A 72,089-nucleotide genomic window follows, 5' to 3' on the forward strand; every position below is an offset into this window, starting at 1 on the left:
ACCAACGTGTAAACTTAAACTCCCTAACCTTGACCCTATATATTAATCATAATCAAAACCTTAACCCTGGCCATAATTATAACTATGATATAAATCTTGAACTGAACCATGCTCGTTATTACTAGCCTTGTCCCTAATTCTAAACAAGATCATATCCCAAAGTCTTAACACAACCCTATCCCTAACCATAACATAAAGATAAACAAATTTACTAACCCTAACCATAGGAACCCTAAATTTAACCATAATAATAACCATATTTCTAAATATATTCTTGAACCTAACCTTAACCTTAATCAAAGTTCTAACCCTAAACATAATACTAATCATGATATAACCCTTACCCCAACCATTCCCTATGCAAAACTCTAATCTAACCATAACTCTAACCCTAACACTCAAATGACTATTGGACATCTAATGACAAGGAAGAATTCAATCATCTTGCATCTCTCACAAATTAAAAGGAAGAGAAAGCAGTTGAAATGTTGTGATTTTTGTGATGTATAGCTTTGGTTAGTCTTCTCAAATGAATAGACTAAAAGAACAATAGAGTCTAGGGTGGTTTGATATATTCTAATGGGAGTTACAGGTTTAGTAGTGCCATGATCAGTCTCCAAGTGGGAGGTTATTGTTGTGGAGTCTAATTAGTCTCCAAGTGGGAGATTGTTGTGATGTAGAGCCTAATTAGACTCACAAGTTTATTCGGCATGGTTTTCTCCCCATATTATTTCTACAGGTGTTTGGGGGAAAAATCTTGTATAAAAATCTTAGGGTTAGGGATTTCATAATGTAATGGTGATATTGTAGCTTCCTGCAACGATATTGAGCTATAAGGGATTGCAGATTGTAATCACTGGATAAAAATAATATTGGACTTGTTGTTGGTGGACCTAGCCCATGGATTGGGTGAACCACGTTAAATCTTGGTGTCTTGTGTTCTCTTTTATGCAATCTACTATTTTCTGGTATTGGTTATATTTGCATGTAATTATTTTTTCTATCTGAGGTTAATCCTAATACGTGGTATTAGAGCCAGGTTGGTCATCATTTTTTTTAGCTAGACCATCGTCATTTTTTTTTTGGTGATCCTCTGTAGGAAGGTCTCACAGTTGAGTGGGAGTCTCATGGTTGAGTGGGAGTGATGGCAGATGAGGGAAAGCTAAGGGTTGACAATTTTAATGGGCAAAAATTTTAGTTATGGAAAATGTAAATGGAGGACTATCTTTATTAGACGGATTTATGGAAGTTGTTGGAAGGAAAAACCAAGAATCAGGGATCTATGACAAATGACAACTAGGATCTTTTAGACAAAATAGCATTTGGAAGCATTTGATTATTCCTGGCACCATCAATGGCACTTAATATTACAAAAGAAAAGATGATATAAGAGTTGATGCAAACCCTTGTGAAACTATATGAAAATCCCTCTGCTTCAAATAAGGTATTGTTGATGAAGTGTTTATTTAATATTAAAATGACAGAAGGTGAATCTAGTGCAGATCATTTAAATGAGTTTAATACTATTACTAGTTAGTTATCTTCCATGGGTATCAATTTTGATGAAGAAATTAGGGCTCTCTTGATTTTGTGTTCTTTTCCTGAAAGTTGGAATGGCTTGGTAATGGTCGTGAGTAATTCTATTTCTAGATCTAATACCCTAAAATATGATGATGTGATCGGTGTTATTTTGAGTGAGGAAACTTGTGGGAAAAACTCAGGTGGATCTACATCAGGAAGTTCTTTGAATGCAAAAAGTAGAGGTAGAATGACTGCGAGAGGAAATAATTATGAAAATCGTGAGAAATCAAGAGGAAAGTCAAAGGGGAAGAGGTCTCAATCCAGAGGACAGAGAGATTGCTAGCATTGTGAGAAATCAGGGCATAAGAAGAAAGATTACTATACTCAAAAGAGCAATGAAGGAGATAAACCAGAAGGGAACAAAGAGGCAAATGTGGTAAGTAACAAATCCAAAGAGGATGCTTTGCTTTTGTCTTTAGAAAGCGTTGATGATTCATGGGTTTTAGATTTTGGTGCTTCATTTCATGCTACACCTCATAAAGGTTATTTTATTGATTATGTCTAAGGGGATTTTGGGCTTGTTTATTGGGGGATAATGAACCCTGTTAGATTGTTGGCAAAGGAAAAGTTAAGATTAAGTTGTAGAATGAGAATCATTGGCTACTACATGAGGTAAGACATGTTCCAAGGCTAAGTAGGAATTTAATTTTAGCAAGGCAACTAAGTGATAAGGGTTGTGTAGTTACTTTTAATGATAAAAATTGGAAGGTTTCAAAAGGTTCCCTTGTAATAGAAAAAGGTGTGAAAGTAGGCATCTTATATCTTTGTACAGGTCATATTGTTCCTTCTACTTTGATTGTTTCAGAGAAAAATGAATATTCAAGAACAGTTGCTGCAATTAAGCAGGGAGAACAAATAGTTGTTGTAGATTCTGATACAATGTTGTGGAACAACAAACATTGGGCACATGAGTGAGAAAGGTATGAAAGTACTTCATTCAAAGCAAGTTTTACCAAATCTGAAATATGTTAATATGGATTTCTTTGAAAGTTGTGTGTATGGAAAACAAAAGAGAGCGATTTTTGTGAAGACTGGGAAGGAAAATAAAAGTGAGGAATCAGAGATTGCAGATATAGATGTATGGGGACCAACTTAGGTATCTTCCCTTGGTGGCTCTCATTATTATGTTACATTTATTGATGATGCAACTAGAAAAGTATGGGTTTATTTCTTTAGACAAAAATTTGATGTATTTCAAACTTTTAAGAAATGGAAATGTTTGGTTGGAAATGAGACTGGTAAGAAATTAAAATGTCTTAGATTTGATAATGGTGGTGAGTATTGCAGTCATGAATTTGAACATTATTGCTCCACTAATGGTATTCATAGACATAAAATTGTTCCAAGGACTCCACAGGTGGAGTGGCTGAATGCATAAACAGGGCTATAATGGAGCACGCAAGAAGCATGAGGTTGCATGCTAGGTTGCCCTTAAACATATGGGTGGAGGCTTTCAATATTGTTTTATATTTTATTAATAGAGGTCCCTCCACTCTAGAGGATACTTCAGAAGAAGCATGGAGTGGTAAAAAGGTGAGTTATTCTTTTCTTAGAACCTTTGGTTGTGAAGCATTTGCTCATATAGATTATAAAAATAGAACCAAGCTAGAAGCTAAGTCAAAGAAATGTGTATTTGTTGGATATGGCATTGATGAATTTGGTTATAGGCTTTAAGATTTTGAAAATTGTAAAATTATAAGAACCAGGGATGTCATATTCAATGAGAAAGTGTTGTACCAAGATTTGTTGCAGCAACATGAGAAGAAAGAAGATGATTATTTAGTGTTGGATGATACTCCAAAAACTGATGTTCCAACAATTCCTCCTGATCTGCAACAAACACAACAACAAATACCACACACCCTAGTGAATGTTAGATGGTCAACAAGGATAGGTAGACCTACAGAAAGATTTACTCCTTTCTTGTATTCTATTTTACTTACTGATGATGGTGAACCTAGATGTTATGATGAAGCTATACATGTGGATACAAAGATTCAATGGAAGTTTGCAATGAAAGAAGAAATGGACTCTTTGCTGAAAAATAAGACATGGGATTTATGCAAGATGCCTGTTGGTAAAAAGGCTTTATAGAATAAGTGGGTTTTTAGGTTGAAAGAAGAGGATAGAGGTAAGAAAAGATTTAAAGCTAGGTTAGTTGTAAAAAGATTTGCACAAAAAAAAGACATTGATTTTGAAGAGATATTCTCTCTTATTGTAAGATGACTTCTATTCGCACTATTTTAAGTATTATGGCTACTGAAGATTTGCATTTGGAGCAACTTGATGTTAAAACAATGTTCCTTCATGGTGATTTGGATGAAGAGATATCTATAGCACAACCACAGGAATTTGAGGTCAAAGGTAAGGAGAACTTAGTGTGCAAATTGAAGAAAACTTTATATGGCTTGAAGCAAACACCTCAACAATTGGTATCAGAAATTTGACAATTTTATGCATAAGCATGGATATAGTAGGTGTCATTCAGATCATTGTGTTTATTTTAAGGGGTTGGATGATAGTAGCTACATTATTTTATGTTTATATGTTGATGATATGCTTGTAGCTGGGTCTAACATAGATAACATTAAGGGGTTGAAACGCCAGTTAGCACGTGCATTTGCTATGAAGGATTTCAGGGCAACAAAAAAATTCCTTGGTATGAATATTTGCATAGATAGTAAGAATAGGAAATTGATATTATCTCAAGTTGATTATATTGAGAAGGTGTTGCAACATTTCTCTATGGAGAATGCTAAAGTTATCAGTGCACCTTTACCTGGTCATTTGAAGTTGACTAGGGAGATGTGTCCCAAGACACAAGAAGAGGAGGATAAGATGTCTTAGGTACCTTATGCTTCAACTGTAGGAAGCTTGATGTATGCTATGGTATGTACATGGCTAGATATTGCACATGCAGTGAGAGTTGTTAGCAAGTATATGAGTCATTCAGGAATTGAGCATTGGAATGTAGTTAAATGGATTCTTAGATATTTGAGAAGAACATCTAGTAAATGTTTACACTTTGGGGGCTCTACTATTGATTTACAAGGCTATGTTGACTCAGATTTGGTAGGGGATATTGATACTAGGCAGAGTACTACAGGTTATGTATTTACTATTGGTGGGGCAACCATGAGCTAGATTTCTAGGTTACAAAAGGTTAATGCTTTATCCACTACAGAGGCAGAGTATGTTGCTACTACAGAGGCAACCAAGGAGATGATATGGCTTTAGTTCTTCTTGGAAGAATTGGAACACCCTCAAAAAGATAATTATTTGTTTATAAATAATCAAAGTGCCATTCGTCTTATAAAGAATTTAGCTTCGCATTCAAAGACAAAACACATTTAGTTGCGGTACCATTTCATTTGGTCAATTTTGGATGATGGATAGTTAAAGTTGGACAAGATACATACAAATGGCAATCCAATAGATATGTTTACAAAGGTAGTGACAAGGGAGAAGTTGAATTCCTCTTCAGCTTTGGTTGGACTTCTTGACTGAATAGAATAAAAAAACAACAAAGTACAGGGTGGTTTGATATATTCCAATGGGAGCTACTAGTTTAGCAGTGCTATGATCAATCTCCAAGTGGGAGGTTATTTTGGTGGAGTTTGATCAGTCTCCAAGTGGGAGATTGTTGTGATGTGGAGCCTAATCAGATTCAAAGGTTTATTTGATGTGGTTTTCTCCCCATATTATTTCTATGGGGGTTTGGGGGAGCACTCTTGCAGGGTCCTGGGGTAGCGGCCCAGATGCGCTCCCTGTTGTAGTATAGGGTGGGGTCAAGGAGCAACGCCTTCACAAGGGTTTTTGGGGGCACGCCAAAAATGCCCTTATATTGTAAAAGGTGTCAACTACTATTTTTCCTATCGGATGACTTATTTTGACCCTAATTTTGTAAGCGACAAAATCTTGTATAAAAAGGCTTAGAGTTAGGGATTTCATAATGTAATGGTGATATTGTAGCTTCTTGTAGCAGTATTGAGCTATAAGGGATTGCATATTGTAGTCACTGGATAATAATATTAGACTTGTTGTTGGTGGACGTAACCTAGGGATTGGGTGAACCACGTTAAATCTTGGTGTTTTGTATTCTCTTTTATGCAATCTACTAGTTTTTGGTATTGGTTATATTTGCATTTAACATTTATTTCTGTCTGAGGTTAATCCTAACATGAAATGCATTTTATTATATAAATTTATCTATAACATTACTATCACAAATCTACATTTCTAATTACCCTAACCATTACATATGCACAACTCTAATCTAACCATAACTCTTAACCCTAACACACAAATGACTATTGGACATCTGATGATGAAGAAGAATTCAATCATCTTGCATCTCTCGCAAATTAAAAAGGAAGAGAAAGTAGTTGAAATTCATTTTACTATATAAATTTATCTTTAACATTATTAACACAAATCTACACTTCTAATTCTTCAAAACCATCTTCAACATAAATAACCAATTATGTATGATTTATATATCTTAATTTTTCATACTTAAAGATCCATAATTTTTTAATTTTTTTTTAAAATTGTATTTATGCACAAGAGGTTGATTGTTCATATTCTAGGGCTCGTTTGGTTGCAGGCATAAGAATGGATAATAGGAATGCATATTGGGAACAAGAATGACTAATCCAATAACAACTATTTTTTGGAATGGGTATAAGCTCATTTTAGAGCCAAAATGAGAATATGTATTCCTATTCCCTATTCCAATTGACAAACCAAATAGAAAATAGAAAATGTATTCCAAATTTTCTATTCCTATTCTAGCAACCAAACGAGTTAATGAAAATGAAATTCTCAACCTTAAAACACAAAATAACCCACCAATTGGCCCACTTTAAGACAAGAAATTTGAAACAGGAATCCACTACCTTGCAACCAAATGTTCTTTACACACGAGCTTGCAATATACATGGATTCAACCTATGAGTTTGTAATATACATAGATTCAACCTATGCACTAGATACTCTAAAGGATGTCCATACCCTATACCAACCTATATATAATTTTATGCAAAAATGTCTTAATGATTGAAATTTTTACAGATTACAATAAATACATTTTACATTTTACATTTTTAATTATGAGTTTGCAATATACATAGATTCAACCTATACACTATACTTTAAGGATGTCTATCCACTGCACCAACCTTAATTTTAAAAAAAGTTAAAACCTTCTAATATTTTTACTAAATATAAGAATTATATATTAAATTAAATAAGAAAAATATACCTTAGAACATTTAACAAATTGAACTAATAATTTTCATTTTTTATTAAAAATTATTAATTTATCTTAATTTTAAAAATATTTACACCTTTTAATATTGTTACTAAATATAACTAGTATTCTTACTAAATATAAGAATTATATTACTAAATAAATTAGGAATTTCTCTAAATAGTAAATTATACCTTACAAAAATATACTTACAACATTTTAAAATACTTTTTTTTTTTTGCTCGGTAAACGACCTAAGCCTTGATACATTTTATTAATAATTGAATAAATATAACCATGTTTCCCCGTTCTGACGGGCACAGGTAGGAAAAAACGGGGAAAGAAAACCTCCTGTCTTGCCCGGGACCTTAGTCCTATGTTATACAATAGTTAAAGGGGCATACCCCAGTGCTTACATCAAAATTTCCAGATTTTTACAAATGTCTTCCAAGGAGGAATTAGATTGGAGGGAGGATTATCACCATTTGTCTACATTCATCAATATCAACAAATGTTAAGGGTTAAATGTATCTTAAAGAAAAACGAACAATAATAAGTAGCCACTTGGTCCTCTTATTTAGGATAAATTACATGTTGAGATTGGAAAGTAAGCTCAATTTGTAATCCTATTAATTAGATTTTTATCATAATTGAAAGGTCTATCTTAAATAAATTTTATAATTGTTTAGTTAATGTTATAGTGTTAGAGATTTTGAAATAAAGATAACATTACATATGTAAACAAGTTCTTTATTCTTTTAAAGATTAATTTCCTTACATAGTTAGATGAAGGTTGTTTCACCAATTGAATTAAACTAGAATCTAGGGAAGGGCAAACCGAAAATCCATCTATAATATCTAAGAATTTTAAAGATTTCAAAAATTCTATTGCGTGGAGTACAATCTAAATTAACACATCAGAAGCTTAGTACTTAAATCTATTAAAATTTGTCTTGTTATTGACACAGAGACACGCAAAGAAAATTTCGTCTCCACATACAAAAGACTGTGTAGTATCTAAATATATATTCTATTAATATATGCTTGTCTGTACAGTAACCCCTATATCCCGTTTTAATAGAAAGATACATATGATAACAGAGTATAAGACATATTCGCTTGAAGATCTATCAGTAACAACTTATCTACAGAGGCACCGTATTTTAAAATCGGGTGATACAAGCCAAAATTTGATATATGATAGTATTCATATTGACCCACGAGATTACTTACTTTTTGAGTACCATTATAATTTCTGACACTTCATGCAGAGAGTAGCTGTTGAACCAGGGGGAAATTCAAATGTTGATCTGCTCCTACTGGTTTTGTCATAGTTTGGAAGACAGAATTCCACTTCCTCCATGTTGTTGAAATCCACATTTGGTTGGATATAGGCATCCTATGCCCTCAGATAGCCAGTTAACCAGTTCCTTCCTTGGTCTTCGATGATTCCCCTCCATCTCATCATAAAAATTTATGCTTGTCTCCATACGCGGCCATTCATTGTAAAACTTGATATTATCCCTAATAACCATGCAAGGGCATCTTGGGCTCCTTTCCAATTCCTGACTGTTGACCTCAAATTCCATGTATGCTTTTGGGAGAGGAATGCGGAGCGGAGCATCAATGTTTGCAACAACAATTTTCAAGCCCACTAGCCAGCAAGGATTGAAAATATTGTGGGTGATCTTGATGATATCCCATTTTTCAATTCCTGCCCGAACCAAACAACCTACCCATAGCCCAACTATGTCACTGTTAATCCTCCAAGAGTAGTCATAACTGAATACTCCTTCCCCTAAAGCCTGATTGACTGTTATACGGCTCATGTCATCTATGGGCCTCAAAATCCTGTTCCATTGCTCTTGCGTTATTGGCCCACAGAAAGCCACTGTGCGATTTTCATAAGCGTGAAACAGACTGATGTTTGAATCCATTTTTAGCCTGTTTCGTTGCCAAGTTTGCAGCTAAAATCAAATGCTGAGAGAATGAATTGAAAACCCCTAAAATAGCTAATGCGGATGAGTCAAATTTTCTAGATACCTAATAATGGAAAGGCATGCAAATGATCAATATGACTCCTCTCAAGATCATTATATTGAAAAGATTGCTAGCAGTAGTGAGGGATTTCCTGTAAAAAGGTACTCTGTTAAATGCATGTGAAATCTAACTAAATATTGATGTTGGTAAGGGTATGATTAGTCCCTTCCTGTTGTGCAGATTTTAATGATTGAAAGTTAGGGAATTAATACCATCAGCTCCTTGATTTGCTAATTTATCAGCCTCTCTATTGCCTTCTCTGAATATGTGAGTGAATCTTATATCTTCAAATGCCGAGAGAGACTTTATAATTGCTTCTAGTTTAGAGTTTAGTACCTAGTTTGGTGTGCTTCCTTTTCGAAGCGCATTAATAATGATTTCAGAGTCCCCTTCTATTATGAGTTTTTTAATGTTTGATTTAATGAATAGATTAATTCCTTCTTCTACTGCTGCTAGTTCAGCCATATTATTGGAAACTATTTCTAAAGATTCTCATCTTTTAGTAATCCAATTCCCTGATTCGTCTCTAATGATACATCCTATTCCTGCTTTCCCAGGATTTCCTCTTGATGCCCCATCAAAATTTAGTTTCATCCACCCAGATGGGGGAGACTCCCATTTGCAGTAAAATCTAGCAAGGTCATTTTTCTTTTTATAAGTTAATGGGGGATTTATTAATAGTGGCCATAGCTTTTTAATTTTTGCATCCCAGTTAGAGAAGGATCCCTCTTCTCTAGCTCTCTTTCTAAGATCACTATTCACGACTTCCGAAATTGCTACTTCTATTTTTGAAAATAGAGCAGTTTCTGAGAGATATTGTTCTAAGAAAATTTGACAATTATGTTCTTTCCAAATTTCCCACATGACTATTGCCGGTGATATATTCCAGAGTTTGCCATATATTTTCTTAGGATCCTCTTTTGGCCATCCCATCAAATGACCTTCCCAGTTTCCTGCTATTGGGGAAGACCAATTGAGTTTCCTTTGTATCCATCTCCAACATTCCTGAGAGAATTTGCATGAGAATAAGAGGTGATCTACATTTTCTTCTTCTTCTTTACAGAGAGGACGTCTAGATGGTCCTTCAAAACCCATTTTCCTAATCCTATCTTCTGTAAGTATTTTCTTTTGCATAGCTGCCCAGAGAAACATTCCTACTTTAGGAAGATTTGCTAGGTCCCAACATAGGTTCAAAGGTAGGGTGTTGACATCCCATTGTTGTGAGTTGGTTTTAATCCTATATCCATCTCTAACTTTATAGCTTCCATCCTTTGAAACTGCCCAGATGAGTTATCCTCCTTGTCTTTACAATCTATGGTCTGGTTTTTTAGTAATAGTTCCAATTTTTCCTTGTCTTCTGGATTGATGTCAGTTTCCGAAACTGATTTCCATTTCCATACCTTCCCCCAATTTGATTCAAATTCCTCTATATAGTCTTTGAATTTGGTGCCCCATAGGGTTTTTAGTTGAAATAAAGTTTCAGGGGAGAAGTTTGAGTTAATCAAAGGAGGATTTCCATTCCAGGAATCTTCCCAAAACAAAGCTTCCTTTCCATTCCCTATATCCCATGTTAGATATTTAGAAATCAAACTACGATTATTCAGAAGAAAGTTCCAACCAGTCGATCCTTTGGGAGGAGAATTAATTCTAAAGAGTGAAGTTTTATCTAAAGGGTTGAGATATTTATTGTATAAAATTTTTGCCCGTTTCTTGTCGCTTTCTTGGTAGAGTCTCTAGACTTGTTTTGCTCCTACTGCTTCATTCTGCCATTTGAGGTTTTTGACACCTAATCCTCCATATGCTTTTGGTCTACAGATCTTTTCCCAACTGATTAATGCTGCTTTTTTCTTGTCTTCCAGTCCTTTCCAGAAGAAGTTTCGAAGTTTACTTTCTAGTTTAGCATTGGTTTGTTTTGGAAGATAAGAACATGATAATTGATAAGAAGGGATGGCTGTCAATACTGCCTTAATTTTAGTTGCTTTCCCTGCCTTGGTTAACCATCTACCTTTCTAGGATTCAGTTTGGAGGTCAATTTTGCTAATTATTTGCTCCCATCCCAGATTACTTTTCTTATTTTTATCTAGGTAGATCCCCAAGTATCTGAATGGGAATTTGCCTTTTCTAAATCCTAGTTTTTGACAAATTAGATTTTCCATTTCCAATTTAGTATTTAAAAAGAAAATTTTTGATTTTATGGCATTTATCATTTGCCTAAATGCCTTTGAGTAAGTATTTAGGATGTGTTGTATCTGATCCGTCTCTTCCAATGTGCTCATTCCGACAAGGATTATGTCATCCACAAATTGTTGATGGGTAGTATTTTCAACTCCTTTAGTGACTTTAACCCCGATAATTTTTCTTTCTCCTTGCGTTGTTTTAATAGCCCTTCCAAATGCTTCTGTCATTATGATAAATAGGAAAGGAGAGATGGGATCTCCTTGTCTAATGCCTCTTGAGATATTAAAGAAGCCTTCTGGGGTGCCATTGATAAGAAGAGATATTTTGGGGGTTGATAAGCATTGATAAATAGTGTTAATCCATTGTTTGGAGAAACCAAAGGCTTCTAAAGTTTTGCATAGAAATCTCTAATCTACCTTATCGTATGCTTTCTGAATGTCAAGTTTGAGTAGCATACAAGCTTCTTTATTTTTTAATGCAGAATGAATAGTTTCCTGGATGATTGATATACCATCTAGTATTGATCTACTTGGGACAAATCCAGTTTGTTCTTCCGAGATAAGTTTGGGCAAGAATTTTTTGAGACGATTTGCTAGAATTTTTGAAAACACTTTGTAGATAGTATTACATAGTGCAATAGGCCTAAAATCTCCTGGTGTAATACTTACTTGCTTTTTAGGTATAAGGGTTAAGAATGTATGATTGATTTCAATTAAGATGGAACCTCCTTTATGAGTTGCTTCTAATGCTTTTCATAAGTCCTCTCCTAAAATATCCCAAGATTTTTGAAAGAAGAAGGCTTGGAAGCCATCGGGACCGGGGGATTTTTCTGGGTTCATACTAAAGAGTGTTGTCTTGACCTCTGAGAGGGAGATAGGTTCATTAAGGAATTTATTATTGTCTCTGAGATCAGCTTAGGAATATGTTTCAACATTTCCCCTTGATCACATTTGTTAGAGGATTCAAAGTCATTGAGAGTATTATGGAAGTATTAAGTGAATATTCTTGCTACTTCTATTGGATTTTCAGTTTGCCTTCCCTCTAGATTCCTAATTTTGTTTATATTGATATAGTTTCTATTGTTAACGGTGCTATTATGGAAAATTTTTGTATTATGATCTCCTTCGAGGAGCCATTTTTCTCTAGATTTCTGCCTCCAGAATGTTTCTTCTTTTGCTAGAATTTCTTTGTGTCTTAGAAGATACTCTTTTTCTAATTGATATGATTCATTATTCATTCCTTTTGTAATAATTTCTTTATTTAATTTACTCATTTTATCTTCAATGTCTAATTTTTCTTTAAATATATTTTTGAAATGTTGATGGTTCCAATTTAGGATCTTATGTTTTAGGCTTTTAAGCTTAGAGACCAGGCAAAACATTTTAGATCCTTCATACTGATCCTCCTTCCACCAATTTTTGATATGTTCCATGAAGCTTTTGTCTAAAAACCACATTTTCTCACATTTGAAAGGATTTCTACTTGGTTTACTTTGTTCCTTGATTTCCATTTTCACTGGAAAATGATCTAACCCTGCCATAGGTAAAATTTTTGATGTTATCAAATTGTTCATATTAATACACCTTTTAGAAGAAATCTGTCTAGTCTTACGGCAATATAAGAGAATCCTTTCCTACGATTATTCCATGTAAAGATTCCATTCTTGGTTTTGATGTCTAAGAGAGAGTTCCTCTTAATCCAACTTTTAAATCCTTCCATGGCTTTGTTTATTTGGCTCATCCCTCCTTGTTTTTCTTCCTTACTTGAAATTGCATTGAAATCTCCACCTATAATGGCTATTTCCCTTGGCATTGAACTGAGGAAAGAGCTGATCTCATTCCAGACTATTTGTTTATCATCTGTTGAGGTTGGTCCATATACATTAATAATTACTGTTTGCAGGTCTGATTTTGTGGTACTAGCTCTCATTCCCATCCAGTTTGTTTGAAGAGAGAGTAGTTCCATATTAGCTTGTCGAGGGTTCCAAATTATTCGTATTCCTCCTGATGCTCCTTGAGACTGCTGGAATACTGATGTCCATTTTCCCAATTTCCTACTCATTCTTAATCCTTCTTCTTTGCTGAGTTTCGTTTCTTGTATTAGTATGATGTCTGAGTCAAAAAGGTTGAGGTTACGCTTTAATAAGTGCTTTTTGCTAGGGGCATTTAGGCCCCTAGCATTCCAAGTTGTTATTTTCATTGCTCCTTGGGAAGGAACTTCCCCTTCCCATTGTTCAGTATGTCAAAGATCTTAGTTTGATCCTTAACCTATCCTGCTGCCTCTCTGAGTTCTTTAAGTGATTTCCTTTCACGTTTCTGCTTAGATTTCTCACAAATTGGCGTTTTCAATCCTTCTTGATTCATAGCAATACCTAATTTCTTGATATTTTGTTCTTCCCATACCTTCTCTGTTATTAAAGAGACCTCCCCTTCCTGTACATCCTCTGTGATTATTTCTGTGATTAATTGCTTATTAATTTGTTGATTCTCTCCTGTTTCTGTTTGGGTGCCTTTTAGTTCCTCATTCTCATTGTGGCCATCTCTATTGATGGGACTCTGCCCTTCTTCGTTTTCCTACCAGGATTCTAAATCTTCTGAACTTGGATTTACTTTAATGACTGAACCATTAACTTCTTTATCTAATTCAAACATATCTTTCCCATTACTAGGGGTTTTCCAAAATTTATACGTTTTTCCTTTTTCTTTCTTTCTGATGGTTATATTGCTCCACTGTGTTGAGTTTGCTAGTGAAATGTTCACTTCTTGCATACTTTCATTATTTATATTAGCCATTTCTTGCCTTGTTTCTAAAACTTGTTCTATTATGCTTTCTGTCCTTTGCTCTTTTGTTTTGAGTTCAGTTGATCCAATGTGAATCGTCTCTGCCTTCTTCTTTGTTCCTGACATCTGATTTGCCCTTATTTTTGATGTGCCTTCTGATCTGAATGCTTGAATCTCTTTTCCTTTATGTATCTTATGTGACTCTTCTGCTAATAGACTTTGATCGATCAGGTCATTCTGTATCAGTAGGATTTCATGATAAAGCTTATTTAATTTAACTATATTTGATTCCATTTCTTCTATATTCTTTTTTTCTTTCTGACAATCCTTGCAATTCTTGATTTTGTTGAGTGACTGTTGATAACTGATCTGCTCCTCTATTTCTGTCTCCCTTGATTTATCCCCATTTTCTTCAATTGTTAATACTGCCATCTTACTATCCAGGGGCCTTAGATCTGAAGATTTTCCTCTTTCTTGTGAGGCTGAAGTCGTTGCAGAATCCGTTTCCTTACTTTTTGCCTTCGTTCCTGTATTTCTTTTAGTTTTTAACTATTCTTTAATGTTTTTGACAGTTTGAGATTTGGTCAAGTTAACATCTAAAATTTTATGGATTACTCCTGTGTATATTTTAAAAGTTAGTTTATATATGGAATGATTTGTGATAATTTTTCTGTTTATAGGTTGATTTTGATCAGATTTAATCAAAACCCTAATCCTATTTTTTTTATTAGGGTTATCTTCAAATCTAGTTAAATTTCCTAATGAATTGCCAATTTTTTTAATAGTGGTTCTTCCATTAATTCTAATGGGATTTTGTTGCATTCCATCCATTTAATCACTTCTAGGCTTTCAATGTGATTTTTATTGAAGTTAGGTTGCCATTTTAGAAATTTAATATGATGACCTTTGTAAAATACTTTATCAAATTTTAGAATTTCTTCCTTGTCTTGTTTAGTTCTACATAATATAAACTAGATTTTATTTGCAAAAGTGTTAAGGGTACTCACCTTGTTGCCCCATTTCTTGGTAATGATGCTCATCAAACTGGATCCCTTCCTTGACGGACCATTCCAAAATATATAGATGCCTTTCTCTTTGCAATCCTTCCATCTTTTTTCATTATAAGGATTGCTTATAATAATTTCTTCATCAGATGTTTGTGGCTCGGTGTATACTAGTTTAGGGCTAGCTTGAATCCTTTCTTTATGCGTTGCTTGATCTCTTTTTCGGTGTGGAGGTATATATACCGATTTCCTTCTGTCCGTGTTGGTGATTTGCTTATCTTTCTCATTGGATTGCTTTAATGGAGCCTTCCAATTTATGTGAAAAGTTCCCGTTCGTTTTCCAATAGGGATTGCATTAGCTTTTGAAATCCTATATGGCTGTTTTGGGAGATCCGTTTGGAGTGGATTTTTCTTAGATTTAGAGCTAGGGTTGGAGTCGAAATTTGCCACAAATTAAATTTGACGATGATACGATTTTTCCTTTGGATTTTTTTTTTTTTTTCTGATATCTATCTTTTGCTGAAAACGGTTTCGATTTTTCCAACTCCGCACTGTTTGCCAACCATCTTTTGCTTGGTGAGATTGATTTTCACAAATTTTTGAGTTTCAACTGTTGTGGAGTTGCACAAATGTTTTAAAGTTGTTATTGATTGCCTTGCTGGTTGCACTTTTCCCTGTTTTTGATTGCGAGAGGACATCGAATTGATTCTTGGTTGCCAAAGAGGGTTGCCGCAAAATTTTCTGCTGGTGCGCGAATGATTTCGTGAAGGGGCGACTGGGTTTGGGATATGAATTCGCGATTTTTGTCATAATGTCAGAGCAGAGCGTGATCAAAAGAATTCCTCTTTTTAAAATGAATTTACTTTAACATTTAAAAATACTTACTAATAATTTATTGAGTTTAATTAAATATGAAAATAATATATTTTTTGGGCAAAATTATAAGTATATTCATTCAATAAATCTTAGAATAATGTTTATTTAAGAATGTTAATTACGTATTTAAAAAAAAAAAAAAGTTTTTAACAAATCCAAAGGGAACAAGTTATAATGTTTATTTAAGCACGTTAATCCCACTCTCACCTTTACATAGTTGTGCCTTGCCAGGCCTCGCTGGGGCTTATTAGTATACCTGTTGATTATTTTCAGGATGTTGGAATCAAAGAAGAATTTGGATTTGAAGTCGAATCAATGAAGAATTTGGATTGTGCTTTCACGCTGTATGTTTTTACAACCTTTCCTGGCACGTTAAAAGAATTACGGACAGGGAGTTCTTTGATTTCATCACGTATTAACAAATGGACGACGATTGGGGTGAGTTTCTTCCATTAAATCTTATTTGTCTGCGGATTTGTATTTCTTCTCCTCTTAGTTTTCTTATTACCATCTGGAGGTCTAATCGGGGGTTTTATGATTTTCATCATTCGAATAATTACATCATCGAACAATTTGGAAAAATCATGAACGTTTTGATTTGTCCAGTAGTTGCTATGTTGTGAAATCCCATTAGTCATTGTTTGGACATGCATGAAACATAATATTTTGAGAAATTAGGGTTGTAGTCCCTTGCCTCCCGGGACTTGGGTTTGAACATTGCGCTGCACGGTTTGGCGTGGCCATTGACGTTTATGGTTGGTTGGGGAGTTAAATTTTTAGACAGATAAGTTGGGTAGATTTTTGTCCTTTTATAGAAGTTTAATTTCTTTATATGGGCGCTAAAGCTATAATCAGTGCTACGGGATTTAACAAGGGGTCTCTGTGGTTTCCTAGGAACGCCGTGTTTAGGTCTTTTCGAACGTGGTTTATGATTGCATCTTGTCAGAATACAACGGTGTATGCTTGTAAGGAATAGAGTAATCTGTAGCAGAGATATACGCTCCTACCATGAAATGTGCTGTCAATAAGCAGTCTCTGCATTCCACTGTCCTATGAAGATATCGAAGAGAGTTATGTGTGATTTATAGGATGGGCGAAGTAGTCATGGGACTCAAACGTAATATAAGTCAACGAAGATTAGGGATCCAAAGCCCGAACAAGAACAAGAAGGTAAATTTCACTAGTAACAAGTGGAATTACGGGTTTTATTGTGACCAATAGGGTAAGTATGATCATGAAAAATCGTTTTGTTCTAAGTTGCACTTGGAAAAGAACCCTCGCAAACAAGGTAAGAAGGGGACGAAGAACCCTAATATTTGTGGAAAAGTCCAAAGAATCCCATGTGAGCAATTTAATTCTGGAAATAGATTTCAAGTTTCCTTGCACGACTAGGAAGGTTGGTCTCTTGGCAAAAGAAGCATTGTTCAACATCAAACTTTATGCAAATGATGTCAAGGTTGATTCATTATTTGATTCATGTTCTCAATCTAACTTAATTGCCCAATATTTGGTTGATAAAAATTGGCCTTACAACAGACTCTTCAACCATTGTGGGTTGGGTTAGATCAAAGAATGTGCTGGTATATTAGATGGTAAGCAATGGAAAATGAAGGTTTTAGTTGGTTCCAAATCTGTTTATGAAACAGTGGTAGATGTTGCTCTTGAGTCCTATAGATTTGCATGTTATTGTTTTGGGAAGTACGTACATGTACGAGTGAAAGACAATGTTCTATAGGAGAACAAACAAACACCATCACATCAAGGTGGAAAGTCTTTTATGTTGTGTGAGAACTGCAGTAAGGAGCATATTGAGGTCATTTCACATCTTCATGGGAAAATGGGTAGCATAAGAATTTTTCCTTCCTGGATAATCAATATTGAAGAAATTCCGATATGTTCAAGCAACAGTTTTTATATCACATGGACTGTTGGAAATGGAGGTGTACAAAATTTGTCTTAGGTTAGTATTCTAGTGCAAGACGAGCTTGAATTCATGTTATCAATTGATGGGTTCTTTTGTCCTCATCATTGATTCAATGAGCATTTTTACATGAAATGTCTCTGTTAGAGTGGGTTGCTGTTGCACCAAAAGATTGACTTGTCAATGCCCGATACAACCACTCAACTTATAGTACACAGGGGGCGGTTAAGCCCTTGTCATGAATCCTGAGGGGAGCGCTGACCAAATTTTCAACAATCTCCCCCACAGTGTTACCTAAGGGTTTGAGGATTCGAAACTGTGACCAAGCTTTGATACCACTTGTTAGAGTGAAGTTGCCATTGCACCAAAAGATCGACCTGTCAATGCCCGATACAACCACTCAACTTATAGTACATAGGAGGTGGTTAAGCCCTTGTCACGAATCCCAAAGGGAGCACTGGCCAAATTTTCAATAGTCTCCACATTGAGTAGTTGTTAGCCATAAAAGTACCCAGTTATTTTTGGGCATCAGAATGCAGGTCTTTTGATGGAGGAAGTTTTCCAAATCAATCATCTTTGGGTTGTGATGAAAGTGCCAATTACCACAGGCACCGGTTTTGAAATTGTCATGATGGCTGCAAAAGGACGAACCTGCAGGAAGTTGTGGTGTTGATCTGACAGCCTATGGTGTCCAGTGACATCTCTATTCTCTTAGCTTTTCCTTCTTTTCATGTTATTATGGTCTCATTGGTTCCTCAGTGCATTGTAAATCTATTGAAAGTCCATGTGGGCTGTTTGCAAATCATTCTTATTTGTTGCATGCAATTGGGAGGGCCTTAGTTGGGGATATAAAACTGTTATTTCTTTAAGATTGGGACTATGATAAAGAGCAGAGCTGGGGGAAGTTGCTAAGAGTGTTTGAGAGATTGTATCAGTTGAATTCAGTTGGTTAGGAATCATGTTTGTGTATTCATGAGGATAAGATCACACTCGTAAAAGTCATTTAAGTATATAAGTGAGTGCTTGCTTACCTTTTTAAGCTTGATTTTCAGCTGAAATTGGTTTCTTTACAGTAAATATGTTGTCTTTCCTGGTGTTTTTGTGCTCTCTTTATTTTTCATTCTTGCATGGTAGATGCCTAATAATTTCAATAAAGCTAAGATAAATCTGCCAGTTGATGACTTTGCATGTGGAATATGCACCCTTGCTTATCTTATTAGCTTGATTTTCAATCGGTTTCACCACAGTAAATATGTTGTCTTTCCTGGTGTTTTTGTGCTCTCTTTATTTTCCATTCTTGCATGGTAGATGCCTAATAATTTCAATTAAGCTAAGATAAATCTGCCAGTTGATGACTTTGCATGTGGAATATGCACCCAGGTTTATAGATCATGGAAACTGATTAATATGCACCATATGATTTTAAAGCCAGTCAAATCAATTGTCTCAATATGAAGTATGACTTAATTTGTAGATAGTATGTATCAAACTGCTAAGTTAGGTATAGAAACGAACTAAGCTTTTCAACTTTTGAGGCTCTATATCTATTTGAGGTTTTAGTTTTCTGTTTTCTCCATTTGAATTTTATGTAGCTTCTGAACAAGGGAATGACAATTACACAGCAGCATTTGTCTTTGTCATGTAAAGTGCACTAAAGGTATTTACTATTATTGTTAAAAAATGGTTATAGTATTTGAACTTTGGAAGGTTCAAGAACTTTGGTAATTTGATGTATATTCTTTATGAAATAATAAAAGGTAATCAAATATGTTTTCTCAACATGAACTATGGATATGTTAACTTGTTATATTATTCTTGTAGGCAAAAATCTCCACAATCCTATGAGCTGAATGCTGCAAATTTTTGAATCATGAAAAGTTCAAATATTTGTCACAAAAAAATAAAGAGCAAATGGCCTAGTAGATTTTTGTTTTGTGCATCTAGTCTTCCATTGCAGTCAACAAACATATGCATAATAGCATTTTTATAGTATATAGAAGACTTTTGTGTTGTGTTACTAACATTTCAATTATTTGTGATTGTCCAAAGTAAAGTTTTTGAAATGGTATGTATTATCTTCTTGTCAGGCATTTCTTTTGTAGTTACATATATTTGACTTATAATTGGATCTTTTTGTATACCAAGAGAGCTATGATTCCTCCGTCAAGGTTTGGGCAATTGTTTGGAAGTCAAATTGTAATCTTTAGAAGGGTGTGTTTTTAGTTTCTGGTAGGTTCAAATGAAATAAGACGGGCAAGTAGTTTGATTGTTAGGTTTGCAACATTGTTACATCGGCCTGGGGAACGTGGGGATGGGGGTACAAGTTTTTGGGAAGGGGGGACAAAGGGGCCTAGATTTGGGGACGACGGGGAGACAACGACGAGGGATGAGAGGGGGGATGGGTGGTATATGGTATATACTATACATATGGTATTTAAGTACTAATAATGAAAAGATGTATAACAATATAAGACATAAATATGAAGCATAAGTTCATCAAGATTGCTACTGCTAGTTTAGTTTTACATTGCATTGAACAATGAACAATAAAAAAGATCTATGGTCTAACTTCTATAAAATAAAATAAATAATCAAAGATTGAAGATTCATATTTGAAAGTCATAGATATTTATTATCAATTTAGCAAAAGTATGAGTATCATTATCTCATCAATCATTCAATGGAATCATAAACTTAATTACATCAAGTAGCATCAACCTGGAACCATGATATGATCATAATGTTCAATGTTTCGAACTTCAAATATCCAAGTCTCAAGTACAAACTATAAAATCAAAAGACAAAATCTTTTGTGAGTGGTGGCTTACAAGAACCCATCTCTAATAAGAACGAATGGAACACTTGCACTGATTGCATGTAGGTGATCCAGCCTATCCATGATTGCGGTTTCTTCATGATTTGATTGTTTTGGTCAGCCTATCCATTTAGTTTACGTAAATGAGAAAAAAATCATTCATGTTTGATTCCAGTTTGCCTGCTGAAGTTAGTTAAAGCATCATCAATCAATTTTGTTCTTTAATTAGTTTGGAGAGTTTCAGGTAAAGCGTTAATTTGCAAGCACTCCATTCTAAACTTCAAGAGTGTTGTTACTGAAGTTAGTAAAAGAACTGTGAACAAACTTTGCTTTTCACAAAAGCTTTAAATTTCCAAACTTTGGAAGCACTTGCTATTGGGCTTGAAGAAATCAACCCAAATGCATCCAGAAAAATACTAGTGTAAGTGAGTGTATAGCTGAAAGGGAAAATGAATGTTTCTTCTGCTGGCTCCATAAGGCCACTAAACATGAGATTCAAAAGTCTATGGGCATTCCAAGATTCTCTCCATTAAACTTCTCCTCTGGTGCCCTCCAAGTGCAAAACCTTCACAAGCACAATGCTTAGAATGTTTCTTGGGCAAACAATTGCCCGTGCCCAACTCTTGGCCATGATTTGTTGACCTTTTTACTGAGGATGTCAATTTCTTTTCATCCCATACTGTGTATCCTTGTTGACATGTTGAAGAGGAAGGACTTTTAAAAGTTTGTTCATTTTGCAAATTTCTACCTGAAAATCTCTGTCTCCTGTTACTTCTTGTGTATTATTATTTCCCATATAATTGTTATTTGTCATGGTTGTGATGTATCAGACTCTAGAACAGGTTCATTTTCTTTGACATCTTGGGTGGCCAAAGTAATAAAGGTAGTAGAGAAACTATTAGAGTAATTGGAATTCCCATTTTTCTTGTTTTCTGGTTGAGGTTGTGCCTCTTCTTGAAACAATGCTTCACTTCTTTTCATTGTAACTGGGATTGCCAAAGTAATAGCAAATCCTTTTACTTGGCTGCTTTGAACTGTTATGCTGGATATTCACTTTTGGTGATTCCTATTGTTTTTGTTGATAGTTTTTACCTCTGGCTACATGTGCACGAGAACTATAACCAAGCTTATTATGATAGTTTCGATAACTTTATTACGTTGAATTTTCTATGGTGGCCAAAATGGGTAGGGTTGACTTTATATTTTTGATAGATTACCCATGCATGGTCAAGCATGTCTTTTTGAGCTGAGGATAGAAATGCATGCTAGTCAATTGCAGATGATGGCATTATTTTTGCTTCAGTTTAGTTAATTGAAGATTTTCACGTCTGCTTGTTCTTTTTGCTTTTTTTTTTTCAAAACAATGGTGAAAATCACAGAGTGGAGTAATGATTGAAATTGAGCAATGTCGTCATTATGAACAGTGACTGTGTTTATGGTATACATATTGTTGATACTTATCACATATCTATGGTCTAGATTCTAGAGTACTGGTTTTATACGGATGGTGCTAAGATGTGTATATCATTGATATTGTATGTTGAAACTTAGGTTTCCCATTTTCAGTTATTATATTGTATTCCCATACATGCATTAATTCAATGTTAGAATTTTTGGTAATGTACTAGATTGTCAATTTTTTTTAATAGGTTACCAAATTTGAATTAATAATTGGTTACAAACGATGGGCAGAGTCTGATGATTTTGTGCCAGTTGCTCCGGTAATTGCTAAGGAGAAGCCAAAAAGCCTGTGGGAGGATGAAGAAGAAGAAGAAGAAGTAAAAGAGTCTTGGGAGGACGAAGACAATCCTGCTCCAGTAAGAGTATTTTTCTCTATAATTAAAGCTTTTCATCTTTTTGCTGCATTATTAAATTCATCACTTAAATCATAATTTATTATAGGAAATAAGCTAGTAGAGCGTGCTTTGATCTGAGTGAGAAGTGGAAAATTTGACAAAAGGTATTTTGATCATCTTAATTCTGCTAGATTTCAAAGAAGAAAGAAAAATTCGAAGAAACTCTATGGATTTTTCACAAATGTGAACCAAAACAATTGCTAGTCAGGACTGTTAAACTGGGAGGCAGTGAGATAACATAACAGTGTGGGAGAAGCTCGTATTTGGTTTAGTTTAGTTTTCGTTTTCTTTTTCTCTTTAGTTGATATGTCATGCTCATCTAATGTTAAAAGTAGGTGCCTTTAAGCTTTGGTGAATTGTGAGTATTTCTTAAATAGACATTGTTCCCTCTCTTTCTTGTCAAACAATATTTTCTTTTTTGATGGGGAAACACAATGGAGGTGCACATCATCAATAAAAAGAATGCAAATGCATCTGCAATAATCATCTCTGTGCCCTAGGTTGAAGTTGTGGCAGCTGGTGCCCTAAATACTATGCTTGTGTTTTTACCAGTACTATCGTAAATCTCATGCCTATTATTTCTAAAAAATTACACGTGGTTGTTTTTCACAAACTATTGACATCGGTGCCAGAAACTTCTAAAAGAAAATCTGGGGCAAGTCATTGTTGCACTATTGAAGAAATATAATTGTTGATTTTATCTCTGGTGGTGGACAACCTTCTGAACCTGCAGTTGGAAGGCCTTAAACTTCACATAATCCCATTTTTCTTGACTTTGTTGCCAAGCATTGTTTTTGTGGTTGAAAACATGAAATTAAAAATTGTGGCTGATTAATTGTGTCTGTCCGATTGGTGGGAAACTAGGCTGTTTGAATATGAAATGTCCTGTAACTGGAGTCATAATTTTTTTATCAGAAGAGGTTTTAGTTGACAGAACGTTAACTTAGGTGATCTGGACAGTGATCTGGCAATTCCAATACATTTATGTCACAGATAGAGGCATGCATTTCAGTGAATTTTTTTTCATTTATTGACTACATAAAATCCTAAACAAGAACATTTCATGGGTTTTGACATTTTGTGAGTATTATGCCCTGCAAGAATGAAAGATGCAAAATTTGAAAGGAAATTGTGATAAAAAGATTCAAGCACCTCATTGGCTGCTTTAATGTCTCACTATAATTCATGCTCTGTGCTGCTTGGTGCTTTGCTATAGCAAGTTCAATCCAGTCTGGCTGCTTGAACAAGTTTCCACAAACATTTTTTTTGGGTCTTTCATTTTAATAAATTATGCTGTTTTGAGTGCTCGACTTGATTGTAAGTCAATCACTTTCCAAAACTATAGAACAATTTTATTAACCATTACCTGGCGTTGTTCTATCTTATTGGCATGATCAATAACTAGTTGAGTTTTTTGAATAAGAAGAAAATGTGGAACTGGTCTAAATGAAACTAAATTTGTGTGCCTCGAGAAAGTGGTTGTCCAGATGGTAATTGGATAAACATAGATTGCAGATTAAAATAAAAACCGTGACTCACAACTCATAATAATTTCATAAAGAATGTTAAATTATAATATTAAACTATTTGTTTTGCATATCAACAAACATCTATCATGACATTTAAATATGACAAGTAAGACTGGAGTATTTATTGTTTATGGAAGTTTTATTTAGCATGTGTACTATATGGTGATTTTGAATTGGAGTATTTACTCTTTATGGTAGTTTTATTTAGCTTGTGTACTGTAAGGTAATTTTGAATTGGAGTATTTACTATTTATGGTAGTTTTATTTAGCATGTGTACTATATGGTTATTTTGAACCTAGTGTCTGTTTTAGGCTGCAAATTTGTATGTATTTATGGTTTTTGTATGGATGAACCCAGGACATAACAAGCTACCCTGCTATTTTTTTTCTTCTGCCTTATGTACACATGTTCCAGAGCCCGCTTCTTATTTGCATGTTAGGTTGGCCATATAGGCTGTCTAGTGTTTACTTTATGATGAGAACTTTGTTAATGTACCAGTCTTCTCATCAGGTTTAAAAAGCATTCTTCTCCTCAGTGCTTCTGACATGGTGGAGATGGAAAATGGGCTGGAATTTGCAGGTTTCAGTTAGGGGATGGAGTAGGCTTAGGCTTAGGCATAAAGCCTGAACCTTATGATATGTTTTAGTTCCATGATAAACTTTTCCTTTACAGAGTAACCTAATTCATCTTGTCATGAACTTTAGTAGTGTTTAGCTTGCCAATATTATTGTGTCTTTTTACTTTTTATGAACCTCCTTTTCTGTTTTGATATGGTTTTATTCAAACAGATTATTGATCTGAATGCTAGTGCAACCTTTGTTGTATCTTGTAGATAGTATTGCATGATGCAATTGGGTAAGAACTAACAAGCATCCAAGTATTCCACATTTTGATTCTTGGGGAGTAAGGGAGGTGTTGGTCTGATTTTTACAAAATAAGTTTTTCCAAATCCTAGGTTAAAAATCAGAATTGAATTCATTATTTGCTTGATTAGGGTTTTTGATTCTTTGGCCTTGCATTTTAATAACCTTTGAAAAATTTGTCAAACCCTAAGTCTTGCATTCCTTTTAAATTTATTTAGGCGCAAAGCGTTTCAAAACTTGAATATTCCATGTCCCGTTTAAATATTTTGTGCCCCCAAGTGCCTTTTTCCTTTTTTTTCTGATGAGTCGCTATGTTGCTATTGAAAAAAGTTTATATCCCACCGTTAGCGACATAATGCCTTAACGGAAAATATAGAGGATGGCGGCCTTTGAAAATTCCGGGGACCATAAAAGTTCCCAAGTGGTATTGAGGATGTGCATTTTTATTACTATGTTAGAAGTATTAATTATGGTACTCATAATTGATTAGCAAGTTTTTCCCGGTGCCGGATTTCATTTGTATTCGTGAGGTCACTATCTCGCGATCGAAAAAATTATGGATCTTGCTAGTAGTGATATACTGCCTTGTCGGAAAGTGAGGAAGATGGGAGATTATGAACCAGATGGGCGCCTAAATTCTTGCCATTAATATTGGTCATGTGACTTTATTGCTTTGTTAGAAGCATTGATTGCGGTGATGATGGTGGAAATGAAATTTTTTCTCAGCATCAAAATCTCTAAAGCCTTAAAGAGGTCGCTATGTCGTGATCGAAAAATGAAAAATTTTCACCGTTAGCGACATAGCGCCTTGACGCCAACAAGACATGTAGCACATAGTGATGTCATGGACCCACTTTATCAAAAGGTAGTAATGATGTTCTATCGTGGCACTTGTTAGATGTGCTGGAGCATACAACAAGTTTTTCATTGGTTGACAAGGCTGACTGGATCCTAATGAGCGGAGATTTTGATTCACTGTTGATTCACCGTCGATCTTGGTAAGATCGATGGATGGTGCTTCCCCGCATTACAAACATGCACGAATTTTAAGCAATGCGGGCAAGCGCCAATGTGCCACATGGCACAGTGGGACCAAGCTTTGAGGAGGACGCTGAGTCATGTCAGGTTGTAAAGCCTTGCTAAATTGAAGCACATTCATTGGTGGAACACGACACATATATGCCAAGTTGCAAATGATGTCATGGGCGCAGAAATTCTCAGAATTAATGTTGCAGTTTGTGCCACTATTAGACTTATTAGAGCACGTTTGTTTAAAAGGTGATATCCTATTAGACAAGATAGTTGACTGGACAATATAAGGGTACAAGTTTGTGTGATCGTTGATTTGTGCAAGATCAAAGGCCAGTGCTTGCCCGCATTTTCAAGATGCAAGAGATTTAAATAATGCGGGGAAGCGCCTTGTGGACACGTGTCCATGATGATGTTAGCTCCGCGAGATAAACCAACATTGCTAACAACCGTTCTCCTTCCATATCACAGGTGTCAAAATTCCATAAGCTGTTTGGGCTGACATGGTTTCCAATAACATCGCTTGGCTCCACCGTTGATCTTGACTTAATCAACGGATAGCACTTTCTCGCTTGGTGAAGTTGCATGGCAGATAAATAAAGCGGGTAAGCGCCTTATTGACATGTGTCCTCACTGATGTCATCGCTTTTATCTCAGATTGTCAAAAGGGTTTAAGCTATTCTGCCGTTGATCTTTCAGAGATCGATGGTTGGCGTTTGCCCGCATTTTGAAAAGTGTTCACTGGTTAGAGAAAGTGGGGAAGCGCCAGCCTGACGCGTGGCAAATGTGACATCAGGGACCCACCTTTTCAGAAGATAATAAGGAACTTGCTTGCGTGGAGTTTGTCAGAATGCATTGCTTCACGTGGAGATTTTCTATTGGTTGATACGGTTGATTGGGTGTTATGGCAGAACAAAATAGTATGATCGTCAATCTTATTGAGATCAAGGGTTGGCGCTTATTTGCACTTTCAAGTTGCAAGAAATTTAAGCAATGCAGGGAAGCGCTAACTTGACACGTGGCAAAGCGGGACCAACTGCAACCAAGATGGGCTGATGTGTGACAGGTTGGAAGATTTATTATGCCAGTTGTATTACACTTTTTCATATATTGCTATAAAATTGTTTTATTTCTCATGACCGTTGATTTGAGGAAAGATCAACGGCCGGCGCTTGCCCGCATTATCAAAATGCAAGAGATTTAAATAATGCGGGGAAGCGCCTGTTCGACACATGGCCTGATCTTTAAAGCTATAAAGCAATTCTACTTTTTTGAATTAGGGCCGTCCAATCTACTAAAATCAATGAATGAGATTCAAATTTGAAAGCAACATGGAAATAACAACTAATGGAAGTTAATGTTGCTCAGAGCTCGTTCGTGTGATCTCAATGCATGAATATAATTCACAAAGCCACCATTATTGAACCGCAAAATTATAAAAGGTTATCAAAGCACAAAGAACTTCTGGAGCTAGGGCACAGAATTTTACTAGGTGACTCAGTGAATTTCAGCGAAAATTCTACAGAAAAGAGGCACAATTCAGCGGGTAAGTGATCTGCAACTTGTGAAAATTAAGAAATTGGTGTTCTGAAAGTTTAAAGTCTTCAAAAATGCCTTCACGAAAGCAATTCTCTGGACAAACTGATTACCTTAAGAGGTCCGTACATGATGATTTTCTTGAACAATTCCCACTGTCTGTAAACGAAATAATCAAGGGGATAGAGCTTATTCCAAAGAACCCTAGGTTAGTTGTAGCAGAGGGTTTTTATGATAGAGCTAATTGGGTAAGAGATGCCCAGGTTTCTATGGGAGGATTGGAATTATTTAAAAAATGGTTTGCTGAGAGAAACCTAGATACCCCTTTGAGCAATGTTTGGGAATTTGACATTGGGAAATTAGTAGTCCTTGGGGTTTTCTTTGACAGTGATCTACTTGTTGATTTGGCTAAGAAGTATGATCATATTACTAGATTTGTGAAGAATTATGCTGGAGAAAATCTTTTTAAGGTTTCTCTTGAATTGATTAGGGAAGTTTTCAACCTTAACCCTAACCGTGCTGTGCATGAGATCATTGACATGGATAACCTTCAGGCAAGGTATGATGCACAAAGAATGTACCTAAGGACAGGGCCTCTGCAACAACATTTTGCTAGGATTGGTACATTACCCTTGGTTACAGCCAGTACTCCAGAGCCATTAATGAGGAAATATTTCAATCTTAGGGCTCAAGTGTTATATTTCACCCTTTGCAAAATTTTGGGGATGGATGAGGAGGAACACATCAAAGGCTCTATTGTTCTTATCATGGCTCAAACATTACAATTCGGAATGAGCAGTATTCTTGATTTTGCCACTTTTCTTGCACAAAAATTTCATAATGGTTTGGTGGGGATATCACAAGGAAAGGTAAACAAACCCTTTTGTTGGTATTCATTGCTCATGCTCATATGTCTGTTTAAGGGAGTTACCTTTTTCTCTAAAGGTATGGAACTAGAATTGACAAGGGATGGAGAAAAGAATCCAGTTCAATTGTGGAGCGTTGATATGACTTCGGAGGCCAGAAATGCTAGTTTTGTGAGATTTACAGGTATTTTGCATCTAAGCTTAGATTGCTTTTGAGAGGGGATAGCATTAGAATTCCACAATCATTGTTAGAATTAATTAGACCCAAAGATCATGCAAAAGGACTCTTGGTTAGTCACAATTAGGGGGATGTAATCCCATATAACATTTCTACAGTGATAAGAGTGTATGGTTTTTTGGGAAAACCTCATGTACTGCCTTTCCATGTACCATTAAAGATAGGGATAGCTGAACTATTGTGGCAGATTGGAACCATAGAGGAGAGAGATATGATTAACAAAGGTAAAGGTACCTTTTTCCCAGCAGTCACTGTGGCCCATGATTTTGTTTTTGTAAAAAAGGGATGGAGGCACTTCAATTTATTTTTGGATAGATACAACATGGCAGAATCCCATGCAAGATATATTGATCTAGAGGGATTTTATGATCTTTTGAGAGAAAGAACAAAAGCTGCTCGTATGATACAACAAGTATACTTTCCTAAAGATATTATTAGAAATATTTTCTCTTTACAGGAGCAGGAGGTTAGGAAAGAAAAGTGGATAGTATTCAACAAAGTTTTGGAATTCATCAATGCATTTGACTTTGATTATGATCCTTTAAAAGATAAGAAATATTGGGGAGCTAAAATGCATGTGTTGATGAATAACTTTGCTGCAATAATGCAAACAGTGAATGAAAAGAAGGATACATATGTTAAAGCCTATCGTGATAGAGCTGCAGAGGTACAGAGAAGAATAAACAGCAGAAATATAGTTGCTCTTGGTCAGTATAATTGCAAAAGAGGGTAGGATATGTGATGGTTCAACACGTACAACAGGTTCCCCCTCATGGAAGACTAAGGCTAGAGAGTCCACCTGCAGTTAGTGCCCCAAAGAGGTAGAAGTTGGAACAAGGATCCTCTTCTCGTGTAGAGGAGTACTCCCCAAGCTAGACCCCAATCAGAATAGATGATGAAGCATCCTTAAGGGAGTAGTTGAGACAGATTGGTGGAGAAGGGGATGTAATTGTTACCACTGCAGACATGGAAAGAGGAGTACCTCAAGAGCCTCTTGTACCCTCCTTGGACCTTACAATTGCTGATTATCAAGGTAAGGAGATAGACCCAATTATAGCTCAAGTTTCACAGAAATTTATTGATGATGAAAATTTTGTTAAATCTAGGGCATTTGCACAATTTTGTGGAGAAAAAATATGGGAAATTTTGAGAAAACATGTGAAAATAAAAGCGTAGCAACCTGGTAAACCAGACTCTATTACTAAGGAAGAGGTAAAAGCCAAAATTTTGAGTGATTTTGCCTAGTTCACACTTGAGGCGGGGAGGCAATTAGTTAAGCAGTCAAGGGTCCTAATTTTGCCTGAGTGGGACATAGCTAATGCTATGATCTTTGACTGAGTTAGGAAAGAAAAAGATGTATAGTATAAAACTGAGGAAGAGATACTACAGGCACATAGGGGAGTTAAATTCAGTGATGATCACCAAGCCCTAGCAATTTGTTCAATTGAGAAGAGAGACAAAACCAAAATGCAGGAAATCTCTAGTGCAGAACATACTGGTGCTCTTACAGTATATAGGGCTGGTGAAGTAAGTAGTCAGCAAATTTTTGGAATGGCTTCAAAAGTGGTGAAATTTGGGAATCTGGTGTCTGGACAAGAACAGGATAGATTATTGGAACTGAATGCCAAAGTTGAAGAAGTGCTAAAGGCATATGAGGAAAGGGGTAAGCAGATACAATAATTTGAAAATCAAGTATCTCAAATGGATAAGCAGCTTGGGAAAATAAAGGTTGGAGAATCTAGCAGGCCAAGAATTGTATATCCCCGGCCACCAGTCGAACCTTTCAAATCCACCCCCATCATTGAGATACCAGACACCCCATAGAGGCCTGAATTCTACACTGCAGAGGAATTTGAGGAAGAGAACAATAAATTGTATGCAATGCATGTAGAGTTAAATAATCAATATGAAGAAAAAATAAGGCATGCTATAATGTATTTAATAAATAGAATTGAATGGCCAACATTTTATGATCAGTTGGCAAGAATTGCAGCTATCAACAATGAAATAAAAAGAGATGAAGGTACATTGATGCCTATTGTATAGAAATGGACTGAAAGAAATAATGATATTACTACTATGTGCATATTTGTTTTCCAGCTGCCATGTCACGAAATAGAATAGATTTTTGATTTTGCTAACTAAGCTGGAGGATTTTGAGGACAAGCGGGATTTTATTTAGAAAAGAATAACAAATTGTTTCTCCAAGTACATAATTGAGAAATTTGACCTTTTTCCTAGTGCTCTACAAAAGGTTGATAGAATAAAAGGAAAGGAAGAATGGAAAAAGGAATTGGATGAGATATTTTGCCAAAGAATGAATAATGTTGTAAATGAAATTGGGTATTTACTATGGGCAATGACAAATGAAGAATTGGTTAAAGTGTAGTTATTCTATAAAGCCATCAGAAAGGACCTCGTTGAGATGGAAGCAGTTGGAAATTCTGTCATAACTGTACAAAGGGAAATCCTAAATTTTGATTGGCCTGATGACACTACTTTCAACGAGTGGAAGGAACAATTTTTGTCTGTAGAATAGATGGCAGAAGATAATGGGGTAGAGGAAGATGCATATGTAACTGTTACTCTAATAGTTCATGATGAGGACAATGAGAACCCTTGAGTTAAAGTAAGCTTGCAAGCAATAGAATAGAACACGTCACTTTTAAGCCTGATAGCCACCTCCTCCGAAGACTCAGATGAATAAAGGGTCAAAATTATGGAGTTTGTAGTTTTCCAAAAGATGTAACAAAAGAGGGCCTACCAAAAGAATATTATGATGTATAAGTCTTTTTGTTACACACAATTTTGTCTTTTTGTGACAGTTAAATGTAAATACTTTTTGTAAAAGGACACTTGTCAGTTCTTTATGCCTAAAGCTTGTTGCATCTCACATTATATAAGTGAGATCCCAAGGCTAGAGAAAGGGTCTGATTTTTGATACAATTTTAGTTTTACACTAAGTATGTTTCGGTTCAGTTATGGTAGCAAACTTCATGATGTATCTTCTTTGTAAATTTTTTGAGAATACATTGATATCATATGATCCTTGGGTCTAGTCATTCTAAGTTTTACTACAATTGTATTCATTTTTCAAGGAAAATTAATACAAAATTGAGCTGTCCCGATATCTGTTCTTGTTGAATTTTGTCTCCTTTGTTATTGCCTGGTTATTCTGATATTTTATGAGTAAAGCTTGTCCAATTGAATGCAATTCGCTTAGATTGTATGTCAATTCATTATTGCTATTAATTCAATGAATTAAGTAAAGGCTTTAGTGAATTTGATGGGATTGCTATGGTAATAGAAAGGATGTCTGTAAGAATGAAGTCTAGTAATAATTGCTGATAATATTTGTTGTAATGCAACAAATCAGATTTATAAATTGGAGTAGACTTTGAATCCCAATGGAATAGGCACTGATCTAATTAATCCAGTCTACAGATAGGTAGATCATGAATAAGCATAGAGTCTAAAATCAAAATCACCTTTATTTTACTGTTTGAAGAGTTTCAAAGCTGGTTAGCACTTGTTTGCATTTAACATTTTAGCTTTAGTTAGCTGCTATGGTTAGAAATACTTGCAAATCTGAGAAGAATTGTGATCAAATCTACTTATAAGGGATACATATCATCTTAAAGTGACAAGAAATGAATCAACTATATATATGTTAGAGGTATAAGATGAGAATCATAATGAAACTAATAAAATTCTCATACAACAACATTCATTCTGAATTATCCCTTAGGTATACCTACCTTGGTTTTGCAGAACCTAAAGAGTAGAAAGCCAGTCCTGGTTTTGTTGAAGTTGGTTCTAGATAATATGCAAGCATAATTGTTAATAGGATGTAGCTAATCCTTAGATTTGTGAGTATTATTATTTTGGTATTGAGCCTTTGTTATTCAATAGTTAAAAAAACACCAACAGGAGGAAAGGTTGTGCTTATTCTTTTAATATTTCTTCTCTCCCTATACACTTCCAGAGCTTCCCTCCTACTATGCCCAAACTCTTAAATAATTGGTTGCCTTTTTCAGAAAGTTCACTGTTGGGTTCTTTTCTCAATCTGATTTTGGAGCCTCTATTTCATCACATTTGGCTTCTGCTTACAGTGATTCGTGTAAAGAGATTAGGTGTCCTCTAAGGCATTCATTACATGTATGCACTTTTGCTGATGATTGGAATCTTTTAATCTTGTTGCTGCTGCTGCTCTTATCAATTTCTACAGATGAGTGATTGTTTTTTTTGTTGTGAACCTTACAGCCATGCATCCAACGTGTTCTTCGTTTATAAGCACTCCTTGAAGACACTACAAGAACTTTTTATATTTATAGCTTGATTTTTTTGCAGATTTCCTTTCTGACTATATGCTATTTCTGCTTCAATCCTCTGTTTTTGCTGGAATAGGTTTTCAATTTATTTTAATTTCCTTCTCTAGATTGTTGTTTTTGCATTCTTCAGCCTTTGAGATTTGCAGAAAGTCTGTAGAGCCTTTGTTATTAGTTTTCTATCATTCAGCGTTTGAGATTGACAGAAATTTTGTAGAGCCTTTGTCATTAGTTTTCGACCAATTCATCTAGTTTTCTTCAAAAAGACGGATGTTCAAACTTAATACATTCCCTAACCTTTTTTTAAATTATCCTCAAAGGATAGATTTCAAGAACCACAGAAATATTATTTCTCTGTTATATTTTTACTTGTTCTCCAATACAAGCTCAACAAAAGTGTATAAAATGCTGTTAAGTGCTTGAACGACAGATATCTAACAGTTATATGCAAATCTAATAAATAAAATAGCCATGGGAATAAAAACACACACAAATTGGAACAAGAGAACACAAAGATTTAACATGGTTCACCCAATCCTGGGCTATGTCCACCAAATAGAGAGTCCAATCTAAATATCCAGTGAATCAACTTGATTACAGTCTGCAATCCCTTGCAATTCAATGCCACTGCAAGAAGCTACTAAATTATCATACGAAAAATCCTTAACCCTAAGCCATTTTAGCAAAACTTATGTCGGTTGCAAAATTAGTGTTAAAATATGTTGCCTCTTGACCCCACCTTGGGATGCTGCCCCCAAACCCCCCGTAGAGAAAATTGGGGGGAACTACATCAATAAAAGCAGGAAAAAATAAACTGAGTCTAATTAGACTCCATATTACAACACTTCCCTGTTTTCTTTTGTATGAAGTGAACCCACCTTTTTTTGGTTCTCATTGATTAATGTTTCTTTTAAACCAGAGTTACCGATGCTTCACCCCATGCGTTGGATTTGGATTCGGATGTGGGTGCTGATCTGGAGACGAGTGCCCTGTGGGTGCTGGTCCGGAGGCAAGTTCCTGCTGGGCACCCACGCTCATATGGGTTTGGGTGCCTTCAATGCACATCTGGGTGCTCGGGATGTGCACCTGACAAGCACCTGTAGGGCACCCGAGCACATCCGGACGCCTCCACAGGTCCATGCGCAATTTTTGTTTTTTTTATTCCTTTTTGCCAACTATATTTTATTGAAACATGTGTAAGTAACAATTTTTTATTCTATATTTTGTCAATGCATGTGATTCTGATTCAGATTGATGAACATTGAATCATGAAATATATTTGATTTTGTAATTGTGATGATTTTCTGATTTGCATTGGAATTGTGAACATAGACGTATATGATATGGCTTATAATTTTATTGAATAATCAATTATTGGTTATTATTTATTTGAAATTTTGAATATGTATTGGTGAAATATCATACTATCAAATGATTTAATTTTGTATATTTCTTGCATTTCTTTGTGTGCGCACACACACACACACACACATATCCGCATCCCCCCAAATAGTTTACACACATCCACACACACGACTCTCGCACCCAGATCGGTAACTTAGTTCTAAAGCATTGAAATATGGGGAACTTCAGGATAATATGATAATACAACCACCCCTCCCTTTTTTTCTCTTCTTAGTTCTCTGCTATGTTGCATGGGTATGTGCACCCACACCCCTGGGATGCGTGCCCATGTACCCAAGTATCAGTACTCAGTGCAGAGCATCATAGTTAAGGACCTTGATTAAGATTTTTGATTTTTGTTTTGGTTTGTTGTTTGTGAATCAGCTTGTTCAGCATCTTTAATTCAATACATAATCAGGTTGAAACTTTGATACAATACTGATAACAGTAAATTTTATGACTGTTGAACTCAGAGTTTATCATTTGCAATATGTCATTGTTATATGATTCATGATCATTTTTCTCACGTTTGAAGTCTTTCTCCTCTATTATGCATCTAATCATTTAGCATATATACCTATTACAAACATATTTCAGATCTGAAACTGAAAACAATACATTACATCTGCAAACATTATCAGTGTTCTTGTTTTGAAAAGCTGTTGTCGTCCTCTTTTTTGAGAAATAGCCATAGCCGATCCTGTATTCATGCTCTAAGTATCCAAGAACCCCTGTTGCCGTTCCACCTTGGCTCTTTGAGATGATGTTGTAATGTCCTCTAACTATTCATGGCTCCTGCACATGATCCTTTCCAAAGATTTCAAGCATGACCAATACTTGCAGTTTCCTTCTCTCAAGAGTGAAGTTAAGAGGATTGTAAAATAAGCATGCCTTACAAGAATCTGGGATCAACATAGTTGTTCATCCTCCCAGAATTACCTGTCCTTCTTTGGCCACCCAATTATATTTTTCAAGGTTCATTGTTATACTTTTAAAGATTTGGAGTTCAATTTAGTTTTCTATTACAAAATTTAAAACAACATTCAACCCCCTTTCCTCTAGCAGCCATTTCTCTATCTGCTGCTGCCTGAAATTTGCTAGGAAACTACTTTCCCCAGAAATCTAATTTTAGTTCTCACCGTCTCAGGCAAGATCCACCATTTTGGTTAATGCATTGAGCACTACTTCAATGAATTTACCAATAATTGCTCATTTATGCATTGAGAGCTATGCTTCTATGGATTTACCAATAATTCCATATTGAGCCAGACGGTGCATTTCTTTGGATACCAGGAATCTCTCTGGAAATACTTGCTCTTGTTAGATCACATACAAATCACTCCCCATCTTCTCTGATTTTTCCTCCTTTGCTCGGGCATCTTTCTACACCTTTGGGAATTTTAGTTACAAAGCTTAGCATCTTTCCTTACTTTTGGGTGAATTTCTGCACTTCCTGTAGAGTGTCTTTTGAGTTCTCTTTTTGCCTTAAGTTGATCCAGTGCTGCTCAGCCTTTTCATGGTCTCTGCTCCTGTTCCTGGTCTTTTAACTCATTTATATTTCTACATGTTCCCTGCCTGCCTCTCCAAACTAGAACACAGTTCTTTAAGCAGTCAAGGTAATTCCTATAGTAGCATAGGATATAGGGTGACATTTCGCTCCTACCATTTATGGACTGGTATATGTTTGACTTCATAGTGTTTTGGTATAATTATATTTATATTGATTGATTAAGGGTTATGTAATTGGTGCACATTGGGGTAGCATTTCATGTACATAAAATCAGGTGAATGGATAATTAATACAACGGGTAAGATCTCAAATAGATGTGGATTATTTGAGCAAAGGCACTTTTGAAAAACAACTATAATATTGGAACATCAAACAGATTACTGCTGGCTCATTGAATGATTCATATCTCCAGATCTGTGGAACTATTCATAAGATGCTGGTTGACTACAATTTCATTTTATTTTCTGGATTTCACTATAATGTATATGGCATTTGTACTTGATGTTTCTTGCTGGCAATGCTTTTAAGTTCTTAATTTTGATGGTGGATCTGATTTTATTTTTCTTCTAGGCAGTAAAGCCTGATTCAGCCCCTACAGCAAGGAAACCTGAAAAGAAGGCTACTGAAAGCAAGGTTAAAAGTGTGAAAGTTCAGGAGGAAAATAAAGGTACTGCAGTGAAAGGAAAATCTGCAAAAGTGCAGGATGAAAAGCTTGCAGATCCATTGGCAGAGAAGCTTCGACAACAAAGGTGGGCACTATCATGATTAATTTCATTCAATAACATCATTAGGTGCTGTTATCCAGCATGATTACACCTGTAAGTATAACCTTCTAGTCATGCTTCACATCAACAGACTTGTCGAGGAGGCTGACTACCAGTCAACAACAGAGTTATTTGGTAAAAGCAGTGGAGATAAGTCATTGGACAACTTTATTCCAAAATCTGAAGAAGATTTTCTTGAATATGCAGAGCTCATTGGGCATAAATTGAGGCCATATGAGGTATTTAATGTGTACTCTTTTAAGTAATTAGATTAGGGTAAACAGTATTTTCTGTGTCACAGTTAAGATTGGTGATGAACTAGTAATTCATCCTACCAATGCGTAGTTTTTGCTAATATAATCTCATTCTAGTTTATGTTGTCTTTCAGAAAAGTTATTGTTATATAACACTCCTAAAAGCTGTCATGCGAAATGCTATGACTTCACTGAAAGCAGGGGATGCTAAAGAAGTAGCATCATCCGTTACTGTTATTGCAAATGAGAAGTTGAAAGCTGAAAAGGAAGCTGCAGCTGGAAAGAAAAAGACAGGTAAATTTCATCTTTTCCTATCCAAATATTTTATAAGCTTAAGATTCTCACTCATACAGCCATACAGACATGCATGATACTGGTACATATGTTTACAAGCCGTCGACATGATTTTTGCAGGTGCAAAGAAAAAACAGCTACATGTTGACAGGGAAGATGATGATGCGTTAGCTGGACATTATGATGATGTGAATGAATATGATTTTATGTGAAGTCATCTTTTTGTTCTACACAGCCAATTTAATTATATTTCTCTTGATTAAAGAGCCCAAACCTCAACTGGTTGGGAGAGGCTGGCAGCTTCAGAAGTGTCGACCATGAGTCAATTTATTATCTACAAGGGAGATTCTCTTTAATGGCCTTTGTGGGTTCTTTTAACAAATTTTTGAGACAAAGCAAATCTATGTTTGAACTTTGTGATTAGAGTTGAGGGGTTTCTGGATATTCCCGAGCAAGTGAGTTAATTGTTGTAATACAGGGGAATGCTTATCTATAAAAGTATTGTATTAGGATTGCAAGCTATTGTCCTAAATGGTTCTTCTGTGTGCCTGGAAACATGGCAAAATTTGATGCCCACATTTCTAAAAGCTGTTGGCTATTTGTGAACATTAATTTGGATATCAAGTTGATTAGTCAAATGTTGAATTAAGCTCCATTGTTTTATTATTAATATATAGATCTTACAAATTAATCATTTTGCTTAGTATTTTATCTTTTCAATCTACTTGGTAAATAGTGGTCTACACTTGTTCTGTTTCCTTGAGACACAATCGAACATGCAAAGATGGTTTCTGTGTGAATTTATGCTTTAGAATGTGTAGTTGTCCCTGCCATTTGCTTGGAGGCTGGTTTGATTCAAGAAAATTATCAGTATCTATATGCTACAAAATAACGAGGGCTTATTTGGAAGTCGCTCCAACATAATGGCCTGCATTTTGCCTTTGCCTCAACGTTGTTATCTCTCATATTCTCGCCCAGAGTTGTAAGCTGGCATCATAAATTGCTTCTGTAATGACATCCTCGAAGTCCAAAAAACATGCTTCAAGTTATGTTATAGTGATTTCTTTCCTATGAAGCCATTATAATGGAAATAGATCATAACAGCAGCGAACGTGATGGAGATATCAGATTTCACCTTATAATTATGATCTGCTTCCAACACCTAATGTTGAATAGCACCAAGCATAAACTGGTTCACGTTTTGAAAACGCATTTTGGTCTATTGTTTTCAACGGAGAAAAAGCAATGTCTTCAACTGCATGCAAACGCAAATCTTAGTTTTCAACGGAGAAAAAGCTATGTCTTCAACTGCATGCAAACGCAAATCTTATGGAGAAAAGACGGTTTGATTTCTCCATGATCGGTGTTCCTTGAGATCTTGGGGAAATTTAGCTCTAATTATGATTAATGCTTTATCCAAATGATCTTTAGCTATTATCAAAAAATAGAGGAAAATCCTTTATGGCCCAAATCAATTCGTCCTTAATGAGGGCCATAATTTTCATCAGAATTTTGCCGCATAATCTACGAATACAGACATCGGAATGTTTTAGTTCCACCCGTGTGATTAGAATTATGGAATCGTTAGCATTTTTAACTTTGCTGTAATTGTAAATTCTGTGAACTTAAAGAACAAGGACAAGGACTTGAGTGTTAGCTCCTTTGTTTTCTTTAGGAAATTGCTTCAATCAGGTTAGCATCTTCCTTTCTAATGATGCATCTTGTTTCGGATGCAAAAGTTTGTCTTGAGCCGTTTGATTGAGAGGGCTTTTCGTTTCTATCATTTTTTAAAGTATTGAAGAATCATCTATTTTTTCGTTAACACTGAAACAAAATAAGTTTACAACAATTTGTGTTAAATTTCTACTGGTAAATATAATAAATAGAAAAAAGGCACAAGTAGTTTTTGAGTTCACGGAATGGAATTGATTCAAGAGGGAGGATTCATTTTAAATGCAAACAAATCTTGGTATATATTAATGTAGTGGTATAAAGTCAAATTTAAAGATTAAACACATTTATTTATATTTAATCATTGCATTGTTGATAAGTAGGAGATATTTTTTATTAGAAGTCAAATTGTCATGTGATGTGTAGTTTTACACCGGATTTATTGACCCATGTTTTATGAGAAATGACTCTTAAGATCCTATCTCTTATTCAAAATAAATAGAACACTTAGAATTGGTTGCATTTAAGTGATTCCCATAAGGGTGAAGCATTGAGCCTTTATGAGAGGTCATCCATCACAATGTTCCTCCAGCTCAAATGTACTGTACTTAATGATGGAGTTTTCTCTAATATAATGGTCTAACCTTCAACAAGTGTTGGACATTATAAACTATTTATTATAGAGCCCCTTTATGTAACGCCTCACTCAAGAACACGAGAAATAACCTATCACGATTAAATGTATATTGAACTATTTTTAAAAAAAGTTTAAACAACACAAGATAACAATGTAGAACCAATATACACATACACATCAAGTACACATAAGCAATTACAAATACAATTTTCCATTCCTCAAGGGTTACTTGATGTTGAGTTACATTTAAGAAGTGCATAATAATAGTTTAAGTTTATAGAACATGTTCACAAATAATAAGAAAATAACACATACATAATCTCATAAGCAAATGCTTAAGTACAAATGAAACAATGAAAATACATCTAATGAATGACATCCACTACACATGTTGTAGGGTATGCGAGAATAAATACAAGCACATCAAAATACAAGATACATGATAGTGTACATCATCAATTGAAAAGAAGTCTCTCAGATAAGAATAAGAATGGTACAACTGCATCCATGAACATCTAACATTTGTTAAACTGAGGGGACCCAAATGGTAAGAAGTCACTTTCTTTTGATCACGTGGTCACCTAATCAGGGTTCCACTTCCATTGTGCAGGAGAGATAATGTACGATCCACACACGGATAATCAAATCACAAAACAATCTTAGGCAAGGAATCCTGTTAGCCAAATCTACCTCAGGTACACAAATTACTAATAAAGAAAGAAAACCAAAGTCAAACAAGACTCAACCAATCATACACCACATACCAAGGTCAACATCAAACACCAAGTATAAATCAAGTCTCAAAATGAAGAGATATAACACTAAAAGAATACCCATTCCCAAACCAAGTGCCAAATGGAAAAAGCACAATGACTAATTGCCATCAATGAAACTAAATCACAAACAATAAGAACATCCAACAATAAGTACACTACTAATAAATAGTTAACACTCATCAATAAAAGTCAACTGTCAACAATAAATGACATCCAATCAATAAGTAATAGCTCACAATAAATACACCATCAAAAGTAATATTTAACAAGTACACCACTAGAGGCAAATATAAAAAAAACATGAAGGAGACTTAGGCTACATACTAGGGAGTGTCATCACATGGTCAACTGCATGAGTTATCCTGTACTGGTCTCTCATTAGCCCCCGAACCGTCAACCGTTGAGTTACCCTAGATTGGTTACTCTTGACCCCAGACCCCCAACATAACACATGCGCTACCAGAATACCCTCTTATGAAGACAAGAAAAACTAGTCATATCTCTCACTAGGTATCGTCCCATTCCCATCCTTAGTCTGTACAAGCACCCAATCAATAGGCGAGGCAATATCTCTAACCTATCTTTTTTAATGCATGTCTAAATATTTTAAATTACAATGTTATTGCTTGTTAGACAACTTACAATGAGTTACCTTGGTAGCCACTTTGGACCCCGACCGCCATTGCAAGCCACTCTCATATACATGCACCTAGACTACCTTCCCAAAAGTCACAAACCACATTTGTGTCCTATACCACAAAAGCAATGCTGATTGAATTCGGTTCTTTAATAGGTAACCCGAAAATAGCATTGGTTTTCAAAACCAAAGTTCTCATAAATGTTCATCAAAAGAAATCTCATAAAAGAAATCTCAATTTACATCATATAGTACATCATGACATCAAGTCAAATAATCATAAAATAAATCTAAAAAATGCTTCTGGTGCACATCCTAACTTGGCCAACTAAACAACCCACAAAGAAAACCATCACGAAAAGAAATATTACAACACTATAAATAAAATATAAGAAAACACATAGTTTTCAGCCATATGATTTAATTCCATCATTTTCTATTATTTAGTTTAAACCATAAAGATGTGTTTAGAAAAGTAAGAATATACATGTTAATATAAATTGTTATACTAATATACTTATTTATATCAATAAGTATTTAAATGTCAAATCTCTTTGTACATATAAAATATCATGCAATATTATCATGTTATTTATTTAAACAATCTTAAATCATAAATGATTTAATTAATAATATAAATGTATGTTATTAGATTAAATCTCATATCAATTTCATTTCTGAAATATTAATTTGACTTCTATTCGAGTCCAATATTAATATTTATTTTTCCTTTAATTCATAATACAACTAGAGATAACTTAAACTTGAAATTATAATTTTAAAGTTATTTATAATTTTTTCATAATATTAAATTTTCATAACTAGATGATTATATATTGAACTCTACTATAACTTCTATTAAAATATAACTAAATCACAATTATATATTTATTAATTTGTAATTCCACTTGCATTAATAAATATATAATAAGTTATATCCCACTAAGAGTTTAAAAAAAAATTAATATTAAAAATCGATTTATAAAAAAATAAATATTATTTATTTATTTAAGTTTTAGATTAAGGTAAAAACAGGTTTTAAAGGGGCCCCGAAACCCATTACATCAAAGAGAAAGATAAAACATTAAGCACGACCAAGTTTTAAAAGGACCTGAAACCAGCCAAACAACTAAACCAAGTTTTGCAGGGACCTGAAACCAGCAGATATGACCAGTAAAATTAACCAAAAATTTTGAAATCTGAAAGGACAAACAGACTGGAGCAAAGCAGCCAGGAAGGCTATCCAAACCAGATACCAGAAAACCAATGACAAGACTATAACACCAACCTAGAAGAACCAGTCAGCATAAGGGAACAAAAGTTTATCCTTTTAAAATTAGGTTACCCTTACGCGACCGAAAGGTCATATCTAAAGGGGGAGCAGAAGGCTTAGCCTTCTTCCCTTTAACTACAATCCAAACGTCCTCAAACTTCGCTGCCTCGGTCACCCAATCCTCAGAGGACAAAGACCCGTGGAACCCAGGGGACGCAGAGGCCTCAACAACCCTATGAGAGACAGTCGACAACTGACCCCTAGGAGGGTCAACCGAAGTAGGGGGAGAGACTAAATCCTTTACCACCAGCTTGGAAAGAACGCTGCCCACAAACACAGAATCCACAGGATGAGACGCCAAAGCAACCTCCACAACCACCGGCACGAAAGGAACACTAGCCTCAACCTCTGAAACGTAGATAAATAATTTTTTAAATTTTTAGAAAGTAATAAAAAAGTTTTATTTAAATTAAAAATAAGTTTAAAATTTAAATTATATTTTTATAAAAATAAAAATAAACATGCAATTAGTATTTTTCACATGTCCTTGATCTCTCAAATCATGCACCCATAATATACTTAGTTATTTTCATCTTTAGTACATATGTTTTCACATGCAGATATAAGTTTAGTTACAATATGCTTTTCTCTCAATTAATCTTTTGTTTTTTCCAATAATTTTGCAATCAGATTATTTTTGATATAAGAAGAATATTTATCTTTATTTAGAAAATTCATGATAATCACATGGTTTTAATGAAACATTTAAAGTTGAAATTGTAGGTATTGAATTTTTTGTTTTCTTCCAATTTTTCCTATATTAGAAAGAGTTTTAAAAGAATATAGTCATAATAATTTTCTATAGTTTTTTCAGCAATCAAGCTTTCTTGATTAATAATTTTTCCTTTTCAAAATCTACAACATAATTCTTTATTCAAAAATCAATACAATAAATTAATAAAAAATATACAAGCATTGAGGAAGACACGAAGTAGATAGATCTTTCGATAAAATTCTACAATGGTTTTTCAAACTCTACCTCAAAACCATAGCTAATATATTAGATAATCTGTGAACACATTCAGATCCAAATCCTTTGAAGCTTTCAACAATTGTTTTGCTTCAATTCTAAAGTTGTTCCCCAAAACTTGTGTGTAAAAATGAGCTCGAATCTCTTAATAAAGAGTTTAACTCTAGCTAGGGTGTCCAGTTTTCCAACATGCAAAGACCACTCTTTAAAATAAACTTTTATTATTTAATCATTTCATGCACATTTAAATAATTTTTATTATTATTAATTTTTTTTTTCCTCCACTTTATTAATTAGTTCAAGCACTATCTAACACATAGTTTATTATTTAAATTAATAATAATAATTAAAACTCATTATTTAAATGTAAATCTAATTTAATTATTATTAACTAAAAAATTATAATAAAATAATCTTAAATCTTAAATCTTTTAAACTAAATACATATTTAATTAATTTCTATTATTATATTTTAACTTCTTTTAAACCAATTTTCCAAATTAGACCTTCAAATTAAGTCTTTTAAACTAAAGCTCATATTTATTTAGTTTTTAATTAATTAAATATTCTCATATTTTAATATTTGTTTTTTTTTAATCAAATAATATTTAATAATTCTCTATATTATATAATTAACCCAAAATATTATAATTAAATCATTTACCAAATAAATTACATAGTCAAATCCACATAAAAGCAACATTGCCAAAACTAACCAAAACTCAAAATTAAACAACACGACCAAAGATGAACTCATGGGTTTAAAAAGGGTGGAAAGTTAATTACATGTTCTCCTTCTCAGGACAAGTAATTAGGCTATGGCTGAGATCAATTTTGGACATTATTTTCCAATTCTTGCCCTTGAGTTATTGCGATAGGGCATGCTCATTCTGACAATTCAGGGAAGTCGATGTTTGATACTTGCAAATCTATATAAAATATGAGCAAGTACATATGCATATATAGCTAAATAGACAATTGGCAAGGAGTGGAACATCGTGTAGATCCTAACTAGTAGGTGATCATGATTCCCTCACTCAATCATATCAGACATGTCAAACATAAATGTAAAATAGACACACACACCATACACATGCAAGTATAGGGTAAGTATAATAGAAAATCTTAAATATAAATAACATAATATTCTAACATGAATATCTCATCATCGTGATGACATACTAAACATCTTTCTAAGACACACCATATGACATTATTATAAAACTAATTTCATTAACAAAGAGAAATTAAAGCATCATCACTACCAGTAGAAAATTGTTAGTAACCCGACGTAATCAATTACTCAAAATATCAAAGTATTACATTTCAAATATCAAATAAGGGCTAACACATTTATATAAGAGTCATATGGAACTTTAACATATTAGTCTGCAATGATAGCAAAGGAGGGGTATTACACTTTAACACATCAATTGATAAGTGGGAGATATTTTCTATATGTCAAATTGTGGTATTGTTGCTAGGAATCATCTATGTAGTTTTCAAGTCACTCATTGATTCATGTTTCCTAAGTAGTGGCCCATAAGAAGCCACAATTTATGAAAATGAATGGGGCATTCATCATTCGTTACATCCATTCAACTCACAGGGGTGAAGCATTAAGCCTTTTCGGGATATTACCTATAACATTCATTACATCTAGTTGATGCTCTTGGGATTGAAGCATAAAGCTTTTTGGAGAGATCACCCATTTTTCTATTAACTCAAGCAAGCTTGACTCTGAGGTTTCTTCCAAGGATAAGCCTGTAATGTGCCACTAGGGAACTCAATAGAAAAATAGCCTAAATATGTTACTAAGTTTACCGATTTTTTAAAAACATTTTATATAACATTGATAACAATGCAAAAATAATATGATTAAATACATTATACATGTTGATATCAGATTGGTTTTGACAATTGAGTGTCAACACACTTAAGATATTTACTTAGTTTATGCTGAACTAGTAATGTATGCCGAGTATAATATGTAAATACAAGACTGTGCCGAGTTGCAATGAGTGCCGAGTCACTCATGTGTTAAGTAACTTCAAGTGCTAAGTGAACAATAGATGCCGAGCAGTTCAGGTGCCGAGTTAGAAACAAAATTACAGTTTGTGCCGAGTATCAGTAACTTCAAGTGTCAAGTGACATAGATTGGACATATTTGTTTGTGATTGCACAAACACCTATGTAAATCATTTTCAAGCCGACATAAGGTTAGATTTCGATTCTTTAAAGATAAGGACAAATCTATTTGTAGAATCCCTATGTGTTTACATGCAGCCAGTCAGAAAATAGGAAGGATTAAGCTACAAAAAAGAATGAATCTCAACCATAGATTCATACCTAACCCTAAGCCACCAAAGTCTTTATAAGGAAGACGAAGCCCCAAAAATTATAATGAAGCAAGGAAGGAATTGAGAGAGTGAAAGAGATCATGTTATAGGTGGTAACAAAGGGTGAATGATTGAATTTGTTTACACAACATTCAAGGTGACTTAGCATTGAGAGTGAATTGCAGAATTAGTTGGAGCAGAACAAAGAATAGAAGGTTACACAAATTGTTATATTAGATCAGAGAGGATCAAGAAGGACACTGTATGGATTTGATCTTTAATTAGGAAACCAGAGCCAATCATAAGATTTATGCTAAAACATCCTAAAAGGTAATTTTAGTTAAATCTCCTAGGCGAAGCAGTCCTAATAGGCTGCTGTAAATCCTTTGACAGGGTGACATTCCAAGTGGATGTTCTGAAGTCCTTTAGCCAGACACACTTCTAATAGGGTGTTGAAATCCTCTAACAAGGTGGGACTTAACAATCTTTGTAAGATTTTAATAGGGCAAGCCTTTCACAGGGCAGACCATGTTTCATGGTCAAACCATTGTAACCTTAATTGGCTACACTTTATTGCTGTAGTAGTGAAGATTTGTGGGTGTCATCCCCACCCAAGTTTTATCTTCTCTTCGGAGGGTTTCTCGGTGATCATAGCTGGTGTTAAGTGTGTGTGTGTGTGTTCAATTTCTTACATGTTTTAGATGCACTTACTTTTCATGTTATTTTCAGTTCATACATTACATGCATCTAATGAATGGTGAAAGTTTTATTAGCTGAAGTTTGAACTTCTGATTCACCCCCCCCACACTAGAAGTATATGTTTCCCATTTGCAATTCTAACAATTGGTATTAGAGCTAAATTCTCAGAAGAAGAACTTTGCAGCTTAGAGGAAAGATCTTGAAATGGAAGTCTACAAATTGGAAAAAACCATTGAGAACCAGGAGATCGAAATACATCTTATACTACATCAGTTGAATGAAGCCAGAGATGCTTTGAAGAGTTCCTTGAAAAGAAGGAAAGAGATTGCCATGGTAGAAAATGACACACAATGCAAAGAGATTAACACCACAAAGCTATTTGCAGATGGTAACACCAATGAATTTGATGCAACAATTGTAGATCTAATGGAGAAGAACAGAGCAAAAGCTGAAGAAATTAGAAATCTCGAATTGGAGCAAGAATCACAAGCTATACTGCTATGTGAGGTGTCTGAACAAAACAAGAAAGCTATAGAAGACAAGGCCATGATTGAAGAAGACAAAAGAATTTTGGCAAACAAATTGGAAGAAAAGCCAACAGAGCTATCTAGGATCTCAAACATGCAATTGGATACTTTAAGCCAAATGATGAATTCTCATCATGACTTGAATGTCAAGGACATTGAGATAACTACATTGAATTTGTAGAATGAACAACTGTAGAATGACATGAAAAGAGAAAATAAATTTGCTAAAATTTTTAACAAGCCAAATAAAGCCATCAAGTATTTTGAGAAATTACTGAAATACTCTAGATCCAATAGAGATACATCAGGATTGGGCTACACAAGCACTAAAGAAGGAGAGTCATCCAAAGCTACTGAGGAAAGGAACAACAAAAGTAAGAACTCCAAACCTACTTGTCATAATTGTGGAAAGAAAGGACATACCTTTAATGTGTGTAGCAAAAAGAATACAAATCATAATGCTAAGCTTAAGAACTTGGTCCATTGTCATAAGTGTAATAAACAAGGTCATCAGGCACATGAATGTAGAACTAGAACCATACATGCACCAAAATTTGAAGGATATTTCTACAACTGTTAGAAGTATGGATATAGAGCCTTTGAATGCAGATCCAAGCCCACATGGTCATCAAGCAAGCCAACAAAGGTAAGAAGCTATGGAAATTCTTATAACTGGGATTACAATACAAGATATAGCAGTCACTATTGTCAGGAATATGGACATGTACCTAAAAACTGCATCAAGACTCACTTTAATGGTAATTACAAGAGGTGGTTGAGTCAAACTAAATGTTTCAGTAGTTTGAAGACTGGTCACATCAGTAAACATTGTCCAACTAGGTCCAAGGCACCAAGTTGTGAATTTGATAAAGGTAAAGGCAAGGTAGACATTGAACACATTAAGAATGAGATGAATAAGACATGGAAGAAGAAAGATGGCTGCAGTACATCAAATGGAGAAGGGATCACTTCACCTAATGGGTCAAGTGGTCACAACTCATCAAACTAAGCAAATAAGAGGTATGTGGGATTGATACTTATAGTATTATTTGATACATTAGTTCCAAAAGAAAATAGCATTGAAAAGAATAGATTAGCATGAATAAATATGCAAGGTGTTGTGAAAGTTCAAGGTTAAATCTTCAAGTTTTCATGTTGTTTCCGAGCATGAAAAGTTCATTGTGTATGCCAAGTGAAATACTAGTTAGTGCCGAGTTGCCAGGCTAGCTAGTTGAGGCCAAGCCTGTAGTAGCTATTGAGTGATGGTCATGTTAGTAGATGCCAAGTAAAATAGAAATCGTCTTGATGTCGAGTTTACAACTATACAAGCATTAAGCATTAAATGCAGAGTTTTGAAGGGTATAAGGTCAATTTTCACTCATTTTTCATCATTTCAAATTTGAGTGATTACAAGGAGAGCAGAAGGTGACTCAAAAACCAAGTTTGAAGCATTTGCACAGATTCCAGTGATGATCCAACACTAGTTCATCGAATTTACAAGGTATTCTTCATAAGCCGAGTCACGCAGTTTGAAATTTGTATAAACCCTAACTTGTCAAATGGGGTCTAGTTCAAGGAATGTAGAGGGTCAAGAAGTTTTGAATGTTCAATTAATTAGTAATGAAGTAAAGCAACTAGATTTTAGAGAAATTCTAGACGTTGCATATAAACAAGACCTGTTAGGTGCATTTTCCATGATTCCCCCTAAAGTCATAATGGTCCAAGATGTCAGAAAATGCTACAATTGCAAGATAGGTGGAATAGGAGACATAGAAATTAGGCAAGCCTATGAAAAATTGTGTGAAAATGACATTTTGAAAGAAGAATTTAAGATTATTGAAAGGAAGGGTTTGAGTCGTGCCCTAGATTTTCCCATGGTGTTCAAAACAAAATGGATCAAGATAGTGTTAAGCATAATACATGATGGATGCTTATGGATGGAAGATGGTCCCATGAAAATTTCAAAGAGAATAGTTCATAGGGTAATTGGTTTTCCAACCCTAGATTGGCTGAAGATTTTGCGAAGTGATTCAAAGGAAGTTATTGAGAAAAACATAGGAGCCAAATGGAACAAACATGGAATGACTATTGATACCATCATAGACCCACTACTTGACTTTTCCATAAAGGTAATTTCTCATAAGTTTTATCAATCAAGCAGATTGAACAGTGTACCCTACATTGCAGTAGATGTGGACTACAAAATTGTGAAAAGAGATCATACCTATGATCTGGCTGAACTACAATTACAAAAAATAATGGAGAACCTAGGTGCCATTAGAAAAACCAAGAGTGCACAATGTAAGTTTGGAGCAATCCTAATTTTCATATTTTTCTATGTCTAGAACACATTCCCATCTTTTGGCAAGGTGAGTTGGCAGACAAACAGATCAGTTGCAGTTCAAGTCAATGAGTATATTGAGAAAATAAGATATAACTTTGAAACTATCATGACCAACTATTTTGAAGACTTCAAGAAGTCTATGAAATAGAGGATGAGAATACCAGTTTCTTTGGTTGAATAATATTTCAATGACATATGCTTTCTTGTTGATATTGACTATACATATGTACAGGCTGCCGTACCCAGGGTAAGATGGCTAAGACCCTTAGGCTATGAGATTAATGTTGATGAAGCCTCAGCTACCACCACTGAACTTCTTGCTGACAAAGTTGATAAATCAGCTAATTTTTTTTAGAAATTATGATGTCATGAAATCCAAAGTTGAGATGGAGTTGAAAACAACCTCCACATTGAAGAACAAGGACAAATTGGTGAAGAAAATAAATGTCCAATTTGGTGAAGAAGAGGACGATGAAGAAGATGAAGAGGAAGAACAAGAACAAGCTCAAGAACCTCTTACATTAACCCAAGAATTGGGAGAAGACAAGGATGAAGAAGAGGAAGAAGGTGCCAAGGAAGCACCAGTACAAGCAGAACCTAAGAAGAGAAAGGCCAAGGCACAACCAATGGCGAAGAATGTTAGAGTAAATAATTATAATTATTTATTCTTTTGCTTAAGTTTACTTAAGTTAATGCATTTATTTAATAGTTGTAGTTGATGAGTTTTTGACAACATAGGAGTTTGTTCCTATCTAGTCATACTTATCCTCTCACCTTGATCGAGGATATTCCACCTTTTGTGGATGTATGCTTAGTTGTCAACCTTATCTTCTAGTACTTTCTAGCTTGTTCTACAAGCTTCCTTGAGGCCTTTATATTCAAGCTTTCTGATTTTATTTTTTCAACTTATAACTCATTTTCAAGGCATATTTTATAGTAGTACATTTTTATTGTTTGCAATCTTCTTTCTTAGTCCGTTTAGTGTTCTTCCAAGCTCCACCTCTTCCTTCTTTGGTTTCCCTTCAATAGGTTATTTGCATGCAAGTGATCTTGGCGAGCTGTAAAGTTAGCTTTCATCAACTTCTACATGGTATTAGAGCCTCCCTACTGCTTGTTGGCTAAAGGTTTTTTGAAGCTGCAATTCGAAGACACAAACCCTAGTTTGTTTGTAATTTTTTTCGTCAATCTGGGGGAAGAGCATTTTTTAAGAGCACTTTGGGCCTAAATGGACACTACCATTGAGTTCAGAAGGCCTGTTACAATCATAATCCATGTAATTTTTTTTATTTTGGAGAAAGTTGCTCCAGGAGGCAAATTTTTTTTACCCAGGCCTACCGTATAGACTATACAGATGATTTTGTTAAATTTTTTTTTTTTTTTTTCGGGCACACCACCATTGCACAACCTAGCAACCACCGCCGCACCACCCCAGCCTCGCCAGTGCACAACTTGCACACCGACGCAGTCAGCCACATTACCGTGGTGACACTACAACTTGGCTGCCACCGGCGGGCCTCCCTCCAACCACCACAGCTCAACGGGGCATCCCTTTCTTGCCACCTCTGTCGGGTTCCACCTCCTCTCCACTGCCCACTAGAACTGTAGACACTTGTACCTACCCACGTGGAGATCCAACCCATTTGGTGTATTCTACGACTAACATGTGGCATGGGTGCCACATTGGCACTTATCATGTGGTCCCTGCCACATCACCCAACCACATTAGCATCTTGCCACATGGATGCCACATGGCACTACTGCGTGGCTTCTTTTTTTCCCATGATGACTGTTAAGCCTTCAAATTTAATGGTGTGACTCGCTAACACCAGCCCTACATTAACACCTTCCTGCCAGTGCTAAATGTCCTTTTTTGACCTACTTGCAATTTTTTGGCCATAACTTGAGCATACATAGGTATTTTTTTGATCCAAAAGAAGCGCTAAAAAGCTGGTTCTGAGATAGAGACATTGGTGTAGGTATTTCTAAGTTTTGATGTAGTTTTATTGGCCATTTTTGTAGTTGAAGTCCAAAGTTCTATTTTTCACTCCAACAAGCTTTTCTTTTGTGTGCCATCTCCATTTTTTGAAAATGTTATATTTTTGGAAAGCTGGTTTTGTCATCTTTTAAAAAATGCTATCATTTTCTTCAGATACTACCCCATGCTATTTCTATCATGTTTTTGGCATTTTTGCTCTATGGTGGATATCTTGGGTGTTCTAGGTCTGAGGATCATTTTCATGGCATGTGATCTTTTTTTTTGGGCTATACTATCTTTTGTTCCTATCTAGTCATACTTATCCTCTCACCTTGATTGAGGATATTCCACCTTTTGTAGACATATGCTTAGTTATCAACCTTATCTTCTAGTACTTTCCAGCTTGTTCTACAAGCTTCCTTGAGGCCTTTATATTTGGGCTCTCTCATTTTATTTTCTCAACTCATAACTCATTTTCAAGGCATATTGTATAGCAATACATTTTCATTGTTTGCAATCTTCTCTCTTAGCATGTTTAGTGTTTTTCCAAGCTCCACCTCTTCCTTCTTTGGTTTCCCTTCGATAGGTTATTTGCATGTAGGTGATCTTGGTGAGATGTGAAGTTGGATTTCATCAACTTCTACAAAGACAAAGGCAAAGAAGATTGCTAAACCAAGCCCAACAAAGCCAACAACACCAACAACTAGGGTAAGCACATTGGCCACCACACAAAACGCCAAAGAAAAAGCCAAAGAAAAGGCCAAGGCTACAGAAAAAGAAGGCCCAAAGTAGAAGAAAAAAAGAATGAAATACATTGCACAGCTAGAAACTGATGATGAGAGGACAAAATCAGAGGATACAAGCCAGTTTAGAGTGGTGATTCATCCACCAAAATCTAATCTTGAGAATCTTTGTGAGAATGTTACAAAATAATGCAGATTTGACTATTTGAAAAGTATTAATTTTGAAAAACTTGGTAGAGAAGAGTAGAATTTGATTGAAGAATCAATATATGAAATGATGTCTAAATTCAAGAACACCCCACTTGAATTACATAACACTATGCCAAAGGAATTATACACTATTATTGAAAATAAATGGCATTATTGTTTAAACTTGGAGAAACAAATTAGAGAATCCACACTAGCCCAGGTAATGCCAGAATTGACTAAAGGGCAGATTATCAGTGCCAACAAGAAATATGGTGGAAGGTTTGCACCAAAATATAGGGCATTCTTGACATTCTTTAGAAAAATATTGAAGATGTTGTGGAGAAATCCACAGAAATGTGGAAAATTGATTTATGGATTAACAACTGTCAAACAAGGAGAAGAAGATCCCTTTGAGGGAAGAATAATGGTGATTACAATAATGATAAGGAGGATGATAAGGAAGAAGAGAAAGAAAAGGATAATAGTGAGGAGTCACACAAGAAAGATGAAGACATGGCTAAAACTGAAGCAACAGGAAGAATAAAGTGTTCAAGATATAGAAATTCCAACTATGAGCCCTCCTCATGAGACTAGTATACCTACAGAAACCATAACTGTTAAGCATGTCCTTGATAGTTCAGCTCAGAACATCAATCCTTTAATTACAAAAGATCTGAAGAAGATTCTTGACCAATCCACACTACAACCAAGATTATGTGAAAATCTAGTATTGGTTAGTGTAGAAGAGCTTTAGAAGGTAGTAGCTAACATCACAAGGGATAAGGTGAATACACAAGAACCACCTTCTCCCATCCCTTCAGCTACTAGTGATCAACCCTTGATTCAAACAATTGAAGATACATCTATCAAGGTTGACACAAGTGTCAAAGAAGGCATAGTTGAGCAGAGGCAAACTACCAAAGAAGAGGAAAAGGATCCAACAATAGAGCAAACAAGATAGATAGGCACATTTTTACCTACAACACAACCACAAGGTGCAAGTCCAATCATTGTGATTGACTAGAGTAGATCTAAAGAGATAAAAGATAAAACAAAGGAAAAGGAGCAAGAAGATATTCAAACATTGGTAACATTACCAACATCAAGTGCTCCTACAAAAATCCTTCAAAAGCTGAGCATAGAGGCTATACCCTTGCAAATTTCAGTACCAGGCTCAAGCTCTCCAAAAGTTGACAAGGTAACTCACTATGGTTATGTAACTTTAGATGAAGAAATAGTGATACCTCAATTTGATTATTCAACAATGACACTAGAACAAATAAACATGTTGCAACAAGCTTTAGAAAATAAGAAACATCAAGAAATACATAGAAAGGAATTTAGGAAAAGGCAAGCATTAGAAGACATCAAGTAAATCTTCTTAGATGCATTGAGCCTACCTACACTTGAAGAATCAAAGCTTCTATTGGATCAATTGTCATAAATTGTTGAAAAGGTCAATAATGAAGATATTGACACAAGTGAAAAACTTCTTGAGTGGTTAGAGAAGAAATTCTAGAGTAAAGTAAATGAGAAAATATCTTGTGAGATTACACTTACTCAAGTTGCACTAACCACAAAGGTTGAAGATGTGAAGAAGGCACTGGAGAATATTTTCTCATTGTACACTAAACTATGTGACCCAACACTCTTCAATCAAGAAACAAGACATAGAATTTTGAGTTTGGAGAAAAATCTCAATGTATCAGGTATGCAACTACCTCAAAACTCAACTTAGAATGAGAAGAACTTTCACACATTGCTTCAATCATAGAGTCAACTAGCTATGTTAATAGCAGAAGATGCTAATATAAGAGCCAAGTTGACACAAATTCAAGCCTCCCTCACCCCACATATGGAAATACTTCATAAAGAGCTAGGATATGTAGAAACTTTGTTAAAGAAAGATCATCATTTTTCTACATCAGATGTACTAGTTCACCTAGCAGCTGAGCTGGTAATCCAACTCAAGTCATTGGATGTTGCATGTGAAAAATGGGATGCAACTTTGAAGATAATTATGGAAGTTCACAAACCCTTTTTGGACAAATATACTCTAAGCATATAAACCCTTTAACAAAAGTGTCAAAAAAGGAAGAGATAAACCAAAAGGGGAGAGCAAGAGAGTAGGAAAAGGAAATAAGAAAAGGAGCAGATAAAGCAAGAAGAGAGCAATGAAAGGGGGAGTAAATAGAATAATGAAAAGGAGAAAGGTGAATAAAGCAAAAGATGAATCATGAACAAAGGGGGAGCTAATAGCTAATCAATTTTTGACCTGAGTGATATACAATGCAGAAATAGGAAACAGAGCAGAGCAGATATCAATTGCAAATATATTGAAGGCAAAGAGTATCAGTCAGCAGAGACAAACCCACTCAGAATGGAAAATAGATTTTTGATACATATCAGGCACATTAACTCAGGGGGAGTTATAAATTTTGAGGTATATAGGTTATTGCAAAATTTTGAAGTTTTGTATGTAAGCCAAACTGTGAATATATTATACTCGAGAAGATTAGATTGATTATGTATAGTTAAGTGTTTTTGACACTCATGTCAAAGGGGGAGATTGTTGATCTCAGATTGGTTTTGACAATTAAGTGTCAACACACTTAAGACATTTACTTAGTTTATGCCGAACTAGTAATGCATGCTGAGTATAATATGTAAATACAAGACTATGTCAAGTTGTAATGAGTGTTGAGTCACTCATGTGATGAGTAACTTTAAGTGCCAAGTGAACAATAGATGTTGAGCAGTTCAGGTGCTGAGTCAGAAACAAAATTATAATATGTACTGAGCATCAGTAACTTCAAGTGCCGAGTAACATAGATTGGACATATTTGTTTGTGATTTCACAAACAATTATGTAAATCATTTTCAAGCCAACATAAGGTTAGAGTTTGATTCATTAAAGATAAGGACAAAACTATTTGCAAAATCCCTATGTGTTTACATGTAGCCAATCAAAAAATAGAAAGGATTAAGTGGAAAAAAGAATGAATCTTAGCCGTAGATTCATACCTAACCCTAAGCCACCAAAGTCTTTTATAAGGAAGACGAAGCCCCAACAATTATAATGAAGCAAGGAAGGAATCAAGAGAGTGAAAGAGATCATGTTACAGTAGGTAACAGGGGGTGAATGATTGAATTTGTTTACAGAGCATTCAAGGTGACTTAGCATTGAGAGTGAATTGCAGAATTAGTTAGAGGAGAACAAAGAACAGAAGGATAAAACAATTGTTATATCAGATTAGAGAGGATCAAGAAGGACACTATATAGATTTGATCTTTAATTAGGCAACTAGAGCCAATCATAAGATCTATGCTGAAACATCCGAATAGGTGATTTTAGTTAAATCTCCTAGGCAGAGTAGTCCTAACAGGTTGCTATAAATCCTTTAATAGAATGACATTACAAGTGAATGTTTTGAAGTCCTTTAGCCATAAACACTTTTAATAGGGTGTTGAAATCCTCTAGCAAGGTGGGATTTAATAGTCTTTGTAAGCCTTTAACAGGGCAGATCATGTTTCATGGTCAAACCATTGTAATCTTAATTGGCTACACTTTATTGCTGCAGCAGTGAAGATTTGTGGGTGTCATCTCCACCCAAATATTGCCTTCTCTTTGGAGGGTTTTTGGGTAATCATATCCGGTGTTAAGTGTGTGTGTTCAATTGCTTACATGTTTTAGATGCACTTACTTTTCATGTTATTTTCAATTCATATATTACATGCATCTAATGAATGGTGAAAGTTTTATTAGCTGAAGTTTTAACTTTTGATTCACCCCCCCTCTTAGAAGTATATGTTTCCCATTTGTAATTCCAACAATACACACATAAATACAACTCAACACAAATTTTATTTCTCTCGAGCTCCATAACATAGATTCACATGTAAGTTAGTTAATTATTTAGATTAACCAAAAGTAACCAAGTTGTATGAACACAACTGAGTATCAAGTACATAAACACATAATTGAATACATTGATACAACTAATACCATGGAGTAACCATAACGAAACATCCTTAATACAAGTAGCAAGGTACATAATTATAATCCAAGTACAAAATAAAATAAAAAATATCAGAAGAATCACAACTATTACAATGATACATGATACAAAACACATTATTCATAAAAAGAGCAAGTCTCCCATGATAAAGAACAAGGAAGAAAAAATAGTACAAGAATCATTCAACATTGGTACAAGTCCATTGGAATCTAAATGCTAATAGAATCATTACCACTTGACCAAGTGTTACTGAAGGTACATTCCCACCATTCTTGATCTAGGTGGATTAATAAAAAATAAAAAATCCATATTCAGATTCTCTCTTAAACAAATTAAATTCCAAAAAGCAAAAAATTTAGAATGGGATTTAATTTTAATGGGTTAGAATATCTTCTTAATATTATAACATAAGCCCAAAATTATAAGGGCTATTATTTTCAAGGATAGTGTTTAAACAAGAAATAAGGGGACATTGGAAATATTTTATCGTGATCCCTTATTTAGCATTTGAAGTTGTATTTAAGTGGGGAGTTTTTGCATTGTAAAAGAGATTTTCTATGTAATTTTTGGAGAGAATCTAAATTTGAAGGAAGTGATTTTTGAAAAAGATTCTCTTGGAGAGAATAAGTCAATTGAGAGAAATTATAAAAGGGAAAGAGATTGTGAGGAAAGGTTGAATGAAAGCTTGGATGTTGTAATGAGGCATTTGAGCTTGACAATATTAATAAAGTGGTCATTAGCTTGAGAAGAAGACCCAAAAATGTAGTTTGAACCAGATGAACTCAATTTTCAAATTATTTGCATCTTTCTCTCTCATTTCTCTTTATTTTCTCTCATTTCCTTTCAATTTTGATATTCTTGTTCTAATCTAATTTAATTAAAATTTTTAATGAATAACTTAATTTCAATAACAGTTAAAATACATAACCACACATTTCTGCTTGGATCAGGGGTTCAAATCTATAACTAGATTAAGACTTGGACACTTTAACATCCTAGTTTACATATCAAGTTTGGTATCAGAGTCCATTTTGTAGGAAATTATAGGTGGTGAATGTTAACTAGACTGAGATTGAAATAAGGAGAAGGAGCTCTTGAAGAGTTCAATCCAGCAACTGAGAAAATGACTTCTCCTTGATCATAGATGATACTTGAACAAAATATTCTAGAGGTTGACGTGGAAGCCTTCTAGAGTTCTTTTCTTGAAATGAAGGCTAACTAATAGGCACAGTATAGCAAAGTAGCACAAAGAATATCCTATTGCATGCATGAAACTTCTAGTAAATAAAAGGCCTAGGTCATAGTTCCTCTTGCATAAGAAACAATGCTCGATGATTACATGATTGAAGAAGTTGACTTGGGAAAACCAACTGAGAAGGTGGGAGGGCATTAATAGCTATTCAATTAATATTTTCACATGCATAGTGTTAATAAAAAAATTGTCCTCCAAAGCACTAAATGAAAATTAGCCCCAAAAAGCTCAGATAGGAAAACTGAATATGCACTAATAGTTGGGTCACTTTGCTATTGGAATGCACAAGCACCCTCTAAATTATCCAAGTATAGCTCCCCGTGAAAGATTTGCATTGAATCCACTACACTATAGTCAATAATGCTTTTAACTTGAAAGCAAGAAAGGTTTACAAACATCTATCCATAAACATGGAGTAGATGTGGAAAAAGAACTGTTGGTGTAAATAAGTATTTACTATTTACACTTTACTTAAGTTTATTTAGGTTAGTGCATTATTTTATTATATTACATTATTTTATTATTTATTTTTTGAGACACTTAGGAGTTTGTGTACCTATATGAGTTGTCGTGTCGACAACACAGAAGTACGCAACTCTAATTCAGCACATGGTATCTACAACACTGGAGTTTACATCATTCACTGAGTTATTATGTAGACAAAAAAATTATTAGCACTCCTAATTTTGCACATGGTGTCCAAAACATAAATTTGTGTGCTACACCATTGTAGGCTTATTCTCTCATCATCACACTTACTTCCGTGCTTAATGGAGGATAACCCATATCTGGTGGACATGTGCCTAGTTGTATGACTTATCATGATGCTGATTCCTAGGCATTCTAGATGCATCTCAGAGCCCTTATATACATGTACTCTTGGTGTACTTGTACATTAAATTGAATACTATATAGTTATTCCAATCATACTCTAGTCTATTTTGTGCTTGTGTTTGAGTTCCTTGGTCTTGGGGGAATTTTTACCTAAGGAAAATTCTTACATGGTATCAAAGGTGAGGGAGATTTTCATCACAAAGCCATTGGAGACCTTGTTGCTTCATCTCTCAAAGGGACCTGATTCAGATTCAAAGCATTTGCAGAAATTGGGAGCGTCTAGAACTAAAGCGGACCTCACCATTGCATCCAGAGTGATGATTTGGTGAAAAGTGACTATAAATCTGCCTACCCTAGGAAAAAGTCAAATTTGAGGCAAAATTCTTTTGCAAATCAAAACCCGAAGGTTCAATTTGCAAGCTGGGTATGGTCTTTTATTTGATCTGCTAATTTATTTTTTAGATTTGTTTAATTCTAAACTTTTCAAATATTTTTTAGCCCAGTTGGGCATGTAGAGAATTTTGTTTTACATAGGCATTGGGCAGTCGCACCCTGACCCTGCACAGAATATTCTTCCACATTATAATCTAGCATCAATAGTGGTTAGCAAATAGTATTAGATTTTACCAATTTGGCATCCAATTCTATTTACCTTCCACTGGCCACCATAGTCCATCACTCCATTTACTAGATCCGGCAAAGGCATCTCAATCATTGGCTTCAACAACTCCATTGCTAGCCGTTTGTATTTGAATACTACCAAATTCCTTTTTAAATAGCACTGGAAGTGCTTCACCCACGAATGTGGGATTAATCCAATAATCCCAGTAGTGGTTTTAACATTTTCAGTACTTAGGAAACACATACCAATGCCCGCTCTCAATACTTTTCGATGGTCGCCCCCTTTGTGCAACATGCGACGCTCACCCCTAGTTCACACATGACCTAGTGGAATCCTGCCACACGGCCACATTTGACACCACTCCCTACTACATAGATGCACACTATTGGTGCCTCATATTTCCACATGGCAAAGTAATAGGTTGACACATGGGTTTCAATAGCTAAGATGCTCTCACCCACCTCAGCACCCTGCAGGACCGATACATGGACATTGTACTATCTAGCTATCCAATTTGACATGTCAGCATGTCGTACAACGAACATGGATTCATATTGCCAACTCACCTAAAAATGTCATAAAATTTTGTGCAAATCTGTACAGTTGATGCCATTAGCCTTACAAGTGATGTCATTGACACATCAACAAGGGCATGTGTTTTCGCTAACGTTAGCAAACTACTAGCCTAAATTTGATGATCATTTGACCCTCATTTGGATGCAATTTTGAACTGCTATGATGGCCATTTGACCATCAAATTTAACATCGTGTTTTCCTCTCTAGACCCCTCTTTAGATGCAATTTTGATTTGGCAGCCCGACTTTGAGAGGCCATAACTCGGTCATCTGGACTCCAAATTAGGTTTAATTTTTTTTGATTTTGGGTAAAATTTCCTAAAATTTTTAGCGATGTAGCTCTTTTCTAGTTTTGGTGCATGAATTTGTCAAAAATAGCATTTTTTGGTGACTGTACCTATCCAATCCAACATTTTTCAACTTCAAACGCATCGTATGGGCTCATTTGGACTCCTTTTTAGGTTCCCTTTTTTTTTTGAAAGTGCATACTTTTTTGTCTAATTTTTAGATTTGTAGTCAGATTGTAGGTTTGTGTGGAGAAAAATACCACTTTCAAAAATAGGTCCTATTTTGCATTGTATTGCTTCACAGTTGTATTTTTTGAGCTACATTGTAAAGTTCCAAATTTGAACTTTATAAAGAGCTTGTAAATAGCAAAATTAGAAGCTCACTTTGTCCATTTTGACAAGTGGCCTATTGTAAATGCACTATGTATAATGTGCCAAAATCATTCATTTGGGGGGGATTTTTTGATTGAGTGAAAATTGGGGGTGTGTACTATGTATTGTATCTCTTTGATCTTGTGCTTTTGCATTATGGGTTGTTTTTCAAAGTTAACTCCACATAATTATGCTACTCGGAAAGAAAACATTAAGGAAGCATTGGTAGAAAAATGTTTATTGTGTTATGTAACTGGTGCAACAAAGAAATCTCCTATTGATGCTGATGAAGCTTAGAAAGAAGACTGGGAATCCAAACAAGAAATGGCCCTAGGAACCTTGTCAAAAAATATCTTTGATCTAGTCAAATTTCACATTAGGAAGCTTACCGATTCAATAGAGGTATGGGCTAAATTTGAAGCATTGTATGGGATAGTAGATGAAGACATGAATTACACCATAGAGGAAAAAATTATCAAGTTGGATCCTAGGAATTTTGACACCATCAAAGACTCTCTTACCCAAGTAGACATGTACAGGGCACAACTTAAGGATTGTGGTGAACCCATTAAGGATGGAAAGATGATCAAACATATTATGACTCATCTTCCACCTGAATATGCTCTTGGAAATGATGATCTTAGAACATGAAAATTTAGTGAGTATGGGAATTCGCAAGTCTTCCAAGACTAAAGCTTTGGTAGCTAATGAAGGTAATTCAAGTAGTAAAAACTCCAACAAGAAGCATAAGTAGTGGAAGGCAAAGCCACAAGATGACACACAACAATCCTCCTCAAAAAAAGAATCTTCCTCACATCAATCTTCTTCCACTCAACAATCTTCTTCATAATAAGGAAAGTCTTCTTTCAAAAATAACCAAAAGGCAAACAATTCCAACAAAAAGGAGAAGAAAACTTGTTCGTCTGGTAAGAGGAATGGTCATGATGAACATGAGTGCAAGGATAAGTAGATTGATGAATTGGTCAACATAATGAGGAAACACAAAATTGATGTACCAAATACCTATAAGGACAAGGGATATTCATCCACTTTAAAGGGTAAGGGAAAAGCTTTAGTAGCAAGTAAAAATAATGCTGAGGAATGGGTTCTTGATTTAGGAGCAACACATCATATGGGTGCTTCAAGAGAGCACTTTTCCTCTTTAAAACCATCAAATGTAGCTTACATCTATGTGGCCAATGGTACTCAAGTGGAAGTAGAAGGTAAAGGAAATGTTGAGTTGGAAAATGGTGTCTTCAAGGATGTTCTTCATGTTCCTAACCTTAGCACCAACCTTCTCTCCATCTATTAGATAACTCACTATGGATGTGGCAACAAAGTGGGGTTCCTCCCTGATACAGTTGTGGTGAAAAATCTCCAAGATGATTCTATGGTGGCAGCTGGAAAGGCTAATCATGAGATAAGACTTTATTCTTTCTCACATTTTGTGCCTAAGTCCACTTCCCTTGCCTTGTTGACTAATTAAAATACACAAACTATTCTATGGCATGACAAATTTGGACATCTTAATTATCACTACCTTCAAAAACTCAACAACAAGGATATGGTTATTGGTCTATCTCAAGTCAAGTATTCAGAGGGTGTATGTCCAAGTTGTGAAGTAGGCAAGCATCCTGAAGAGAAATATGACAAGTGGAAGTCTTTGAAGGCAACTACTATTCTTGAATTGGTTCATATGTATCTGGCCCATTTCTAGTACCATCCTTTAGTAAGGCCCGCTATGTTATGAACTTTATTGATGAATTTTCATGGTACACTTGGGTCTTTTTTCTTGATCATAAGTGTGAAGTATTTGATAACTTCATCACCTTCAAAGGTCAAGTTGAGAAAAAATCAGGGAAAGCCATCAAGATTCTATGAATAAATAATAGCAGGGAATATGTCGACTCTAGGCTTATAGAATTTTGCACTCATGAGGGTATTGATCTTCAACATTCAATTGCATGCATGCCACAATAGAATGGTGTCACTGAAAGAAAGAATAGAACCCTTAAGGAAATGACCACTTGTATGCTTCAACATAAGTCTCTAGATCAATTGTTTTGGGTAGAAGCCACATGTTGTGCAAATTACATCCCAAACATAAGTCCTCATAAGGCCTTAGATGGAATAACAACTTTTGAGGCATGGTGTGACAGAAAACCAAGTGTAAAGCACTTCAAAGTTTTTGGTTGTCCAGTAGGGGCAAGGATACCTCCACAAAAGTGAAAGGCATTAGAACCACAAAGAAAACCATGTATATTTGTTGGATATCCTGACCATCTCAAGGCATACAAACTAATGGATCCAAAGACTCATGAAATCTTTTATGAGGGGAGTGTTCACTTTGAATAAACTTGTCAAAGTTTGGCTTCTTCAACTCCTCCTTCTTCCTCCTTCATGGACAGTGATGATAGTGACTCGGAAGATGAGATTCCTTCAACTTTGATTTGTAGGACACTACCTTCATAGGGTCAACAAATAGTTGAGGACATTCCTTCTTCTTCCACTAAACATTTTTGGGCATAACAAACCCTTGATGCAGTAGGTTCATTGGTGGGGAATCCTTCAGACACTCGAAGGACAAGGTCACAACACAAGTCATTTACACATGCATATATAGCCATTGCTTTAGATCCACAATCATTTAAGGAAGCATCAAGGAATCCAGAATGGGACAAGGCTATGGAGGAAGAATATAACTCTTTGATGAAAAAAAACACTTGGGACTTAGTTCCCCTTCCTAAGGGAAGAAAGGTGGTTCGATGTAAGTGGATCTATCAAACCAAATCTACAGTAGATGGAAGTGTGGATAAGCATAAGGTTAGACTAGTTGTCAAAGGTTTCTTATAGGTTCCAAGTATTGACTATGCAAAGGCTTTTGCACCAGTTGCAAAGATGAACTCCATTCGCCTGACACTAGCTATTGCTGTAGGTCATGGTTGGTTTGTACACCAGATGGATGTAAAGAGTGCCTTTTTGAATGGTGATCTTCATGAAGAAATTTATATGGAGTAGCCATAGGGGTTCATATAGGATTCTACTATGGTTTGCAGAGAAGTCCATTTATGGTCTTAAGTAGGCTCCTCAGGCTTGGTATGTCAAGATGGATTCCTTCCTACTCTCAATAGGATTCACCAGGTGTCATTCTGATTTGAATGTCTACATTCTTCAGAGGATGATTCACATTTGATACTTGTGCTTTATGTAGATAGCATGATCATTATAGGGAGCACTTCATCCATCATTTCCAGTGTTAAGACCTCTCTACAAGATATATTTTCTATGAAAAACTTGGGTTTGCTACATTAATTCTTTGGCATTGAGATCACATAGTCTTCAGTAGGGATCACACTTTCTCAACCCAAGTATGCTCCTGACTTGCTTTCTAGATTTCACATGAGTGACTGCCAGCCTGCTCCCACTCCCTTTCTTTTAGGTGTCAAGTTAGAGGCTAAGTGTACCACTCCACTTGTTGATGCTACATTGTACAGACAGTTAGTTGGGAGCCTTATCTACTTGACATATACATGCCCTAATATAGTTTATTTAGTTGGCATGGTTTCACACTTCACACAAGAACCACATGAGCTTCATTGGAAGGTTGCCAAGTGCATCTTTCACTACATAAAGGGTACACATATACATGGGATACACTATGCATCAAGTACAAGAGTTCAACTAGTTGGATACACAAACTCAGACTATGTAAGTTACATATTTCACCTTGGTTCTAACCCTATTTTTTGGCAGAGTAAGGAGCAAAATAATGTTGCTCTTTCATCAATTGAGGCTAAGTATCCAGGAGTTATCAATGTAGCTATAGAGGCTCTTTGGTTACAACACATCTTGAATGAGCTTAGATTTGATCTACCTAAACCTATAGTCATTCATTATGACAATGAAAGTGTTATTGAGATCTCTAAGCATCTAGTTCAACATTAGCAGAGCAAGCACATCAAGGTTCATATGCACTACATTAGAGAGCTAATACATGAGCAGATCATTGCACTACAGTATTGTCCTACAACAGAGCAGGTTGCTGATATCTTCACCAAATCCTTCACTGAGGTCAAGTATATTCATTTGTAAGATTTCTTGGGGGTGTAGGATGTTGCAAAAAGGGGAGTCCCTTGACTTCTCTCTTCTTCTTCTAGGAGGGATCTTTTCCTGATCTAAGGTCTTCTTCTCTCTCATCTTCTTTATTGTACTTATCTCTCTTCCTAGAGGAGGGTTTTTCCCATGAGATTTTCCCTCTTTCTCTGCTTTATGAGAGATTTCATTGCATCATTGTATCTAGAGCATTGTTTTTGTGCATGGGTACCTAACATGGCCTCATAGCCGGGACCCATCATGCATTTGTGAGCTTAAATGCATTCCCCTAAGTTGCACTTAAGGGGGGGTGTTGGCGTAAATAAGTATTTACTATTTACAGTTAAGTTTACTTATGTTAATGCATTATTTTAATATATTGAATTATTTTATTATTTATTTTGTGAGACACTTAGGAGTTTGCGTATCTTTATGAGTTGTCATGTTGACAAAACAGAAGTACGTAACTCTAATTCATCACATGGTGTCTACAACACTAGAGTTTGCATCATTCACTGAGTTGTCATGTAGACAATACATTTATTAGCACTCTTAATTTAGCACATGGTGTCTACAACATAAATTTGCATGCTACACCATTGTAGGCTTATCCTCTCATCATCGCACTTACTTTCGTGCTTAATGGAGGATAGCCCATATTTGGTGGACATGTACATGGTTGTATGACTTATCATGATGCTAATTCCTAGACATTCTAGATGCATCTTAGAGGCCTTTATATACAGGCACTCCTAGTGTACTTGTACATTGAATTGAATACTATAGAATTATTTTGATCATACTCTAGTCTATTTTGTGCTTGTATTTGAGTTCCTTGGTCTTGGGTGAATTTTTCCCTAAGGAAAATTCTTACAAGAACAAATAATTAAACATAATAGATAAATGGTACAAAGTTCATTTATTAATATTCTACATTATAGAGAAAACAAATAAGATAAATGATTATCATTCTTCTAGAATACATGAATATCTAGGATTCAAAGATCTAGTGATAAATATATATGTAGTTAACCGAGACAAAGTTTGCTTCAAAGAGAATCAAAATAATTCAAAGATTGATCCTGATCAAAGATATTCATACAAATTCAAAGCCCTGGTATACACATCTTTATTCTCTAAAAAGAAAAAAAGATATCAAAGATCTTATTGCTTCTTTCTCAAATCATCGTTTGGAAGTATGATGCCCTTTACCTTACATTGCAAATAAAAATAGAAATGAAAAATCCCCTCTTCCTATAGTACAAAGTCCGTAGGAGAAGAATTCCTCTCCTAGAGTACAAAGTCTCTTGGAAAAAGAAGAACTCCACCCCTTCTATGTCTCTCTGATTAAAATAAATAGCATTCTTGCTGATTTTTCTATTATGTAACCAATTCTTGAAAATATTACACATTTAAATTATTTTATATCTCTTCCTTTCCTCCAATGACTTTATCTTTTACTTAATCTCCACATACTTTATAATTTTTGAAATTAAAAATTTGGAAATATAACTCTCCAAAGTCCCAAACAATATAATTAAATTGGGATAGGTGGCACTTTGCTAGAGATGAAGTGTTGATAGCATATATTATTGTCATTGGCATTTTTGACAGTGCTACACTCAGAAACCTGTAACTTTTGATCCATAACTAATATGGAAATACCATTTGGGGGAGGATTTAGAAAAATAGGATATCCAACACATATCTAAAAATAAAGTCAATCCAAGGACTGGATTAAAAGTTATGACACCCAAGATAGGATTCATTTTTTTGGCATCATTTTCTGGGTGTCATGGATGATTTTTGATAGTACTACATTAAAATATATGTAACTTTTTATCCTTCAACAATGTTTCCAAATAGTTTGGAGAAGGCTCAAATAATTATTTTTCTTCAAACATATCTGAAACCAAGATTGATCCAATGGTTGGATTATGAGTTATGCCTCACACAAAATGATTGTTTTCTATCATCTTTTTGTGAATTTCATTGATAGTTTTGATAATGTCTCACTCAACCATGCATAAATTTTGATTTAAAATGAATCTTGGAATTTCATTTGAAGAGGATTTATAAAATTAGCATTTACAACACATATCCAAAATTTAGGTCAATCCAATAGTTGGATGTCAGATACAACCCCTGCAACATGACTATTTTACTATACTTTGCATTTTATGATTGTTCTGAGTAATTTTGATAGACCTGCACACATTTATCTATATCTCACAACTAAACTGAATTTTGAAGATAACTCAAGTGAGAATTTAGATATGTTATGTCCAACATATTTTAATTTTAGAAAGATCGAACAATGGAGTTGGGAGTTATGGCCGCCGCATTGAAACCAATTTTATCACTCCATAAATTTTGTGACTGTTTAATATTCTAATTCTTTTCATTTGCACAGTCATTCTATAATATCCTCCATATAATTATAGTATCTCATTATCTAAACCATTAAAACCTAGTCCTTCATGATTTCCATTGTTGAGGTATGGGTATCATATCATACAATTTGTATATATTGGCTATGCTTCCATGTGCATAAAAAGGTAGCAGATGCATCAAACTGCTTGTTGTTTACATCACTTGGAGGTATTTATAATTGAAGAGTTTAAAAACTTGGACTTAGAGATCCTTTTCTTGATTGGTGCATAACTTATAGTTGCTTAATTTTGGCAAGAATACAATCTTCCATTACTTGTGCATGTTTCACTATTCTCTGAGATGGTCTTGAAAAAATTTACAAAAACTAATCTAAAGAGCTAGAAAAGGTGTGGAAAGTTATGAACCTTTCTTCTGCACCTGATTGCATTAAAGGTATTAAAGAGAATCTCTAGACTTGGCTTTAAACATGAACCTTGCATTGCTGAACCTTCAAATTTGGAAACTGACAAAATACATTTTTGAACTAGAAATAAATCATTGAACCTAAGCTAATGGATTATACATTTGAACTTCTTAGAATGAACTATTGAACCTATGAGAGAAAATTGAACCACTTCAAACCACTTCAAATTTTTGTTCAAAGGAGTTCAAAACTGTAAATTGAAAATTTTAATCACTAGGTCTATATTGGGTACCAATAGGGGCTCTAACTGTGGGACTATTTTTGACTTAAAAATAGAGAACACCAAAATTCTATGAAAAAATACAAGTACCTTATCCATTGGGTGAATAGAGTCACCAAGCAAAGGAAAATTCAGAGTTTCTTGCAAAGAGGGTAGAAGGAAGTAGGGTGAAGCTAACTAGGAAAATATTAAACTACCAACAAGCACAAAGCTTGAGCATTATTCAAACTAACACTACAAATACCAAAAGAATATTTATAAAATCTATATAATGGTAGGGAGAGAGCCTACCATTAGAACCAAAAAAAAAAAGAACTCACATGAATCCATTTACTGGTTGAGAGAAGTAAGAGCCCTTCTATAGCATCAGGCTATGCCTTAATGGATCAGCTTCACACCACTGCCTAATGATGATCTCTTCAATACCAAACCTCAAGTTACAGGCACATATAATTATGTTGACCAAGCACTTCTTTCCAAATAGCCATAATGCATCATAACACTTTTCATCTTCAAATGGTTTTTCTATATCTTCTTTGAAATCAAGAATAGTCTCGAATTGAGGAGAATAATATTCAAGAAAGTTCTCATTAACCTCTTGACTATAGTCTACAATAACTTACTTCTTCTCACAATCATGAGAATCATGCTTCACATTATGAAACAAAGAGAATTCATCCATCATGGGATCAAATTTATCATAAAATTTTTCTCCAACTCTATCAAGAATCGGGGCATCATCAAATATGTAAAACATTTGATCTTTCATTCCTCTCAATGCATCATCAAATTTTACATCATTATCTTCAATAGAGTCACATCTAAAAGAATGAAATGAATCAACTAACAAAATCTTACAGTCTATTTGTTTTGTATTCATACCTCAACTATCCAAAGAGGGATCTCCTTGCCCAAGAGATGATAAAAATATGCATACGATGTCTTTTTTTTTTTTTGTAGATGAGAGTTTCATCCAATAACTCAACTGAGCCACCCATAGGTTGAGAAATAACTCCAACCTTCCCTTCTTCCATCATAATTTCAGCATTTTCTAAAATGAGAGAAGAGAATGGATTTTCATCACTTAATGGTGAGTCATAAAGCTAAAACAAAGATTTTTCTTTGATAGCAATATTTTCACAAAACCCCATTGGCAAGAATAATGGGTTTGGCTTACTCCAAATGACTTTATCTTCCAGCTTCACAAAATTTTCTTCAATATCTCTTGCTACCACTATATCTTGTTGGAACTAAGCTACTTCTTCTGAATGTGCAAGATGGTTATCTTCTTGAAAACTATCAAGTTTAGAGGTGAGCAGATATATCTCTATTTCAGCATTCTTACCATTTTGAATGAAGGTATCATGTTGAAACTAATCACTTCCATATTTAGTCAGTGATTCTATCTTTTCGAATATAGCGAGAGAATCTTCTCCTTCCTCATCTTCTATGCATGGTGGAAAAGATTTTAGTTCTTTAATTTCAACTAAATCTAGATCAATAATTGAACCATACTTAGAGGGATTCTCTTTATTATGAAACCTTTCGTCTTCTTCATTAAGAAGGGCAACATTAAAATTTCCAATGGGTTATCCATAGGCTAGAAGTTAGTTTCAAGATTGCTTTCCTTCTCTTTGCTTTCACTGCTACCAAGATTCTCACTCTTAGCTTGACTATTCTTGTTCTCCCATGTCTGGTTTTCTTGTGGCTAAGCTATGGCTATTTGGATGTCTTTCTCACCCAAGACCAAAAAATTGTATGAGATGAAATGCGAATCTATAACTGGGGTTTCATCATCATACACCTCTAAATGTTTCTTACACTAAGACACTTTCTCCTCAAGTTCTTGCAAGTATTTCAATTTGTGAAATCTTACACAAAGACCTTTTCACAATAGCCAAGATGGGGAGTCCTCTTCCATGCCTATGTTTTTCTTGACAGCTAGAGAGATACTTTCTTTGTAGTTGTCAACAAATTTGCGTACCACTTTGTCATCCATTTAATAAAGTTCCATGAGAGAAGGGTTTCGTCTTGGCCTTTTCATGACTTTTATAGTTTGAATGGTCTTTACATAGATTCACCAATCTCCTGCACACATAGATAATCATAAAATTGAGGAAACAATTATAGACACCGATCTTTGTTTTCGGATTCCCCAGTAGAGTTGCCAAAAATTTGTTACTGAACAGATTGTCCTCCAAAGCAATGAATGCAAACTAACTCCCAAAAAGCCCATATACAAAGACTGAATGTGCACTAAGAGTTGGGTTGCCTCACTATTGGAATGCACAAGCACCCTTTGAGTTATCTGGGTACAACTCCCTGTGAAAGATTTGCATTGAATCCACTGCAATATAATCGATAATGCTATTAACCTAAAAGCAAGAAAGGTTTACAAACATCTATCCATATACATGGAGTAGATGTGGAAAAAGAAAAAATAACTAATCATAATAGATAAATGACACAAATTCCATTTATTAAGATTCTACATTATAGAGAAAAAAATAAGAGAAAAGATTATCATTCTTCCAGAATACATGAACAATTGGGATTCAAAGATCTAGTGATAAATAGATATGTAGTTAAATGAGACAAAATTTGTTTCAAAGAGAATCAAAATAATTCAAAGATTGATAGTGATCAAAGATATGCATGCAAATTCAAAGCCCTAGTACACACATCTCTGTTTTGTGAAAATATAAAAAGATATCAAAGATCTTATTGCTTCTCTCTCAAATCACTATTTGGAAGTATGATGCCCTTTCCCTTACATTGCAAATAAAAATAGAAATGAAAAATCCGCTCTTCTTGTAGCACAAAGTTTTTAGGAGAATAATTCCTATCCTAGAGCATAAAGTCTCTTGGAAAAAGAACTCAACTCCTTCTATGTCTCTCTACTTACAATAAATAGCATTCTTGCTGATTTGTCTATTATGTAACCAATTCCTGAAAAATAGTACCCATTTAAATTATCTTATATCTCTTCCTTTCCTCCAATGAATTTATCTCTTAATTACTATAAACATACTTTATAAATTTTTTAATGAAAAAATTGGAAATATAACTCTCCAAAGTCCCAAAAAATCTAATTAAATTGGGACAAGTGGGACTTTGTTGGAGATGAAGTGTTGACAACATTTGTTACTGTCATTGGCATTTTTGATAGTGCTACACTTAGAAACCCATAATTTTTGATACATATCTAATATGGAGAAAATATTTGGGGAGGATTTAGAAAACTAGGATATCCAAATTATATCTGAAAATAAAGTCAATCCAAGGGATGGATTAAAAGTTATGACCCTTGAAATAGGATCCATTTTTGGCATCATTTTCTAGGTGTCATGGATGATTTTGATAGTACTACATTAAAACATGTGTAAATTTTTATCCATCAGGAATATTCCAAACCATTTGGAGAAGGTTTAGATAATTAGTTTTCATCAAACATATCTAAAATTGAGATTGATCTAATAGTTGGATCATGAGTTATACCTCCTGCAATATGATTGTGTTTCTATCATCATTTTGTGACTATCATTGACATTTTTGATAGGGTCTCACTATTTCATGCATAACTTTTGATCTTTAATGAATCTTGCAATTATATTTGGAGAGGACTTATAAAAGTAGAATTTAAAATACATATCAAAAATTTAAATCAATACAATAGTTTTTTTATGAGATACAACCCCTGCAACATGACTATTTTACTATACTCTACATTTTGTGACTGTTTTGGGTAATTTTGATAGACCTACACACAATTATCTATATGTCACAAACCAGACTAAATTTTGAAGATTGATCAAGTGAGAATTTAGATAGCTAGGTTATGTCCAACACAGTTCAATTTCAAAAATATCCAATAGTGGAGTTGGGAGTTATGGCCACTACACTAAAACCAATTTTATCTCTCCATAAATTTTGTGATTGTTAAATATTTTGATTCTTTTTATTTCCATAGTCTTTGTATAATCTCCTCCATTTAATTATAGTATCTCATTATCTGAACCATTAAAAACTATTACTTCATGATTTCCATTGTTGAGGCATGGGTATCACATCATACAATTTGTATATATTGGCTATACTTCCATGTGCATAGAAAGGTAGGGGATGTGTCAAACTACTTGTTGTTTACATAACTTGTAGGAATTTACAATGGAAGAGTTTAAATACTTGGACTGAGAGATCCTTTTCTTGATTGGTGTGTAACTTATAGTTGCTTAATTTTGGAAAGAATACAAATCTTCCATTACCTGTGCATGTTTCACTATTCCCTGAGATGGTCTTGAAAGCATTTACACAAACCAATCTGAATTGAGCTACAAAAAGTGTGGAAAGTTATGAACCTTTCTTCTACACCTAATTACATTATTGGTACTAAGGAGAATCTTTGAACTTGTCCTTAAACATGAACCTTGCATTGCTGAACCTTCAAATTTGTAAATTGAAAAATAATTTTTCTGAACTGGAAATGAATCACTGAACCTAAGCAAATGGATTATACAATTAAACTTCTCAGAATGAACAATTGAAACTGTAAGAGAAAATTGAACCACTTCAAACTATTGTTCAAAGGAGTTCAAAACCATAAATTGAAAATTTTAATCACTAGGTCTATATTGGGTACCAACACATAGATAAAGATGAAACCTAAATTTAGGGGTTAAAAGAAAGAAAAATGAGGCGTCAAGATTTTTTTTGCAAATATAGTAGGTCCCATTGACCCTAATAACCCAAATGTCACATTATAGGATGTGTTAAGAAAGTTATCTAAACTAGACATCCTTTCAGATTCTTTTGGAAACAAGTGTATAGTGAAGGGACAATATTTCCATATTTGGAGAAGAGTGTATACTAATAGTTTTGTAGTTTCACCATTTTATTATTAAGGTACTTCTTTTCTAGATGGTGGAAGGGGTAGGTTATATTTTGGATAATACCCATGCATGGGTGGAAGCTTCATCCAATTTGAGGGAAATAAGGAAGGAAAAATTTCAAAGATTAAGTTGTATAAGAGCAAGGAGATTGATAAATTTGATGAGTAATTAGAGATGATTGTGCCTAGGATGAAGGAACTTTTTTCCATGTTCAATAAAATTAAAGAAATTAGGAAAGAGGTAAATGGATTCATAACTAAGGGAGATAAATTCTTTAACATGATAAGTCTCAAGATATATCAAGATAATGGG

General features: G+C 34.7%; 1 protein-coding gene across 1 annotated transcript; it reads left to right on the forward strand.

Annotated features, from left to right (window-relative positions):
* Window positions 1-15,909: 15,909 nt before the first annotated feature.
* Window positions 15,910-37,567, forward strand: LOC149530386 (uncharacterized). The gene is made up of 6 exons (XM_089811106.1): window positions 15,910-16,148; window positions 22,139-22,263; window positions 36,177-36,355; window positions 36,462-36,609; window positions 36,759-36,918; window positions 37,039-37,567. Exons 1-6 carry the CDS (start codon window positions 16,133-16,135, stop codon window positions 37,128-37,130), a joined length of 720 nt encoding a protein of 239 aa, XP_089667232.1. The 5' UTR covers window positions 15,910-16,132; the 3' UTR covers window positions 37,131-37,567.
* The last annotated feature ends 34,522 nt before the right edge of the window (window positions 37,568-72,089 follow it).

The sequence above is a fragment of the Cupressus sempervirens genome, chromosome 11, assembly GCF_028749045.1.
Source record: "Cupressus sempervirens isolate cs-2001-9-10 chromosome 11, ASM2874904v1, whole genome shotgun sequence".
NCBI lineage: Eukaryota > Viridiplantae > Streptophyta > Pinopsida > Cupressales > Cupressaceae > Cupressus > Cupressus sempervirens.

Excerpts from the sequence above, each read along its gene's own strand:
- LOC149530386 (XM_089811106.1), top strand. Across the intron at positions 22,264-36,176 it reads ACGAAGACAATCCTGCTCCA|GCAGTAAAGCCTGATTCAGC; the intron begins GTAAGAGTATTT and ends TTTTTCTTCTAG. Across the intron at positions 36,610-36,758 it reads ATAAATTGAGGCCATATGAG|AAAAGTTATTGTTATATAAC; the intron begins GTATTTAATGTG and ends GTTGTCTTTCAG.